The 69,949-nt window shown below is 49.5% G+C and overlaps 5 protein-coding genes across 5 annotated transcripts; 3 read left to right on the forward strand and 2 right to left on the reverse strand.

Moving 5' to 3' along the window:
* Positions 1-7,713: 7,713 nt before the first annotated feature.
* SEPTIN1 (septin 1) lies at positions 7,714-12,143 on the forward strand (the record flags this gene model as incomplete). Its single annotated transcript, XM_080703901.1, has 12 exons — positions 7,714-7,731; positions 7,851-7,898; positions 8,066-8,156; positions 8,250-8,336; positions 8,548-8,671; positions 9,785-9,919; positions 10,013-10,130; positions 10,909-11,010; positions 11,129-11,228; positions 11,435-11,600; positions 11,862-11,952; positions 12,057-12,143. The coding sequence occupies 12 exons, from the start codon at positions 7,714-7,716 to the stop codon at positions 12,141-12,143; spliced, it is 1,167 nt and encodes a 388-aa protein (XP_080560027.1).
* A 566-nt stretch (positions 12,144-12,709) lies between these two features.
* MYL11 (myosin light chain 11) lies at positions 12,710-14,140 on the reverse strand (the record flags this gene model as incomplete). The annotated part of the gene is made up of 6 exons (XM_080702260.1): positions 12,710-12,814; positions 12,988-13,036; positions 13,322-13,400; positions 13,490-13,594; positions 13,796-13,871; positions 14,105-14,140. The coding sequence occupies 6 exons, from the start codon at positions 14,138-14,140 to the stop codon at positions 12,710-12,712; spliced, it is 450 nt and encodes a 149-aa protein (XP_080558386.1).
* A 5,653-nt stretch (positions 14,141-19,793) lies between these two features.
* Positions 19,794-34,302, forward strand: TBC1D10B (TBC1 domain family member 10B; the record flags this gene model as incomplete). The annotated part of the gene is made up of 9 exons (XM_080702408.1): positions 19,794-20,725; positions 24,615-24,714; positions 25,002-25,109; positions 25,207-25,313; positions 32,313-32,427; positions 32,554-32,619; positions 32,824-33,013; positions 33,367-33,521; positions 33,604-34,302. The coding sequence occupies 9 exons, from the start codon at positions 19,794-19,796 to the stop codon at positions 34,300-34,302; spliced, it is 2,472 nt and encodes an 823-aa protein (XP_080558534.1).
* Positions 34,303-35,252: 950 nt separating this feature from the next.
* On the reverse strand, positions 35,253-35,888 carry LOC308268795 (sesquipedalian-1-like; the record flags this gene model as incomplete). The annotated part of the gene is made up of 1 exon (XM_080703902.1): positions 35,253-35,888. One exon carries the CDS (start codon positions 35,886-35,888, stop codon positions 35,253-35,255), a length of 636 nt encoding a protein of 211 aa, XP_080560028.1.
* A 3,412-nt stretch (positions 35,889-39,300) lies between these two features.
* On the forward strand, positions 39,301-41,631 carry CD2BP2 (CD2 cytoplasmic tail binding protein 2; the record flags this gene model as incomplete). Its single annotated transcript, XM_080703009.1, has 6 exons — positions 39,301-39,375; positions 39,864-39,999; positions 40,538-40,695; positions 40,814-41,249; positions 41,330-41,436; positions 41,521-41,631. The coding sequence occupies 6 exons, from the start codon at positions 39,301-39,303 to the stop codon at positions 41,629-41,631; spliced, it is 1,023 nt and encodes a 340-aa protein (XP_080559135.1).
* Positions 41,632-69,949: the final 28,318 nt, after the last annotated feature.

Consider the following 69,949-nt stretch of genomic DNA (forward strand, 5'->3'; position numbering starts at 1 on the left):
TTCAGTAAGTTGCAGAGGCCTCACTAAGTAGCTGAGGCCGGCTCTGAACCGGTGATTCTCTTGTCTCAGCCTCCCAAGTACTGGGATTACAAGTGTGCACCACCATACCTGGATCCTATTTATTTATTTTATAAGCAGAGGTTAATTAATTAATTATTGTTTTTTGTGGTGCTGGGGATAAAATCCAGGGGCATTTTACCCCCGAGCTATACCCCAAGCCTAATTTAAAAAAATTTTTTTTTTTTTTGCGGGTCTGGGGATGGAACCCCAGGCCATTTGAACTCTGAGCTATATCCCCTGTCCTATTTTTTATTCTTTATTTTGAAACAGGATCTCACTGAGTTGCAGAGGGCCTCACTAAGTAGTTGAGGCTGTCCGCGATCCGCAGTCCTCCAGTCTCAGTCTTCCAAATGCTGGGATTACAAGCGTGCACCACCACTCCCAGTTTATTCTTTTATTTTTGAATCAAGGTCTCACTAAGTTGTGTAGGGCCTCATTAAGTAGCTGAGGCTGGCCATGAACCCAGATGCTCCTGTCTCAGCCTCTCAAGTACTGGGATTACAAGTGTGCACCACCACGCTCAGCTAACAGAAAGTTTAAAACACACACACACACACACACACACACACACACACATTCAGGCCAGGTGTGGTGGCACACACCTGTAATCTCAGTACTTGGGGGACTGAGGCAGAAGGACTGCGAGTTCTAAGCAGCCTAAGCAACTTAATGAGGTTCTCAGCAACTTAGTGAAACCCTGTTTCTAAATAAATTACCAAAAAAGGCAGTCTGGGGGTGTAGTTTGACAGTAGAATACCCCTGGGTTCAATCCCCAGTACCAAGGGGGAAAAATAATAACAGGAGTGGAGCTCAGAGGTAGAGCACTTGCCTAGCATGCAGAGACCCTGGGTTGGGTCCCTAGTACCATAAATAAACACACAAAAAAGATATATACATGGCAATATGGGCAGGTCTTATAAAACAATGCTGAGCTGGGCATGGTGGCAATGCCTGTAATTCCAGTACTTGGGAGACTGAGACAGGAAGATCACAGGTTCAAACCAGCCTCAACCATTTAGCAAGACTCTCAACAACCTAGTAGTGTGACCTGGTTTCAAAATAAAAAAATAAAAAGACTGGGGATATAGCTCAGAGGTAGAATGCCCCTGGGTTATATCCCCCTTAACACACACACACACACACACACACACACACACACACACACACACACGGTAAATGATAAAATTAACAGAATGATTTCTATGTATTTGTATAAACATACACTAAATAAAGTGTATCTTGGCTGGGTATGGTGGCACACGCTTGTATTCCCAGTATTTGGGAGGCTAAGACAGGAGCATCACAGTTCAATATTCTCCATTTTGAAACAGGGCTTCACTAAGTGTCTGGGGCTGGCCGTGAACCTTCCATCTGGTCCTCCTGTCTCAGCCTCCTAAGCACAGGGATCATGCACCACCATGTCCAGTCTAGACAGTTATATATACAAACTCACTTTAGCATTTAGGAGCTGGCTGACCTTGGGCATGTAAATTAACTTCTCTGAGCCTTTAAAGTCAGTCTTCTTTCCACAGTCTACAAGATCCTGACTGTGAAAACTGTGCAGTGGACACAAGATACACTTTTTTTTTTTTTCAGTACTGGGGATGGAACTCAGGGGCATTCTACCTCTGAGTTTTCAAAATGCATATAAACCCAAAAAATACACATTTAAGCACATAGCTGCGCTGCCTTAGGGTGGGGCGGGGACAGCAGTGAGCTATGCGGCTGTATCAGTTTCCTGGGAGCTGCTATAACAGAATACCACAGACTGGGTGGCGTCAACAACAGGCCTTTATTTTCTCACAGTTCTGGAGCAGGTTGGTGTCCCGTGAGCCTCTCTCCTCAGGTTGCAGATGGCACCTTCATGCTGTGTTCTCACTCGGCCTTTGCTCTGTGCTTATATGCAGAGAGAGAGAGAGAGGTGTCTCCTCCTCTTATGAAGACACTGGTGCTGTCATATTAGGGCCCCGAGTCTCTTTCACCTATCTCCAAATGCAGTCACTTTGGGGGATTAAGGTTTCAACATACGAATTTGGGGCAGGGGACACAGTTCAGGGTATGGGAAGTGCTAAAGGGAAATGAATAAATAAAAACGAAAGGAGTTGAGAAGGAAAACGGAATTGGAGAGGTAGGCAGGATTCAGGTCAGTCAGGACCTTGTAGACTGTGGAAAGAAGACTGACTTTAAAGGCTCAGAGAAGTTAATTTACATGCCCAAGGTCAGCCAGCTCCTAAATGCTAAAGTGAGTTTGTATATATAACTGTCTAGACTGGACATGGTGGTGCATGATCCCTGTGCTTAGGAGGCTGAGACAGGAGGACCAGATGGAAGGTTCACGGCCAGCCCCAGACACTTAGTGAAGCCCTGTTTCAAAATGAAGAATAAACCAGGCGTGGTGGCACACGCTTGTAATCCCAGCATTTGAGAGGCTGAAATAGGAGGATCGTGGTTCACAGCCAGCCTCAGCTACTTAGTGAAGCCCTTTGCAACTCAGCAAGACCTTGTTTCAAAATAAAGGATAAACCGGGCGTGGTGGCACACGATTGTAATTCCAGCATTCGGGAGGCTGAGACAGGAGGATCGCGGTTTGCAGACAGCCTCAGCTACTTAGTGAGGCCCTCTGCAACTCAGTGAGACCTGGTTTCAAAATAAAGAATAAAAAATAGGGCAGGGGGTATAGCTTGGAGGTCAAATGCCCCTGGGTTCCATCCTCAGACCCGCTAAATAAATAAATAAATAAATAAATAAATAAATAAATAAATAAATACAGGCCTTGAGGTGTCGCTCAGAAATAGAATGCCCTGGGTTCCATCCTCAGTACTGGGGAAAAAAAAGAAGAAGAAAAAAAAAATAAAAAATAGGGCTGGGGTATATAGTTCAGAGGTAGAATGACCCTGGGTTCAATCTCCAGTACCAAAAAAAAAAAAAAAGTTTGACTGCTACAAAGCCATGTCACAAAAACCCAAAGTAATTCTGATAACAAAGCTGTAATAGGTGTATTTCATTTTACCTTTAGGAAACTTTAGTTCAGAGAAGTGAAGTCACTTGCCCAAGGTCATGCAGCCAGTAACTGGTAGTGTTTCGGGAATTCCAACTCCAAGTTCTTTTCTCCAGGCTCTGTTACATGTTGGGCAGCCTCCCAGCATTTGCCTCTCACTAAAATCTTCGACTCATTCTTTTTTTCTTTTTTCTTTTGTGGTACTAGGGATGGAACCCAGGGGCTTCTACCTCTGGGCTACACTCCCAGACCTATTTTATATTTTTATTTGGAAACAGAGTCTCACTAAGTTGCTGAGAGCCTACTATGTAGCTGAGGCTGGCTTTGAACCCTTCCAACCTGCACAGTCCTCCTGTCTCAGCCTCCCATGTACTGGGATTACAAGTGGTGCCACTACATCTAGCACTTTTTTTTTTTTTTTTTTTTTGGTGGTACTGGGGTTCCTGGAAGCCCTTCTACCTCCGGGCTACACTCCCAGACCTATTTTATATTTTTGAAACAGGGTCTCTTACGCCAGCCCTGCGTGATCCTCCTGTCTCCGCCTCCCAAGCGCGGGGATTACAAGCGTGGGCCACCACGCCTGGCTCTTTTTTTTTTTAAGGTAATGGGAATTGAACCCAGGGGCATTCTACTTTCAAGCCACACCCCCAGCCCTAGTTTATTATTATTATTATTATTAATTATTATTAATTATTATTTATTATTTGGTGCTGAGGATGAAACCCAGGGGCATTCTACCTTCGAGCTACATCCCAAACCCTATTTTTTAAATTCTTTATTTTGAAACAGGGTCTCACTGAGTTGCAAAGGGCCTCACTAAGTAGCGGAGGCTGTCCACGAACCGCAATCCTCTAGATTACAAGCGAGCGCCACCACGCCCGGCTTTATTCTTTATTTTGAAACAGGTCTCACTAAGTTGCACAGGGCCTCACTAAGTAGCTGAGACTGGCTGCGAACCTGTGACCCTCCTGTCTCAGCCTCCCAAGGACTGGGATTACAAGTGTGCGCCACCACGCCTGGCTCTCTACTCATTCTTTCATGTACTCATGTACCTAGTACATCATTTCCTGGCACCTTCATACAAGACAACAGGGATATAGAAATTAGGAAGACATGGTCTCTGACCTCAGAAAGGTCAGCCAGGAGTAGAGACGGCAAGGTAAGCCAAGGTGGGCATTCAGAGGCCCAGGAAAAGTACTGGGGAGTCTAAAGGAGGGGCACGATTCTGCCTGAGAGGGAAGATCTCAGAGAGGAGGCAGAGCTCTTGAATCAAACCCTTGACAGATGAAGAGAAGTTTGCCTGGCATAGAAAAAGGAAAAGATCAAAGCCAGGCATGATGCCACATGCTTGTAATCCTAGTACTGGGGATGCTGAGACAAGAGGATCATAAGTTCAAGGCCAGCCTCAGCAATTTAGTGAGGCCTTTCCCAACTCATTGAGACCCTGTTTCAAAATTAAAAAAAAAATAGGAGCCGGGCCGGGCGTGGTGGCGCACGCTTGTAATCCCTGCGCTTGGGAGGCTGAGACAGGAGGATCGCACGGGTTCCAAGCCAGCCTCAGCTACTTAGTGAGGCTTTCAGCAACTTAGTGAGACCCTGTTTCCAAATAAAATATAAAAAAGGCCTGGGAGTATAGCCCGGAGGTAGAAAGCCTCTGGGTTCCACCTCCAGTACCACCAAAAAAAAAAAATAGGAGCCAGATGTGGTGGTGCACGCTTGTAATCCCAGCATTCGGGAGGCTGAGACAGGAAGATCACGGTTTGTGGACAGCCTCAGCTACTTAGTGAGGCCCTAGCAACTCAGTGAGATCCTGTTTCAAAATAAAGAATGTAAAATAGGGCTATGGGTGTCACTCGGAGGTAGAATGCCCCTGGGTTCAATCCCCAGAAACACACACACACACACACACACACAAAAAAAAAAAAAAAAAAAAGAAAAAGAAAAAAAAAAAGGACAGAGAGCCAGGAATGTTTGGGCAAGTTGGATGGGGTGATGAGGTCAGGTGGAGAATCTGCCTGTCAGGCCAGAGCTCAGATTTTCAGATTTGTTTTTGAGTCACTGGGGATCCCTGAAGGGGGTTTGAGCAAAGGAGTTCCTTGGTCAGGATTCTTTTTCTTTTCTTTCTTTCTTTCTTTTTTTTGATGGTACTGGGGGTGGAACCCAGGGGCTTTTCTACCTCCGGGCTATACTCCCAGACCTATTTTTATACTTTATTTGGTAACAGGGTCTCACTAAGTTGCTGAGAGCCTCACTAAGTAGCTGAGGCTGGCTTCGAACCTGTGCGATCCTCCTGTCTCAGCCTCCCAAACGCTGGGATTACAAGCGTGCGGCACCACGCCTGGCTCTTGGTCAGGATTCTGATGATCTCTCTGACAGTGGTGTCCTTTTAAGAATCTACTGAGGACTGGGCTTTAGGTCAGTGTTCAGCATGCTCAAGGCCCTGGGGTCACTGGATGTGGTGGTACAAACCTGTAATCCCAGTAATTGGGAGGTTGAGACTGGAGAATCATAGATTCAAGGACAGCCGTGGCAATTTAGCAAGACTCTCCATAACACAGTGAGACCTTGTTTAAAGATTAAATAAATAGTCCGGGCATGGTAGCACACGCTTGTAATCCCTGCGCTTGGGAGGCTGAGACAGGAGAATCGCACAGGTTCGAAGCCAGCCTCAGCTACTTAGTGAGGATCTCAGCAAGCCACAGGTAGAAAGCCCCTGGGTTCCACCCCCAGTACCACCAAAATAAAAAAAAAATTAAAAAAACAAACAAAAAATTAAATAAATAAACTAGGCATGGTGATGCATGCTTATAATCCCAGTATTTGTGAGGCTGAGACAAGAAGAGTGCAGGTTTGCAGCCAGCTGCAGCTACTTAGTAGGTCCTCCACAACTTAGTGAGACCCTGTTTCATAATAAAGAATAAAATAGGGCTGGGGGTATAGCTTGTAAGTAGAATACCCCCAGATTCAATCCCCAGTACTGCAATAAATAAATAAATAAATAAGCCGGGTGTGGTGACGCAGGCTTGTAATCCCAGCATTCGGGAGGTTGAGACTGGAGAATTGCGGTTCGCGGACAGCCTCAGCTACTTAGTGAGGCCCTCTGCAGCTCAGTGAGACCCAGTTTTAAATAAAGAATAAAAAGTACGGCAGGGGGTGTAGCTAGGAAGTTGAATGCCCCTGGGTTCCATCTCCAGACCCACACAAAATAAATAAATAAATAAATAAGGATTGAGTTATAGGTCAAAGGGTTCTATTTCTAGTAACATACACACACATACACACAAACACATGTGTGTGCACGTGAATCCACTAGAGGTTGGGCACCTCAGATTCCAGCATGCTCAAGGACCTGGGTTTGCTGAGCATGGTGGCAAATACTGAGATTACACCTGTAATCTCAGTATTTGGGAGGCTGAAACCAAAAGACTGCAAGTTCTAGGCCAGGCAGAGCAACTTAGTGAGATCTTGTTTCAAAATAAACAAAAAGGGGTCGGCATGGTGGTGCACACTTGTAATCCCTGCGCTTGGGAGGTGGAGACAAGAGGATTGCGCAGGTTTGAAGCCAGCCTCACTGGCTTAAGAGACCCTGTTTCCAAAAATAAAAAAGTATAAAATAGGTCTGGGAGTGTAGCCTGGAGGTAGAAAGGCTTCCAGGAACCCCAGTACCACCAAATACTATTACTACTACTACTACTACTACTACTACTAATAATAATAATAATAATAATATAAAAATTAAAAATAAACAAAAAGGGCTGGGGGTATATCTTAGTGGTAGAGCACGCCTGGATTCAATTCCTCATTCTACACACACAAGAAAAAAAAAAAAAAAAAAAAAAGGGCTCTGGGTTCAATCCCCAGTACCAAAACCAAATAAAAACCCATTGCGGAGCCGGGCGTGGTGACGCACACTTGTAATCCTAGCATCTGGGAGACTGAGACAGGAGGATTGCGGTTCGTGGACAGTCTCAACTACTTCATGAGGCCCTTTGCAACTCAGTGAGACCCTGTTTCAAAATAAAGAATAAAAAATAGGGCTGGAGGCGTAGCTCAGAGGTAGAATGCCATTGGGTTCCATCCCCAGTACCGCAAAACAGAAACAAAATAAAAACCAAACACTACATGAGCTAGAAATTGATGGCGCCTTTCTTCCATTTTGTGGGTGTATAGCTGGGGACCAAACCACATGGTGTCAGTTTACCACTGAGCCATATTCCCCGCTGATGGCTCCTTCTACCTCCAATCTTATTCTTGGTCCACTCAGACCTGGGATTTTATTTATTTATTTATTTAGCAGTACTAAGGATGGAACTCAGGGGCATTCAGCCTCCAAGCTACAACACTGCAGCCCTATTTTTTATTCTTTATTTTGAAACAGGGTCTCACGAAGTTGCAGAGGGCCTCATTAAGTAGCTGAGGCTGGCCACGAGCCTGCGATCCTCCTGTCTCAGCCTCCCAATTAGCGAGATTACAAACATGCGCCATGCCCGGCTTGGGCTTCTTTTTAAACCATGTTTACTAAGTCTTTGTTGTACCTGCTGAAGAACAGGCGACTTCCTTCCTCTCATACCCCACTCTCATCATGGTGGCAGGGCCACAGCAGGGCTTGAAATGAAGTATAGATAACGAAGAGGTCGAGGCTGCCCATAGCGGTGATGGACAATGGGATCCAGGTTCCAGGTTCCCTTGGTCTTGGCTTTACCTCCCTATCAGGCCTGAGCCAGTTTGAGCATCTCAGCTCTCTACACTGCCCGCCCCCTTGCTGGCCGCATTCAACTTCCTGCCCCCCCAGAGGAAGTGGGGAGTGATCGCAGGTGCAGGAACAGCTAGCGGAGCCATGGTGAGTCCCTATACCCAGGAACCCAGGCATCTCGGCCCTACTCCCCATCCCCAGGGCCCCCAGATCCAGGTTAACCCACAGCAGGCTGACTCTTTGGGTTTAGGTGTTTCTGGGGCCCCCGCCTGCCTCTCCCAGGAGGCTCATCTCTCCCACCCTCCCCCCAACAGGACAAGGAGTATGTGGGTTTCGCTGCCCTCCCCAACCAGCTGCACCGCAAGTCCGTCAAGAAGGGGTTTGACTTCACGCTCATGGTGGCAGGTCTGGGGGTCCAGAGAGGGACTTGGGGGTGAGGTGTCCTCAGAAGCCTCCGGCTGCCCCCTCATCTGATCAGTTGGCCTGTCCTGTCCACAGGGGAGTCAGGCCTGGGGAAATCCACCCTCATCAACAGCCTGTTCCTAACCAACCTCTATGAGGATCGGCAGGTGCCAGAGGTCAGCGGTAAGTCCCTGGTCCCCGGGAGAGCCCTCGGCCCCCTCGCGTCCCCAGGTTGCGCACTTTTCCATTCCCTTTGGGGACTTGCGCAGCCACTGCTTTTTTCTGAGACTGTTTTCTCCCTTGGAAAAGGGTGGGGGCAACCGTGACCCTGGGAAGGAAATTAGTAGGGCTGCCCAGAGCCTGTGCCGCTCCCGACCTCTGCCCATGCCCGTAGCCCGCTTGACACAAACGCTGACCATCGAGCGCCGGGGTGTGGAAATCGAAGAGGGGGGTATCAAGGTGAAGCTGACCTTGGTGGACACGCCTGGCTTTGGGGACTCTGTGGACTGTTCGGACAGGTGAGGAGGAGGGGAGGGGACAAGGGCTAAGCTCCTCAGAGCAGCTACTCTGGAGGCCTGGGGATCAGTTGCAGGGCTGGTCTGTCTTGGCTTCCTGACTCAAAAGAAGCCACCTGTTCCTGGAGGCCTCTGGCCCCAAAGGTGTGGCACTTGATGTCTCTCCTTTGCCCCAGAAGCTTCCCTTGGTGTCGTTTTTACTTTTATTTCTTAATATTTATTTATTTATTTATTTATTTTGCAGTACTGGGGATGGAACCCAGGGGCATTCTACCTTCAAGTTACATCCCCAGACCCATTTATTATTATTATTATTATTATTATTATTATTATTATTAATTATTTGCAGTATTGGGGATGGAACCTAGGGGCATACTACCTTTGAGCTACACCCCCAGCCCTATACCTTTCTTTCTTTTCTTCTTTCTTTCCTTCCTTCTTTCTTTCTTTCTCTCTTCTTTCATGGTACTGGGGGTGGAACCCAGAGGCTTTCTACCTCTGGGCTATACTCCCAGACCTATTTTATATTTTATTTGGAAACAGGGTCTCACTAAGTAGCTGAGGCTGGCTTCAAACCTGTGCAATCCTCCTGTCTCAGCCTCCCATGCACAGGGATTACAAGCGTGCGCCACCACACCCAGTATTTATTCTTTATTTTGAAAAAGGGTCTCACTGAGTTGCAAAGAGCCTCACTAAGTAGTTGAGGCTGTCCTAAAACTGTGATCCTCCTGCCTCAGTCTTCCAAATGCTAGGATTATAAGCGTGCGCCACCATGCCCAGCTACTTTTATTTTTTTAAATGGTACTGGGGATTGAACCCAGGGATGTTCTACGTCTGAGCTATACCCCTGTTTCATCTTTTAGGTTGAAACAGGGTCTCGCTAAGTTGCTGAGGGCCTCACTAAGTTGCTAAGGCTGGCTCCGAACCTGTGATCCTCCAGTCTCAGCCTCCCAAGTATTGAGCTTACAGGTGAATGCCACCACGCCTGGCTCCCTTGGTGTCTTTGGTTGGAGCCAAAGAAACGACTTTTTCCTCCCCAGGCATGGCCAGCTTTGTCCCCCCCCCCCCGCCCATGGTTTCCAACCTCTGACTAGACACCCCCTCCCCACACCCCAGCTGGCTGCCTGTGGTGCGCTTCATTGAGGACCAGTTCGAGCAGTATCTCAGGGACGAGAGTGGCCTGAACCGGAAGAACATCCAGGATTCCCGAGTCCACTGCTGCCTCTACTTCATCTCACCCTTCGGCCGGGGGTCTGAGGGCGCTCCCTGGAGGTCGGGGCAGCAGGGAGGGACTTAGGGGCCTCTGTCCCCTGGGCCTGGGCCCTGACCCACCCCTGGCTGCAGGCTCCGGCCCCTAGATGTGGCCTTCCTCCGAGCGGTGCACGAAAAAGTCAACATCATCCCAGTCATCGGCAAAGCGGACGCCCTGATGCCCAAGGAAACCCAGGCCCTCAAGCAGAAGGTGTGACTGGTGACTTCTGACCTTTGGTCACAAGTGAAGCCGAAAGACATGGCCAAACCTGGGCTTGGTTTTGACTTCTTTGATCTTGGGGTGGTCTTTTTGGAATAGGTGTCATGCTAGACTGTGGGAGAATGTTTCTGTGGAAGGTGGGCAGCAAGGGGGCAGAAGTAGCCTTGTCTCTAGAGGCTTAGTCAGGGTGGGCGTGCAGGCCCAGGGCCAGATGCTTGGCTAAGGCCTAAGGGCAAGGACAGGACATGATGGCCCCGGAATCCCCTGGTCCCATGATACCGGTGATCCTCGCCTCTGGTGTCTGCGGAGCCCTCTCCCACTGTTTTGCTCCTGTCTCCCCTGGTCTCTTTTTTATGGCACAGGAGATTGAACTCGGGGACATTCTACGTCCAGGTGACACCCCCAGCCCTCTTTTATTTTTTAGCTTGAAACAGGGTCTTACTAAGTTGTTGAGGACTTTGCTAGGTTGCTGAGGATGACCGTGAACCTGCGATCCTCCTGTCTCAGACTCCCAAAAAATGAGATTACGGGCATGTGTCACTATGCCTGGCTTCTCCTGGTCTCTTGATGTTCGCCCCATCTTAGAATTTTGCCTTTGTTTCTCACAATCTATGTCTCAGACTTTGTTTCTGGTCATCTTGTACATTAATCTATTGCCATCTCTGTCTTTCCCCTCTTCCTCTCTCTCTGTGTCTCACTGTCTCAGGCCAAGCAAAGTCTGTCTTTCACAGCTTCCTGTTTCTCATTCTTTGCATTTGTCTCTTCTGAGATCCGGGACCAGTTGAAGGAGGAGGAGATCAACATCTACCAGTTCCCAGAATGTGACTCTGATGAGGATGAAGACTTCAAGAGGCAGGATGCTGAGATGAAGGTGTGAGAAGCAGAGGAGGAAGGAGCAGAGAAATAAAGGAGGCAGATGTGGAGGTGAAGCTGAGAACGGGGCTTCTGCCCACGCGGAGCAAACGTGACCCCTGCCCTCTGCTCTCTAGGGAAGCATCCCTTTTGCAGTCGTCGGTTCATGCGAGGTGGTGAGGGATGGAGGGACCCGCCCAGTGAGGGGACGCCGCTACTCCTGGGGTACAGTGGAGGGTAAGGCAGGTTGACATTCTGAGGCCAGTAGGGAGATGAGGACGTACCCAATATATGAAGTTGGGGTGGACTCTGATGCAGGAAGCTTCTAGGAGCCAAAAGCGGGGTCCTGGGCTACAAACTGCGGATCTTCAGCTAGAACAGCTGCAGGGGTCCCAAATCTAAGAGTGGGGTTGGACCCTGATGCTCGCTGGTCCGCCCCCTAGTGGAGAACCCACATCACTGCGATTTCCTGAACCTGAGACGGATGCTGGTGCAGACACACCTGCAGGACTTGAAAGAGGTGACACACGACCTGCTCTACGAAGGCTACCGGGCTCGCTGCCTACAAAGCCTGGCCCGGCCTGGGGCTCGGGATCGAGCCAGCCGCAGGTGAGAGCCAGGTCGACTGTTTTGGTGCTTCCAAGGCCCCATCCTGGTCTGGTCTGCACCTTGACCCCGCCCAGGCCCGCCTCCCAGTCAAGGACCCCGCCTTCACCGCCTAGCCCTCTCTTCACCCACTTCTCTGGCTCTAACTTCAGAGGCCTGGCCCCGCCTACTAGACCCAAATTCACCCAACGCCGGGGTCTCGCTCTGACCCATGACCTCAGGCCCCGCCCCTGATTTCTGTTCCCTCTTTCCACTACTCCCTAGTAAGCTTTCCCGCCAGAGCGCCACCGAGATCCCACTGCCCATGCTGCCTCTCGCCGAGACGGAGAAGTTGATCCGCGAGAAAGACGAAGAGGTGAGCGAGCGCCTCGCTTCCCCTCCACCCAAAGCCCCAGGTCCCCTTCGAGGGGCCTCTCCGGCCTCGCCCGCTTCCGCTGGCTGCAATCTCCCCCTGCACAGTTGCGCCGCATGCAAGAGATGCTGGAGAAGATGCAGGCCCAGATGCTGCAGAGCCAGGCTCAGGGCGAGCAGTCGGACGCCCTCTGAGGCCCCCGCCCCGTCCGGCCTTACCTCGGCTCCACCTTCTGTCCGTCTCTCGTCCAATCCCCGAGCCCTAGGCCGCCAGCGCCTAATTCTGGAGCCCCAGCCGCTGGGCCCGCCCTTGCGCTAGTATTTTGTAGGTTTCTCTGTTTACCCGGATCCAGGAGTTTGTAGCTCCGCCCCCAGCCCACCCTCCGCCCACTTCCCAGGAGAGCCCGGCAACCTAGCTCCAGTCCACCGCGGTCCACCGTGGGGCGTCGCCCCTCTTCATCCAACCTTTGTCCCCAATAAAAACGTAGCTTCCCTGAGGCCACCCGAGTGTTGTCCTTGCCGAGGGAGCTGGCGCAGGGAGTGGAGCCACCCCCAACTCCAGGCCACTCATTCATTTGCTGGACACTCCCTTCCTGCTGGGCAGTATTTCAGCCCAGTCTGCTGGACCTGAGACCTTCTCACATAAACAAACTAAAGGCGCCGCTGATAAGAAACAAAGACCAGTTGCATTTTATTTAGGAAGTCGAGGTGGGGGTCAGACCGGCTGGAAGCTTAGGCCACCAGAGGCCTAAAAGCGTCCCCTACTCCTGGTCCTTGGCGTCACCGTGCGTGATGACATAGCAGATGTTCTTGTAGTCCACGTTGCCGCCCACATCGGGGGGAAAGGCCGCCCACATGTTCTTAATCTGTGGGAAAGATGTGGGGGTGTCATCTCAGACCTGTCCTTGCGCTCCCCATCCCGGGTCCCTTTGCCTCTCGAAGCCATCACACACACACACACACACACACACACACACACACACACACACACACACTCTCTCTCTCTCTCTCTCTCTCTCTCTCTCTCTCTCTCTCTCACCTCCTCCGGGGTGAAGCGGTCACACTGAGTGGTAAGCAGCTCCTCCAGGCTGGGAAGGTGACGCAGGAGGAGATGAGATGAGATGAGAGGGGGACTGTGATTCCTGTCCACTCCACTCCGCCCTGCTTGCCAAACCCCAGGCTCCTCTTGAAAACCCTGGTTGCTGTTGGCTTTCGCACTTGTCTCCCAAACACTTTGGCCTTGCAGATGGCTTTTGTCCTTCCCACTACTGGCTGTGAGAATGTAATCCTATCGCCCAGACCTACTTCTCCCTCACTCTGGGTAGGAATTCAAGGTGGCTGGCTGTATGTGAACAGAGCGGGGGGCCACTTACAACTGCTTCTTGATGGTGCCCTTCCCCTCAGGGTCCAGGACCTTGAAGGCTCCAGTGATCACGTCCTCAGGGTCGGCACCTGAAGAGTCAGGGTACGCATGAATTCCGAGGTCCCTGAAGGCCTGGGGAGGGGTAGCAGGGGGCTTCGGCCCAAAACCCTGCCCTCACCTTTGAGCTTCTCCCCGAACATGGTCAGGAAGACAGTGAAGTTGATGGGGCCACTGGCTTCCTTCATCATGGCATCCAGCTCCTCATTCTTCACATTGAGGCGGCCTGGAGGGGGTCAGAGAGGTGCAGGGGCTGGAGCTGGGACCTGAGGCCAGAGCTGCGTTTCCCATAAATTTAGACCATCCCACCCATTTTTCAGCTGGGTAGACTGAAGTGGAGCGACAACGGGAGCTGAAACTCAAGGCCACTTAATTCTCCCTGGACTCTCTAGCCTTGAATATTTATGGGTAGGCGTGAGTGGCTCACCCATGGCTGCGAAGGTGTCCCTAAGATCCTCCTTGTCGATAATGCCATCACGGTTCTGGTCGATCACAGTGAAGGCCTGGGGAGGGCAGGGATGGAAAGGGATGAGGGCCCCCATGGCCCTGCTTCAGCATCCCCACCCCAGGCAGATCGGATTCTGGCCCCCAGCCAGCTGTCCTCTTCCACCCCTAGCACAGAGGGGAGGAAGGAATCCTAAACCCGCTCCTCCCCCCAACAGGTGCACATTCCGGGGGGGGGGTGGTGGCAGGGGAGCCTTGGTCAGCTTCCAGTCTCCAGGGCCCCCTCACTCACCTCCTTAAACTCCTGGATCTGAGTCTGGTCGAACATGGAGAAGACATTGGAGCTCCCACCCTCTGCTGCTGCCCTTCTCTTGGCCTTCTTGGGTGCCTGGGGAGTGAGGGTTGGAAAAACGGGTCTATGGGCCAGTCCTTATAGTCTCTGGGCTTATAGACTCAGGGTTCATTGTTTTTTGGTTTTGTTTGAGTGGCTTTTTGAGACAATGTCTATGTTGCTCAGGCTGATCCCGTATTCCTGGGCTCAAGATATCCCTTGCCTCAGCTTCCCTAGTGGCTGGGACCGCCGTGCCTGGCCAGATTCAGAGTTCTTTGAGTCCCTTCTTATAAAAGTCACTCCTTCAGGCTGAGACAGGAGGATCACAAGTTTGAAGCCAGCCTCAGAAACTTATTGAAACCCTCAACAATTTAGCAAGTCCCTATTTCAAAATAAAAAGGGCTGGGGTATGGCTCAGAGGTGGAATTTCCATGAGGTTCAATCTCCAATACAACAGATTAATAAATAAAGTAACTATATTTGCATTCCCCAGATTCCCATCTGCTGCCGCCACTGGGTCCCCCCATCCTACCCATCTGGTTGGTGGAAGCTTCTTTCCTTTCTCAGTACCCTCAGCCTGCCCTCTTGGAGCCTCAGATTTGCCGTGTGACCCCGACCCACTCATTTACCCTTTCTGAACTTTTATTTTCTCATTCATAAAATGGGAGTGGGAATCCTCGTCTAATTGTTCCCAGAGAACTTCAGCAAGTGTTGGAGCAGGCTTTGAGAAGGACCATCCCTCGGTGAGAGGAATGTCTGCGTACACTGTCCTTGGTTGAGTCCTTTAAGGCCATCCTTCTGTTTCCCAGTAGTGATTCCAAAGAAAGTGAGGAATCATCTTTTTACCTTTCATTAGACTGAGAAGCTACTTTCTATCGAAGGGTGAAGCTGCTCTAAGCCTAAGGGGTCTGGCCAGGGGCTGGCGATTCTCACTCACCATGTCTTAGGTCTCCTGAGGGCAAGGCAGTGACTCCGGCTGGAAAGACGCAGAGTTCTGCTGGTACACTCCCTCCAGAGTTATATAGCCCTGCCCCAGCGAGCCCTTTACATACCAGGGTAACCTTAGCCCTGTGGGTGCCCACCCCAGATACCAAAATAGCCTAGCTCATGGCCTCTCCTTTCTTGGAGGGCCCGCAGCAGCTGGAGTCCAGGGAGGGAGGAGGGAGTGGGTCTTGGGATGCCTGTCTCATTAGGACCTAGGCAGGAAGGGATGTTCTTTCTTCCAAAACGGGGCCAAAATGTGCCATTTCAGAAGGGGGCCAAGCCAAGGATATAGTTCTGGGAGAGAGATGAACCAGAACCCTGTACTCCTGAGTGGGGTGGACCCCGATCTAAACCCAGTGAGCATTTACTGAGTACCGACTTTGTGCCAGGCAACATGCTGATCCTTGGGTTCACTTTGGCAAACACAACCCTTGCACTCCCACATCATAGAGTACGTTAGTCAAGTGTGTGTAGGTGTGTGCGTGGGGGCAGAGCTTGATGGGAGGGAGCCACCTGTGGAAGCTGACTCCTATATTCTTTTTCTTTTTCTTTTTCTTTTTTTGCAGTAATAGGGATGGAACCCAGGGGCATTCTGCCTCCAAGCTACACCCTCAGCCTTATTTTTTAGGCTATTTATTTATTTATTATTTATTTATTTATTACGGGTCTGGGGGTGGAACCCAGGGGCATTCGACCTCTGAACTACACCCCCTGCTCTATTTTTAATTCTTTATTTTGAAACAGGGTCTCACTGAGTTGCAAAGAGTCTCACTAAGTAGCTGAGGCTGTCCGCGAACCGCGATCCTCTGGTCTCAGCCTCCCAAATGCTGGGATTACAAGCGTGTGCCACCACGCCCGGCCTTTTTATTTTTTGAAACAGAGTCTCACTGAGTTGTGAAGGGGCTCACTGAGGCTGTCTGTGAACCATGATCCTCGGGTCTCAGCCCCCCAAATGCTGAGATTACAAGTGTGCGCCACCACGCCCGGCTTTTCTATATCTCTTTAAGGAGAGAGGGGAATGTGCTTTCACTGAGGAAAGATATATTTAGGAGCTCAGGTTTTATGCTTCAACCCCATGGGCCTTGGTTTCTCCTCTATAAAATGGAAACATAATTCCATCCCATAGAACTTGCACTATAATTAATTAGGCTGTGCTTTAGTGGAACTTACAGTCTAGCTGTAGAAACAGGACATATCAGCTGGTCAGGAGCCCAGAAGTAGAGGGCACTGCAGCCCTGTCTAGGAGCATAGGCATGGCTTATAGATGCTCTTGGAAGTGGGGATGGTGAAGGGGGAGGGGCAGGCAGGCCAGGTAGAGGGCACAGCATGGGCAAAGGCCTGGGTGGTGAAAAATCAGGTGTTCAAGTTGCCAGAATTGTAATGGGGCAGAGAATACAGACACTGGAAAGCCTTCATTGCCAGGCTGAGGGTGGGGGACCCTGGGAGGCTTGGGAATGTTTGAAGCAGGAAGACATCTGGCATGAGTCTAGGTCATTTCTCAGAGTACTGGCCTGGAGGATGAGCTTCCGAGGAGAGAAGACGAAGACACTAAGAGGGAACCTAGCTGCCACCTCCGGGGTAGTTGGGATGGCCAGTGGCTTCTCTCTTCTTCTTATCAAAGACCAGCTTGGCTGACTGTGTAATTTTATTTATTTATTTTTTTTTGTGGTACTAGGGGTGGAACCCAGAGGCTTTCTACCTCCGGGCTATACTCCCAGACCTTTTTTATATTTTATTTGGAAACAAGGTCTCACTAAGTTGCTGAAAGCCTCGCTAAGTAGCTGAGGCTGGCTTTGAACCCATGCGATCCTCCTGTCTCAGCCTCCCAAGCGCGGGGATTACAAGCGTGCGCCACCACACCTGGCGTGACTGTGTAGTTTTGAGGTACTTGCTCCTAACCCTCTAGGTCTCACTGCCCAGTCCCCTCCATGCCGTAGCAGGAAATAGTGGCAGAGGAAGCCCCAGGTTGGCAAGGATATCCATCTTCTCTTCCTGCTACCTGTAGGTCCTGAAGAAGGTGCCTCTTCCCTTCCCCCTTCTCCAGCACCATGCCAATGCCTCTTAAGACATTTTCTTTTCTGGGCACTGGGGCCCAGCCACCTGTTGTCTCTAAGAAGAGAGAAGGAGCCACCTAAACTTAGCAGCTGTCCTTGGCCTCCTGCACCGGCCCCTCCCTGCCTCAGATGGCAGCTGCATCGCCTTATATGGTTACCATGGGGGGCCAGGGCAGTAAGGGGCCCACTCATTAGTGGGTCCTGGGAGAGAAGGAGGACTCCAAAAAGGGGAATGGGGGGAGTGCTCAGGAAGCTTGAGTCAAATGGAAGGTGGGAGAGTTAAAAAGGAGCTCACACAGTGAATGGGAGTTTGCAGGCTCTGGGTCAGCCTCAGGGAATTCGGAAACCAAGGAGGAACTGAGAAGTTGGAATCTAGGTCTGACTTGGCTTCAGGATGGTGGATGCTGAATGGAAATTGGGGCACTCTAACTCTGGGACTCAAGAGAATGGGGGTCAGAGAGAGGTGGGTGTTTAGAAACTATAGAAGTGACCCCTGAAAGTCTAGTCTGGAGGTGGGTATTTAGAAGTTAGAAGGTTGGAGAGCACCAGGTCTTTGTGGTGTAAGGGCAACCTGGGAGGCTCATGGGATTTGGGTCTAGGTTCTTAGCAGAAAATGGGGAGCACAAGCTGGGCGTGGTGGCGCATGCTTGTAATCCCAGCATCCGGGAGGCTGAGACCAGAGGATCGCAGTTCTAAGGACAGCCTCAGCTATTTAGGGTGGCCCTCTGCAGCTTAGTGACACCCTGTTTCAAAATAAAGAATAAAAAATAGGGCAGGGAGTGTAGCTCAGAATTGAATGCCCCTGGGTTCCATCCCCAGGACCCCCCCCCCCAAATGAGGAGCACAGAGAGATGTAGCAAAGGGGGAGAAATTGATAAGACTGGGATCTTGGATTCTTCAAAGACTAGAAACAGAGATATAAGAGTTTGTGGTGTTGGGGAGTCATGGTTTTGGTTTCTGGGATAACCACTAGAATGGGGTATCATTGGAGGGGATGAAGTCTGAAGAATTAGAACCTGGTTTCTGGGGAGGAGTTCAGATAGATGGGAGCTGAAGAGAGGGACTTGGAACTTGAGATTCCTGCAAGACATGGGAGATCCAGAGAGATGGGTTGCTTAGAGGATTTGGGGGCTCTGACTATAGTCTAATTGGATATAGTGTGATCGAGTATACTGAATCAGGACTTTGGACCTGTTATGGGGCTCAGGTTCCATGGACCACCAAAGAAAGGGGGCTGAGGACCTCAACAGAGAATGGGGACCCAGAAATGACTAAGGAAGGGCAGCGTGGCATTACTATTATTATTATTATTATTATTATTATTATTAGTGTGTTTGTGTGCGGATGCGCGGGCGCGAGCGCCACTAGGGACTGAACCGAAGGGCATTCTACCTCTGAGCTACATCCCTAGTCCTATTTTATTTGGAAACAAGTTGGTGAGTCTCACTACTTGCCGAGACTGTCCTCGAACCTGCGATCTTCTTATCTCAGCCTCCCAAGTACTGGAATTCGAGCCATCACGCCCGGCTCTCTTAATTGTTAAGAGCTGTACTAAAGCCCTCAGTCCCTTCTCCGCGCTGTCACCAACTGTCACCCCCTTCAGGCGCTTGTCTCCGGCTGTCACTGACTATCACCAGGCCGGCACCGCCTGCTGGCAGCATCCTTGGCTCTTCGATGCCTCCATTGGCTGAGATAGCTATTTATCTTCCTACCCAGTTGCCAAAGTGGAAGAAAGCAATCATTGGCTGGCCAGGCAAATTAATTGCAGGTTTGTCCCGCCTTCCCTCAGCTGTCATTCCTTCCTGACCATCTTGGGAGACTTAAAGAATTCCTCAGCTCTTCCTATTGAGTGCGGATGCTGTCTGTCACCGCCCAAATACACATCACTATCTGTCCATTTGACCGCCTACTCCCCTTTTCATTGGCTTCCTTCTTACAATTCCTATTAGCTAAGAAGCGGTGAGGCCCTGCCCCTTTCCTCACAGTTCCTGCCTCCTTCCCCGCCTTCCTCAGTCATTCACTCTACAGCCATGCTTATTGGTCAGGAGGTCAGAATACCGCTTTTCTATTGGCTATTTCCTTGGTCCTGCCTCCCGCTCTTCTTCACTTTCTGATTGGTCTTATTAGCCCTCCACCGCCTCCGTTTCCTCTTTCCAAGTTACCCGCCCCCTTCCCGCCTTCAACTCCACCCACCCTTCCATCGATTGGCAGGAACCCAGTTTCCTCTCTCCTATTATTCGTCCAAATCCTCTGAGGGGGCGGGAGAAAAAAGGGGCGCGATGGGCCAACCCGCGCGCAGGCGTGGAACGCCGAGATGCGGGCCTCTCTGCTGCGTGTGCGCAGGCGCGACGGCGGCAGCTCGCCCCCAGCGGGAGGGAGGGGGCGGCGGTGCGAGCGCGCGAGGGGGTGAGAGGGCGCGAGCGAGACCCCGCTAGGCGCCCGCGACCCCGGCCCCGCCCCGCGCGCCCCGCCGCCTGCCGCCCCGCCCCCGGCGCGCGCCGGGCCGCGCCCTTCGCCCTCTCCCCTTTCTCCGCGGGCGGCTCCCGGGGCCCGAGGGGCGGCGCCTTCTGCGGCCTCCCGGGCGGGGGGGATGTGAGGGGTGGCCTGCGGCTATGGAGACCGGCCCGGCGCCCCTGGTGGCCCCGCCGCGCCGTCATGGCGCCCCCGCCGCCCCATCGCCACCGCCCCGGGGTTCTCGGGCCGGGTCCTTGGTGATGGCTCCGGGACCTCCAGCGACTACGGCCACTTCGTCCCCTGTCACCCTGGTGGCCCCCGAGGAGGCGCGACCCGCCTGGGTCTCGGGGTCGGCCCAGACCTCGGTCCCAACCTCGGTCTCGGACGTCCCGGACAGCAAGGTGGTGGTACCGACTTTGGAAGCCTCACCCGAAGCCCCGAAGATGCAGGTTCCCCTCGGCCCAGAGCCTCCAGTGCCGGCGGCAGTGGCAGGAGCGGAGACGTCGGCGGCTTTGACCTCAGGGGCAGACTCCCCAAAGACGGAAGAGGCTCGAGCCTCCCCTGCCCCGGGACCCGGGACTCCCACTGGAACCCCCACCCGGACCCCTTCCAGAACGGCTCCTGGGGCCCTGACCGCCAAACCCCCGCTTGCACCCAAGCCGGGAACCACAGTGGCCTCAGGAATGACTGCACGAGGTACAGCAGAACAGATGGCTAGTGGACATGGAGCTGCAGCAGCATCAGCACCAGCACGACAGGCTCCTGAGGACCCCTCAGGGCCTGCCACAGGCCCGCCAGGGACGTGTGAGGCTCCTGTAGCGGTGGTGATGGTGACCCCAGCTCCGGAGCCTGCTGACAGTTCTCAAGACCTGGGCTCCATGTCCAGCCTGGGACCCGGCATCTCTGGGCCTCGAGGGCAGGCCCCGGACACTCTGAGCTACTTGGACTCTGTGAGCCTCATGTCTGGGACTTTGGAGTCCTTGGCAGATGATGTGAGCTCCATGGGCTCAGACTCAGAAATAAATGGGCTGGCCCTGCGCAAGACGGACAAGTATGGCTTCCTTGGGGGCAGCCAGTACTCGGGCAGCCTGTGAGTACCCAGTGGGCACCCTCTGGACTGCTTGGGAAAGTGGGGGTGCGGTGGGGGAGGGAGAAATGTTATACCTTGGCTAGCTTCAAGCTACCCAGCCTCCTCTGAGAGTCCAGGGATTGATAAAGGGGACATCCGGGGGTTTCTGTGACATTGGCATGTGGGAGTTTCCAACCATAGGTCAGGACTTCTGGGTTTAAGCCTAGATTTGCCTTTGGTGCGTTGTGTGCCCTTGAGCTGGTTGCATCCTCATTTCTATGCCTCAGTTTCCTCCTTTGTAAAGGATTGAATGAGATGATACCTAAGATCATCCCAGCTTGATAGGAAACTCCAGCTACAGGTCAGGTGTTTTGGGAGGTTGCTTGGGCAGGGGTTCTGGTAGAGACTGAAAATCTGGGAGGGATGCATGCACCACTCCTGAACAGCAGTAGGCCCAAAAGAGTTGTGAAGTCTGGCAGATTGAGGGGAGATCCTGCAAGTAGAGCCCCTCTGAAACAGAGAGGCGCCTTGTGTTTTCACTGAAGGAAAGGGGGTGGAGGAGGCCTCTTCCCCATTTCCTCATCTCCCCAGCCGTCTTACTCTTTCCTAGTTCCTTCCAGGACCTGAGTCACTCCTGAGGTGGGGTGTGATCTCCTCTGACTTCTTTCTTCCCTCTGTCTGGATCCTGCTCATCGTTCCTGTGCTCCCTTAACCTGCTGGTCAGTTCAGCCCACAGCATCGCCTGAGCACACAGGTGCCCGGTCCTGTGCTACATTCTAAGGATAAAGTAGTCCTTTCAGGGAACGCATCTGGAGGGGAGACAAATACTTAAACAGTTGGTTTCAATATAATCCATCAGGTTTAGCTTAGAGATCATCACAGGGTTTTATGAGCACCTGGAGAAGGCACCTTTAGCCCAGTCTGGGAATTCAGCTGAAGCTGATCTGAATCATGAAGAGTGAGTAGGATTTAGTCATGGCTATGTGTTGAGGTGGGTGGAAGGTCTGTGGGAGGAGGGTGTATAAACAGGGTTTATAAGCTAACAAAAATCAGAAAACTTTTGATTGAGCACCAACCAACATTCACCGTTGGAAGTGGAGAAGGCAACAAGTTTGACTGGTGCTTGCCCATGCACGAGGATGCATAGTTGCACTCAGCTGATAGATTAAAAAACAGAATTAGTAGTTGAGTGGATTGCCTCCCTCAAATTATCGGGATCTGTTTAACCAGTTGCTCTTTCCTCAATAGCAAGCCATCCAAAGGAAGTTGGGTGGAATTTTGATTTTAGAGAGTTCCTTTTAGGTGCCAGGCACTGTACTGGGTCCTGTTTCTCTGCTTTATATCTTCTAGCATGGTGGTGCATAGTTGTAATCCCAGTATTTAGGAAGCTGAGACAGGATTTCACAGGTTTTTGGCCAGCTTTAGCTACTTAGGCCCTCTGCAACTCACTGAGAACTTGTTCCAAATAAAAAATAAAATAGTTCTAGGGGTATAACTCAGAGATTAGACCCTGGGTTCCATCCCCAGTATCACAAAAAATAAAATCTGAGCTGGGTGTGGTGGTGGACACTTGTAATCCCAGTACTTGGGAGGCTGAGAAAGGATGATCTGGGTTCAAAGCCAGCCTCAGCTACTTAGTGAGGCCCTTCGTAACTTAGTGAGAACTGCTTGAAAATAAAGAACAGAAAATAGGGCTGGGGGTGTAGCTTGGAGGTAGAATGTCCCTGGGTTCCATCCCCAGAACCACAAAAATAAATAAGTAAAATCTGTTTTCTGTGCCACAGAAATCTATCACTGAGGTAAGGCTGACTGTGGCATGCAACCTTGAAAGCTTTTCAAGTTTTTCATGGCTGCCTGTTGTCTACAGGGTAAAGTCCAAGCTCTTTAGCCTGAACACAAGCTTCTTATTGTCCAGCCATACCAGCCTCTCTGGTCTCATTTCCCACCGCTCGTTGCCAGGGGCTGTGTGACATGATCTTGCTGACTAGTGATAGTTGCTCTCCATTTGTATTTGGGCCTGTGCTCTAGGAATGTTCTTCTTCCCCTTCTTTGCCTGCTAACTTCTGTTCAGTCATCATGGTTTATCTTGAATGTTCCCTCCTCCGGGAAGCCTTTCCTGATATCTACTGTTCCCACTCCAATTACATGTTTCTTCTGTGCTTCTCTGTTATTGTATTTCCCATATCGTATTGCAGTTATCTCCCCTCTGAGGCTGTGATGTTCTTAGTCTTCCAAGCCCTTAGTGGAGTTTGGAACTGACTTATGATAGAGATTAACGAGGGGTAGTGTCTTTGATTAAGGAGCTTCTAGGACAAAAGAAACTAACATTTAATGAGCCCCTTCCATTTAACATTCTTTTATATTACATTTTCTCAGTAGTGCTCATAACTTGGTATGTGGTGGCATCCCTTTTTATAGCTGAATAAAGAGACTAGGGTTGTCAGCTGCCAAGACTCTCCATCTTCTAAGGGACAGAACTAGGATTTGAATTTAGGTCTGTCTGATTTCTAAAACCCAGACTTTTCCATTGCATTCGCCTTCTGGTACTTGCTCCTACATGGAACTGTTCCGAGACAGATGGAGCACCTTGAGTGAGAAGCTCTGACAGAACAGTGGGCAAACGGCAAGGAGAACCGCATTTGCCTGGGAGTCAGGAGATTTCAGGGAGGGGGAGGTAGAGGACACCCCAGATGGCACAAGGAATCTCAAGTCGCATGGGATTCAACAGCAGACAGTTGTTCCTAAGGAGCTGAAGTATATATTATATATTTTGAAAGTAATAATTGCTATTACTTCCTGAGCCCTCTGCTGCGTGTTATTTCAAAAGTGTATCAAAAAACCCCTTCAGGTAGATACTGTTACTCTTTCTACCTTACAAATGAGGAAATTGAGGCTTAGAAAAATTAAGTGACTTTCCCAAGGTCACACAATGAATAAGTGGTAAAGCTAGAACTTGGATCCAAACCTAACGCAAAATGTGGCTTTTAAACCGAGCGTGGTGGCACATGCTTATTTTCTTAACATTTGGGAGGCTGAGACAGGAGGATCACGGTTCGAGGACAGCCTTGACTACTTAGTGAGGCCCTCTGCAACTCTGTGAGACCCTGTTTCAAAATAAAGAATAAAAAATAGGGCTTGGGGTATAGCTCGGGGGTAGAATGCCCCTGGGTTCCATGCCCAGTACTGAAAAAAATAATAATAAAATATTCTGTACTCAGCCAGGTGTGGTGGCACATGCTTGTAATCCCAGTACTTGGGAGTCTGAGACAGGAGAATCGTAGGTTCGTGGACAGCCCCAGCTACTTAGCGAGGTGCTTTGTAACTTGGTGAGCCTCTGTTTCAAAATAAAGAATAAAAAATAGGGCTGGGGGTGTTTGTCGGAGGTAGAATGCCCCGGGTTCAATCCCCAGTACCACAAAGAAAAAAATTCTATACTCATCTGAGTGTAGTGGCGCACACTTGTAATCCCAGTACTTGGGAGGTTGAGTCAGAAGCATCACAAGTTTGCGGCCAGCCTCAGCTACTTCATGAGGCCCACCACAACTTTATGAGACCCTGTTTCAACAATAAAGAATAAAAAACAGGGCTGGGGGTGTATCTCGCAGGTAGAATGCCCCGGGTTCAATTCCAAGTATTACACTCACAAAAAATTGTTCTGTACTTGCTCCCAAAATTTAGATGTGTCAAAAGTTGGATTTGAACATGACCTCTCTATAGAAATCCAACCCGGAGGGAAGCCCTTTCAGTGTGATTCCTTGGATGGTCAAGTAGCCAGATGTTCTGATACTTGGTAGCTCACAAAAAGTCCAGTTTCTCATTTGAGCCTAGTAAGGTGGCTGGCTCAATTCCCCAGCACCCCAGGTTTTATTCCACCATTCCTGACCCCTTCCATGCTCCCCCTATCCTGCAGGGAGAGCTCCATTCCCGTGGATGTGGCTCGGCAGCGGGAGCTCAAATGGCTGGAGATGTTCAATAACTGGGATAAGTGGCTGTCACGGCGTTTCCAAAAGGTTTGAAAGGGTTGTTTGGTGGGCTGGGTAGGGTGCAAAGTTGGGGAGGGACATGTGTTCCAGGGAAGCTCTGAAAACTGGTATTATCTGCCCTCTGGACCGCATTAGGGGTTGGTGGTACTTGAGCCCTGTGGGGAGGAGGAACTTTAAGTGGAAGGCCAAGCTAGGCCCTATGGAATCAAGCCTGGCATGTGGGAGGGTGTCTTGGGGAGCTGAGGACTGCTGGAGAAAGCTGGGAGACTGTGTCAGCCCCTGAAGCTGTCTCCCTGTCTGCCATTGCGCCTCAGGTGAAGCTGCGCTGCCGGAAGGGAATCCCCTCCTCCCTCAGAGCCAAGGCCTGGCAATACCTGTCTAATAGCAAGGAACTCCTGGAGCAGAACCCGGGCAAGTTTGAGGTGCGTGCAGCTCCAGGGTGTGGGAATATGTGATCTCTCTATGCAAGGGATGTCTGCTCCCCCAGATCCTGAGATAATCCCTGCTGTCCTACTGCAGGAGCTGGAACGGGCCCCTGGGGACCCCAAGTGGCTGGATGTGATTGAGAAGGACCTGCACCGCCAATTCCCTTTCCATGAGATGTTTGCTGCTCGAGGGGGGCATGGGTAAGGAGGCCTGGCCATGTGGGTCAATTAGCAAACACTGGTTGAAAGTTCCAGGTAGATCGAAGCCTGGGTTGGAAGCAGCCCTTGCCCTTCCAGGGCATACAGAAGAGTGATTCTTAATGGATTGAGTGTCAAGTCATGTCAAAGGAAGTGTTCCAGGATGGAGACTCAAATCTGGAGTTATGTGTCTGTAGGCACCTGAAAGGATCATTGGAGAGGCTGCATTTGAGCTGGGCTTTGAAGGATAGGGGAGGGCTGGGGAGCATGTAATTGTTGTCTGAGCAGTGGGATTAGGTAGGGCTGGGGCTGGCAAAGAAGTTTATGGCCAGAAAACCAATAGCCAAGCCTTTAAATACTGTACGAAGGCTAGCATGGTGACACACGCTTTAATCCCAGCATTTGGGAGGCTGAAACAGGAGGCTTGTGGTTTGTGGACAGCCTCAGATACTTAGTGAGGCCCTTTGCAACTCAGTGAGACCCATTTTCAAAATAAATAATAAAAAGTAGGGCTGGTAGGGGGTGTCACTTGGATGTAGAATGCGCCTGGGTTCTAGCCTCAGTACAGGAAAAAAAAAAAAACCTGTACTAGGGCACTTGCATTTTTGTTCTATAGGCTAAGCTTCCTCAAGATGTGATGTATATATTGCTACCTGGTAAGAAGCATAGAGGGCATCTTACCTAGCTTAGATGGTTCTCAGATAAGACTTTTTTTTTATCAAAAAGGTCATTTTTTTTTTTTTTTTTTTCGTGGTGGCATATGCTTGTAATCTCAGCATTTAGGAGGCTGAGACAGAAGGATTCCGGTTCATGGACAGCCTTGGCTACTTAGGCCCTTTGCAACTCAGTGAGACCCTGATTCAAAATAAAGACTAAAAAAATAGGACTGGGGGTATAGCTCAAAGGTAGAATGCCCCTGAGTTACATCCCCAATACCACAAATAAGGTTCCTCTCAGCCCTATTTAATTTTTTCTTTTTAATTTTGAAACTGTCGCGTTAGGGTGATGAGAGTTTCACTACTTTCTGAGGCTGTCCTCGAACCTGTGTAACCTCCCAAGGAGGTTTAGGCACTCCCTGGATTACAGGTGTGCGCCACCACACCTGGCCTCAGCCCTTTTTAAGATTCTGAGAGAGGGTCTTAACTAAATTAGGTTGTACAGGCTAGCCTTGAACTTGGAATCCTTCTGCCTCAGCCTCCTAAGTGGTTGGGATTGCAGGCATGTGCCACTGTGCCTAGCTATATGTTCATTATTTAGCAAATATTTTTGAATACCTGCTGTCAGGCACTGTTGTATTCAGATGAAATGGTGAACAAAAAGATAAAAAATCCTGTCCTTATATTTGTGTTATGTTTTAGTGGTAGTGGGGGTGGAACCCAGAGGCTTTCTACCTCCGAGCTATACTCCCAGACCTTTTTTTTTTTTTTTAATATATTTTATTTGGAAACAGGGTCTCACTAAGTTGCTGAGAGCCTCACTAAGTTGCTGAGGCTGTGCGATCCTCCTGTCTCAGCCTCCCAAGCGCGGGTATTACAAGTGTGCGCCACCACGCCCGGCTTTATTTGTGTTATGTTTTAGTGGGAATAGGTAGTACATCAGGTAAAGCAGGAAAGTATGTTGTATGTGAAATTGTGGTAACTGTTAAGAGCTTGAAAGCAAGAAAGGGAAATAGAGAATATGAGTGGGAATGAGGTTACCAGTGACCAGATATGATTTAATATCTTAGGATCATTCTGGCTGCTGTGTTGGGAACAGACTTGAGGGAGACAAGTGCAGAAATGGGCCAGTTAGACTTTTTTGGGGGGCTTGGGGGACAGGGGATTGAACCCAGGGGCAAACTAATTTTGGGATGTACTCTCAAGCCTATTTATTTTTGTTTGGAAACAGGGTCTTGCTAGGTTGATGAGAATCTCACTATTTGTTGAGACTGTCCTCCAACCTGTAATCTTCTTGTCTCAGCCTCCCAAGTACTGAGATTACAAGCCTGAGCCACTGTGTTTGAATAGGAGACTATTTCTACCATGGAGGAGAGATGATAATAGGATAATAGTGGAAGTGTGAGAAATAGTTGGATTAGGGTTCAATTTTGAAGGTAGAGTCAAAAGGACTTGTTGGCCAGGTGTGATAGCACACACCTATAATCCTAGCACTTGGAAGGCTGAGACAGAAGAATTGCAACTTTGAGGCCAGCCTCTGCACATCAGACCATGTTTTGTTGTTGTTGTTGTTGGTGGTGGTGGTGAATGTGTGTGTGTATGTGTCACTGAAGATTGAACCCAGGGGCATTCTACCTCTGAGCTACACCCCTACCCTTTTTATATTTTGTTAAAAACAGGGTTTTGCTAGGTTGATGAGAGTCTTGCTTTGTTGTGGAGGCTGGCCTTGAACTTCTGATCCCAGTACTTGGGAGGCTGAGACACAAGGGTCATGCAGGTTCTAAGCTAGCCTCGGCTACTTAGGCTCTCAGCAACTTAGGGAGACCCTGTTTGCAAAGTATAAAATAGCCCGGGGGTAGAAAGCCCCTGGGTTCCATCCCTCATACTATTAAATAAATAAATAAATAAGGTTGGGGTGTAGCTCATAGGTAGAATGTACTGGTTTCAACCCCAGTACTAATTAAAAGGAAGTGGGGGGGCGGGCATGGTGGTATATGCTTGTAATCCCAGTACTTGGGAGGGTGAGACCCTGTTTCAAAATAAAGGATAAAAAATAGGGTAAGGGTGCAGTTCAGAGGTAGAATGCCCCTGGGTTCCATCCCCAGTACTGCAAATAAACAAATAAGTTAATTAAGATATAGGGGGTGTGGAGGCGCAGGCTGTATAATCCCAGCATTTGGGAGGCTGAGACAGGAGGATTGAAGTTCATGGCCAGCCTCAGCTACTTAGTGAGGCCCTTTGTAACTCGGTGAGACCCTGTTTCAAAATAAAGAATAAAAAAAAAAATAGGGCTGGAGTGTCTCTCGAAGGTAGAATGCCTCTGGGTTCCATCTCCAGCACCAAAAAAAAAAAAAAAAAAGAAAGAAAGAAAAAGAAAAGAAAGAAAGGGAAGAAGGAAGGAAGGAAAGGAAGGAAGGAAGACATAGGGCTGGGGGTATAGTTCAGAGGTAAAATGCCCCTAGGTTAAATGTCCAGTACCACAAAAAAAAAAAAAAAAAAGAAAGAAAGAAAGAAAGAAAAAAAAAGACCAAGGTTTTTGGTGTGAGAACCTAGAGCAGTGGAATTGCTACTTACTGATGAAGACGGGAAATTGGGGAAAAGGTAGGTTTGAGAGGCATATCAGGAGCTCAATTTTGGAATGTTAATTTACTTTATTTTTTGTGGACTGAACCATGGGACGTTCTACCTCTGAGCTATACCCCCAGCCCTATGCTTTTTGTTTTTGTTTTGTGGGTTTGGGGATGGAACAGGGGCATTTGATCTCCAAGCTACACCACCTGCCCTTTTTTTTTATTATTTATTTCGAAACAGGGTCCCCCTAAGTTGTAGAGGATCTCACTAAGTAGCTGAGGCCATCTGCAACCACAATCCTCCTGTCTCAGCCTCCCGAAAGCTGGGATTACAAGCGTGTACCACCCCACTCCCAGCTTCTGTCCCTATGTTTTATTCTTTATTTTGAAACAGGGTCTCACTAAATTGTGGAAGACCTCAAGAAGTGGCTAAGGCTGGCTGCGAACCTGTGATCTTCCCGTCTCAGCCTCCCAAGTACTGGGATTACAAGTGTGTGCCCCCACACCTAACAGAACATTAACTTAAAAATGCTTATTGGAGCCGCACGTGGTGGTGCACACTTGTAATCCCAGCATTTGGGGGGCTGAGACCGGAGGATTGCGGTTCGCAGGCAGCCTCAGCTACTTAGCGAGGCCCTCCGCAACTTAGTGAGACCCTGTTTTAAAATAAAGAATCAAAAATAGGGCAGGGGGTGTAGCTCAGAGGTTGAATGCCCCTAGGTTCTATCCCCAGACATGCAAAAAAAAAAAAAAAAAAAAATCAGCTGTGAGAAGTACTGCTGAGGGGCCAAGAAAGTCAAGCCTGAAAACAGGGGATTTATCACTGTGGAGGTCAATAGTGACTTGATAGAAGCCACCTTACATGGAGCAATGGGAAAAGCCTGACTAGAGACTGGGGGTTGGGGGTGTTGAGAACAGTTTATATTCTAGAGAGGAAGAAACTGCTTTATTTGGAGAAGAGAGGTGAGAGGTCAAGTGACTTTTTTTGTGTGTGTGTGGTACTGGGGATGGAACCTAGGGGCCTTGTACCTCTGGGGTATATTCGCAGACCTATTTTATATTTTTTATTTGGAAACAGTCTCTTAAGCCAGCTAAGACTGGCTTCAAACGTGCACAATCCTCCTGTCTCAGCCTCCCAAGCAGGGGGATTACAAGCGTGCGTCAACACGCCTGGCTTTTAATTTTTATTTTTAAAAAATTATTTATGGACCGGGTATGGTGGCACATGCTTGTAATCACAGCAGTTGGGAGGCTGAGACAAGAGGAACATGCTTCACGGACAGCCTCAGCTACATAGTGAGGCTCTATGCAACTCAGTGAGACCCTGTTTCAAAATAAAGAATAAAATAAAATAAGCCAGGCATGGTGGTGCACACTTGTAATCCCAGCATTCGGGAGGCTGACACCTGGAGGATTGCGGTTCATGGACAGCCTCAGCCGCTTAGTGAGGCCCTCTGCAACTTAGTGAGACCCTGTTTCAAAATAAAGAATAAAAAAATAGGGCAGGGGATATAGCTTAGAGGTCAAATGCCCCTGGGTTCCATCCCCAGACCTGCAAAATAAATAAATAAATAAATAGGGCTGGGCATGTAGCTTGGAAGGTAGAATGCCCCTGGGTTCCATCCCCAGTACCATAATGATGATGATGATGATAATATTATTATTATTATTATTATTATAGGAAGAAAAAGAGGTAAATAAAAAATAAAAAATTTATTTATGGTACTGAGTATTGAACCTAGGAATATCCTACTGCCAGCCTCCACTCCAGGCCCTTTTTTTCTTTTGAAATAGGGTCTTGCTGGGTTGCGGAGAGTTTCAGTAAGGTGCTGAGGCTATCCTCGAACCTGCAATTCTCCTGTCTTAGTCTCTCAAGTACTATGATTTATAGGTGTGTTTCACCATCCCCCGCTTAATTTTTTTTATTTTTATTTATTTATTTATTTTTGTGTGTGTGTTACTGGGGTTCCTGGAAGCCCTTCTACCTCCAGCCTACACTCCCAGACCTATTTTTATTTGGAAACAGGGTCTCCTAATCCAGTGCACGCGGCTGGCTTTGAACCTGCGTGATCCTCCTGTCTCTGCCTCCCAAATGCTGGGATTACAAGCGTGCGCCACCACGCCCGGCTGCCTGGCTTAATTTTTTAAGTTATTTCATTTTCCCCCATCCAGAACCCAAGAGATTTTTAACAAATAAGAGGCGTGAAACCCAAGGGATTTTTAACAAATAGGAGATATGAGACCCTGTTTCAAAATAAAGAATAAAAAATAAGCCTGGGTTATAGCTTGGAGGTAGAATGCCTGTGGGTTCAATCCCCAGTACCAGCTGGGTTGTAGTGGCATACGCTTATAATCCTAGCATTTGGGAAGCTGAGACAGGAGGATTGCGGTTTGCAGACAGCCTCAGCTACTTAGTGAGGCCCTTTGCAACTCAGTGAGCCCCTGTTTCAAAATAAAGAATAAAAAAATAGGGCTGGGGTGTACCTTGGAAGTAGAATGCCCCTGGGCTCCATCCCCACTACCACAAAAAAAAAAAAAAAGACAGAAAGAAAATAGAAAAAAAGAAGAAATATCATCATGGTTATATACCAGTGGGACTGATCTAGTAGAGATGATGCAGGAGAGATGGCAGGGTTGCTGGATTGACGGTCTGTGTAGGCGGATGGGGATGGGATCAAGTACCCGGCAAGGCTCTGCTTAGCAGGATCGCAGACAGTTTACCCATAGCAACGAGGGAGAAGTCAGGGACACAGACTCAGGGAGGTGGGTGGATGTAGTGTGGGAGCTTGTGGAAGTTACGTGTTTATTTTAATATGTATTAGGTAAAATAACCAGCACATCAAAACTGTCATTTCATGAGTGCTTTTTGCAAAGTGGAGAAAAAAATTTTAAATAGTAGGAGTGGTATAAGATAAGACACAAGTGATTACCTGTGAATGCTTGGATTTGGGGCAAAGCTTTTGTAGGCAGTGTTAGGTGTATGTGTGAGGCTGGAGGCAGGGAGAGGATCTGGGAGGTTGTTATGTTCTTCTGGGCAAGAGATGGAGGTCTGAGGTGGAAGTAGCTGTGGAGGTGGAGGAGAGAGAACAGACACGAATGGAATTCAGGGTGTAGCACTGCTGGACTTGGTGATTAGCCACAGGGAATGAGGAAGGCTTTTTTCTGATGTGAGACTGAATGGATGCAAATCCCAGATACAGTGGGGTTTCTGCAAGGAAGAGGAGCAGGTCTAGAGCAGAGAGCTTATTCTTTTGGATACAGAGACAAGAGAAAGTTCCGAGGCACAGCTGGCTTCTAAGCCTTCACCAGGGACCCACAGGGCATGCAGGGGAGCACTGATGAAATCCAGTGAGACAGATAATGCAGGCCCTGCTCTGGAGAGCTGTTCTAGGGTGATAAAAACATTCAGACAGTGCTAGAGGAGGGCTGATGCTGTGGATGTTGAAAGATTTCTGGAGAAAGTGACCTTGAATGTTTGTGGGATGGCGGCAGATGGAGGGCGAGAGTGCAGCATGTGCTGGGTAATGGGTAGGGAACATGTAGAGTGTGCGGCCAAGGGTGGAGGGCTGGGCCTGGATGCTGGCCGTGGGCTGGGCCTTTGGTTTAAGCTTATGAGGCGGGACTGGAAAGGTAGATAGAGGAGTGTGGTGGTAAATATCTGCAGTTAATATGGAACTGGAAGTAGGAGAGGTCTGGGCTGCATTGGTAGGAGCAGGCTTGGTTTGGGACAGAGAGCTCCCAGCCCCAGCAGTGTTCACCGTCTGCAATCCCTACAGGCAGCAAGACCTGTACCGAATCCTGAAGGCCTACACCATCTACCGGCCTGACGAGGGCTACTGCCAGGCCCAGGCCCCCGTGGCTGCTGTGCTGCTTATGCACATGCCTGCCGAGGTCAGCGCTCCTGGTCCTGGGTGGAGAGGCGGAGGGAGGAGGGTCTTGGCCTGCAGTGGTGATGGGGGAGCTGCCTACTCCCTGTTTCTCACCCTGTTTCTCCCTCTTTGTTCTTTCCCTTCTCAGCAAGCCTTTTGGTGCCTGGTACAGATCTGTGACAAGTACCTCCCAGGTTACTACAGTGCAGGGCTGGTGAGTGTGTGCGGACTGGGTGCATCAGGTCTGTGACTTTCCCCCAAGGCTTCAGGGAGGCTCTTGCCCTGCCTCACCCTGGCCCTTCTGTCCTTCTCCTCTGGGCCTCTCACCACCGAGGTGAGAACCCCTTATCAGGGCTGATTCCACTGCAAGGGGACCCCAGCTTGGCATACACCTTCTTATGGCTCTTCCCACTTCCAGGAGGCCATTCAGCTGGATGGAGAAATCTTTTTTGCGCTCCTGCGCCGGGCCTCCCCGCTGGCACATCGGCACCTGCGGCGGCAGCGCATTGACCCTGTGCTCTACATGACAGAATGGTTCATGTGCATCTTTGCCCGCACCCTGCCTTGGGCTTCAGTGCTGCGTGTCTGGGACATGTTTTTCTGTGAAGGTATTTCTGTGGTCATCCAGGCTGTGGCTGGCTGGGGTTTCTACAGTGGCCATCAGAGGGTCCTGTCACATTTCTGGTAGCCACTGGACAAAAGGTACTTTTGGACCAAGGCTTTAGTGTAAGTACCTCACAGGCTGGAAAAACAGGCCTGGCCTTGGTTCAGCCTCCAGCCTAGAGCCTGCTCTTCCTCCCCAGAACCTGACGCCCATTGTACTCATTCCCCTTCTTGAGGCCTCAGTTTCCTCATTTGCAAGGTCGTCAGTAGGTAGGGATAGGGCTGTGAATCCCTCCCAAGTGGATAGGCTCAGATCCTGACCCCACGCCTGACCTCCCCCGTCCTCCCCTGACTCCAGGCGTTAAGATTATCTTCCGGGTGGCCCTGGTCTTGCTGCGACACACTCTGGGCTCGGTGGAGAAGCTGCGCTCCTGCCAAGGCATGTATGAGACCATGGAGCAGCTGCGCAACCTGCCCCAGCAGTGCATGCAGGAGGACTTCCTGGTCCACGAGGTAGGCCTCTGCCCGCACCCCGCCTGCCGCAGCCCACGCCCATGCTCATCTTCATTCCGGTACCCACTCCCTCTCTGTCTAGGTAACCAACCTCCCAGTGACAGAGGCACTGATTGAGCGGGAGAGTGCAGCCCAGCTGAAGAAGTGGCGGGACACCCGGGGAGAGCTGCAGTACCGGCCCTCCAGGAGGCTGCACGGCTCTCGGGCCATCCACGAGGAGCGCCGGCGGCAACAGCCACCCCTGGGCCCCTCCTCCAGTCTCCTCAGCCTCCCTGGCCTCAAGAGTCGAGGCTCCCGGGCAGCTGGAGGGGCGCCCTCCCCACCTCCTCCTCCACGCAGGGCCAGTGCTGGGCCTGCCCCAGGGCCAGTGGTCACCTCTGAGGGACTGCACACATCCCTTCCCTCACCTACTGGCAACAGCACCCCTCTGGGCCCCAGCAAGGAGACCCGGCGGCAGGAGAAAGAGCGGCAGAAACGGGAGAAGGAGCAGGAGAAGGAGCGGGAGAAGGAGCGGCAGAAGCAGGAGAAAGAACGGGAGAGGCAGGAGAAGGAGCGACATAGGTGGGAAAAAGAGCAAGAGAAAGAACAGCAGAAGCAGGAGAAGGAGCGGCAGAAGCAGGAGAAAGAGCAACAGAAGCAGGAGAAGGAGCGGCAGAAGCAGGAGAAGAAGGGCCAAGGCCGGAAGCTTTCGCTGCGTCGAAAGGCAGATGGACCCCCAGCTCCCCAAGATGGTGGGGACAGGTCCTCAGCAGCTGAGGCCCGGCAAGACGCTTACTTCTGACCTCTGCTGGGGCTGGACTGCATGGCCCCCTCTCTTCCCCTCAGCCAAGAGCAAGGCTGGCCTGGGGTGCTCCCTGCAGCCCTCTCAGCAGGCTGTCCCTCTCTCTGAGGAAAGTGGCTTGACTTCCCATCTCCTTGCCAGCTGCTGATCCCTCCACAGCCAGGACAGCCACCGTGCATGGGCAGCTGGAGCCTTTTGCCTCCGGTTAGGCCCAGCTGGGGCCTCGTCACTCCTGCCAGTTCCCTCTGGGCCCTCCCAGGTGCTGTCCTGATTGGCCTCGTCACCACAAGGTAGCTCTTGGCTTGGCAGTCAGCAGCTGGCAGATCCTTACACTCCAGCCGCTCCCTTTGCCCATGAGGTGGAGCTGGGTTCCTTTCCCCTTTCTTGGCCCTGCCTGTCCCCTCCGCTTCCTTTCTGGGGCCAAGCCTTTCCTTGCTCTACTTCTGGACATCTCTGTGTTGTAATTACGAACAGAGGATCAGGTTGGCCCGGGGTTGGGGTACTCGCCCTTTTGTCCTTTAGTTCTCCTTCCACAGTGCTCCTGCACTTGTTTATTTAAGGGGACATGCACTGAAATAGGAAATGTCCCTCGCTTCGCTTCCCCTCCCACCCTCCCCACCCACCTTGCTTTGTATTCTCAGGCCTCCTCTGCTTTGTCTCACCAGGACCCCCCACTTTTCATCTGGTTCCCTTCCACCCCTCAAGCCCCTCTCTGAGTACGGGGTCTTCCCTTGTGCTCCAGGGGGTGGAACCCAATGTTTACATTCTCTTCTGTCTCATCCCCATCCCCTGTGGCGCTTTAAGGAACCGGAAAAAGAACCTGCTGTTGTACCTGGGCCAGTCTCCTGCCTTATTATTTGATGAGAGGGCTTTGGGGGGAAGGACTAGGGAGGAGGGTCTCATCGAAGCAGTTGCTGGTCTTGGCAGGTAGGTCGGTACTCTGGTCCATCTCAGTCGTCCATCAACAGACACTGGTTGAGCTCCTGCCCCAGCTTTGCCTGGGATGCACTGCCTCCACTGTCGCTGGCCGCCTGGAGCCCTCTGTGCACCGCCTGCAGCAGCCGGATCTCCTTCCCTAAGCGCTCGTGCAACTCCTGGAAACCTGAGGGGGGACTGAGAGTGGCTAGAAAGCCACAGTCCTCTGGGGGCGAGCTGGGCTCTTGGCCAGCTGCCTGACACAGTTCCCGATACCTGGCTTCCAGGGTGGGTAGCAGCACAGCCAGCCGCCTCCAGCTCACCCCAGCCAGGGCACAGAGCCAAGCTTCCAGCTCTTCCTGGTTTTGGGCTGCTAGCTTGTAGGCCCGCCCACCTGTGCCCTTCACCCCAGGGGTCAAGATGGTAAAGGCATAGGGTTCTGTGGCCTTCAGGCGTGGTTCCACTTGGCAGTTCTCCAACAGGATGAGGCCCAGGGGTGTGCGGTCTGCCTGGTGTTCCAGGTAGAAAAGGAGGTTTCCCCGGAGGATGAACCAGCGGCGCTGGTAACTGCTGTTTCGGGACCCCTTCTTTAGCAAGATTCCCTCCTGGTCTGGTGCCTGTGTTCTGTACCCATGGAAGAAACTGAGCACAGACTTTTGGTGCAGTTTCATGGTGATTCAATATGGGAAGAAACCTTGGGGGAGAGAGTGGTTGATCTGGGTGTGTGTAGGGACCCCCACATTACCCTCTTCTAGCCTCAGCAGGCTCCGCCTACCTAGGGGGGTTCAGGTTCCAAAAATACTTTAGAACTACAGGTGTCTAGACCCCACAACCGAAACCATCCCTCCCACCTCCCAGACCCACATCTGCTTGGGTCAGATTCCATCACCTGAGCTGGGTTGCTAGGCCCTGTTTGAGGGGGGTGGGAGGGTGTTATCCTGCAGCTGTGGGTCAAGAGAGGCACTGTGGCCTCTTTTCTAGGCCTACCTGAGAGCTGGACACAAGGGGCTTCTGGCGTCGGTACTGGGCACCGGTGCCAAAGCCACCTGTCCTGTGATGGCTCTCCCAACCTCAGAAAGCAGGAACTGGCCCAGGGAATAGGGGTGGGGCAAGTGGCTTCCTCTGGGTCCTAAAGGGAGGTAGGTTCTTAAAGTGCCCCAAGTGTTGTCAGAGACCCTGAAGGCAGCCATCAAGAGAGCAGAATTTCCCCTCAGGAAGAAGAGCAAGGCCACAGCTGACTAGGAGAGGGCTGATAACGACAACAGGACCAGGAAGGGAGGATTTTTTTTTTTTTTTTGTACTGGGGATTGAACCCAGGGTCATTGTACAACTGAGCTAAACCCCCAGCCCTATTTTACCACTACTTATTTTTTCTTCTTCTTCTTCTTCTTCTTTTTTTTTTTTTTTTTTGGTGGTACTGGGGTTCCTGGAAGCCCTTCTACCTCTGGGCTACACTCCCAGACCTATTTTTACATTTTTATTTGGAAACAGGGTCTCCTAAGCCAGCGCTGGCTTCGAACCTGCGCGATTCTCCTGTCTCTGCCTCCCAAGCGCGGGGATTACAAGCGTGCACCACCACGCCCGGCGGTACCCGGCAGTACCACTGCTTATTTTTTGTGGTACTGGGGATTGAGCCCAGGGGCATTCTACCTCCAAGCTACACTTCCAGCCCTATTTTATTTTATTTTGAAACGGTCTCATCAATTGAGGAGAATCTCACTCACTACTTGCTGAGGCTGTACTGGATTCTGCGATTCTCCTATCTCAGCCTCCCAAGTACTGGGATTATAAGTATGTACCACCATGTCCAGTTTATCTTTTTTATTTATTTATTTTTATTTATTTTTTTGGTGGTATTGGGGATGGAACCCAGGGGCCTTATACCTCCAGTCTACACTCTCAGACCTTTTTTTTTATATATTTGGAAACAGGGTCTCTTAAACCAGCTGAGGCTGGCTTCGAACCTGTGTGATCCTCCTCCCAAGTGCCGGGATTACAAGCGTACGCCACCACGTTCAGCTATCTTTTTTATTTTTTTATTTTTATTTTTTTGAATTTTATTTTATTTTTGTGGTACTGGGAATGGAATCCAGAGGCATTCTACCTCCAGGCTATTTTTTAATATAATTTATTTGGAAACAGCGTCTCACTAAGTTGCTGAGAGCCTCACTAATGTGAGGCTGGCTTCGAACCTGTGCTTTGAACATGTGTGATTCTCCTGTCTCAGCCTCCCAAGCACTGGGATTACAAGCGTGTGCCACCACACCCGGCTTTATCCTTTCTATTTTATTTATTTATTTATTTATTTATTTATTATTTACTTTGCAGGTCTGGAGATGAAACCCAGAGGGACTTCACCTCCAAGCTACACCCCTTGCCCAATTTTTTTTTGGGGGGGGTTTGTTTCTTTTTTTTGGTGGTACTGGGGGGTGGAACCCAGAGGCTTTCTACCTCTGGGCTATACTCCCAGACCTATTTTATATTTTATTTGGAGACAGGGTCCCACTACATTGCTGAGAGCCTCACTAAGTAGCTGAGGCTGGCTTTGATCCTCCTGTCTCAGCCTTCCAAGCGCGGGGATTACAAGCGAGCGCCACCACGCCCGGCCCCCCTGCCCAATTTTTTATTCTTTATTTTGAAACAGGGTCTCACTAAGTTACATAGGGCGTAAGTAGCTGAGGCTGTCCGCGAACTGTGATCCTCCGGTCTCAGCCTCCCAAATACTGGAATTACAAGCGTGTGCCACCACACCTGGTTTATCTTTTTAATTTTGAAATAGGGTCTCTTTAAGTTAGCCCTGTCTCAGCCTTCCAAGTACTGGGATTACAGGCGCTGGGCTAGAAGGGAGGATTTCTAATGAAATGGTGAGGGATGCAAGAACCCTTGGCCAGTCCTGGAGGAAGTGACTTGGGCAAGAATCCAGTATCCCTGCTCGGATTTTGTCCCTCCATGCAGACCCTGGGTGTCCCTGTGAATAGAGCAGGCTCCACGTTCTCTCCAGAGCCTCTACTGTAGCACCACGGACTCGAAAGTAGTTCTAGGTCTAGGCAAACGCCTCTTTTCTTTTCTCTCACTCTCTTCTTTCTTTCTTTTCTTTCTCTCTTTCTTTCTTGAACCCAGGGGCTTTCTACCTCTGAGCTACCACCCCAGCCCTATTTTATTTGTGGTACTGGGAATGGAACCCAGAGTCATTCTACCTCCAAACTACACCCCCAACCCTATTTTTTTATTTTCAAATAGGGCTTCAGTAAGTTGCAGATTGCCTCACTAAGTAGCGAGGCAGGCCGCGAACGTGTGATCCTCCTATCTCAGCCTCCCAAGTACTGAACTACAAACGGGAACACTACGCTAGGCTTTTTCTGGTCAGAGATACGTCACTTCCGGTGGAGGAGGAAATGGGCGTGTCTTCCCGTGCTCACTGCACACTTCCGCCCGCTCTCGCAGTTAATGCTCCGACTGGAGTGAAGCCACTTCCGGTCTCCCCGGCGCCTTCCGCAGCCTCTTCCGGGTGATGGCGGCTGAGTACCCCGGATGAGTCCTAGCGAAAGCATCTTTCCCTTTCTTTCGTCGCCTCTCCTGGATCCCCAGGTGAGCGCCAGAGGGTGGGATTGCCCGCGCTTCCCCTGGCTCTCTTGCCCCTCTAATTTGCATACACAGCCCGAAACAGTTGGGGTCACCACGTGGTACTGGGCGTTCGGCGCGGGTAGGAGCGGGGCGGCCAGGGCGCCAAGTCCTGGGTCCGCCCGGGCTCTGAGGACACGGGGCGGGTGTTGGCGGTGCCAGCCGGTCGGGCTCCGTCACGCCAGACTGATGTGAGAGTGATTACATGAGGAGCCTGGCTCCTTTCGTTCAGGATGGGTATCCTTAACTCAGATGCCAGACCAGGTCCGCGGGGCGCCCTGGCTGCCAGCTCCCCTCTAGCCCCTGATCCTGTGCTCCTTTTCCTCCCAAACTGGACCTGGCACATGCCAGGGAAAATGCTTGTGCTGGGGGTCCTCTCGCGGTCAGTCTCCTCTTTACCCAGTTTCCCTATTTCACATCCTTTTCCTGGGCTCAGCTTGAGGACGGCCCTTCTGTCCAGACATGCCAAAGAGGAAAGTGACCTTCCAAGGTGTGGGAGATGAGGATGAGGATGAACTCAATGTTCCCAAGAAGAAGGTGAGGTGACAGACCACTGCTTTCTGGGAAGGAGTGGGGAGAAAGAGAAACTAGAAGTCTGAGAGGAAGAAAGCTGGGGGGCAGTGTGTCAAAGAAAAGGTTAGTTTTTTCATATGGGTTTGGAAAATTCTTGATTGAATTCATATCCTGGAGTATTGGGGGAAGTCTCCAGTAGTCTGTATGTTTTTATTTGTTTGTTTGTTTTGCAGTACTGGTGATTGAACCTATGGGCACCCTCCTGAGACACCCCCCCCATTCTATTTTTATTTGTAATTATTTGTTGTGCTGGGGGTTGAACACAGGGGCATTCTACCTCCAAGCTACACCCCCAGCCCAGTTTTTTATTCATTATTTTGAAATAGGGTCTAACTAAGTAGTTGAGGGTGGCTGCAAACCTGTCTCAGCCTCCCATATACTGGGGTTACAAGCGTGGGCTACCACACCTGGCTAGTAATTTGTATATCTCACTTGCTGGTTCTTGCTCACAGCTAGTGGACCCTGTTGCTGGGGCAGGGGGTCCTGGGAGCCGCTTCAAAGGCAAACACTCTTTGGACAGTGACGAGGAGGATGATGATGAAGAGGGATCCAGCAAATATGACATCCTGGCCTCAGAGGATGTAGAAGGTAAACTACACCTGGGAACTGATTTTGAAGGGACCGCTAGGGGCATGTGTGGTGTATTTTTTTTATTTTTTATTTTTTTGGTGGTACTGGGGTTCCTGGAAGCCCTTCTACCTCCGGGCTACACTCCCAGACCTATTTTTTATATTTTTATTTGGAAACAGGGTCTCTTAAGCCAGCGAGGCTGGCGATCTTCCTGTCTCCTCCTCCCAAGCGCGGGGATTACAAGCATGCGCCACCATGCCCGGCTATATTATTGTTATTATTTTTGTGTGTGGGTGTGTGGGTTTGGGGATGGAACCCAGGGGCATTTGACCTCCGAGCTACACCCCCTGCCCCATTTTTTATTCTTTTATTTTGAAACAGGGTCTCATTAAATTGCAATGTATGTTCTTGAGGATGCTTGGAACCTGAATTCCCCTAGGCCAAGACTGCATACCTCACCTTTTTTTCGAGGCAGAACGCTTTGGGTTGGGAGCAAGGGAAGCTCCTGTCTCTTTTTTATGTATGCTTAGCAAGGGCAACTGTATCTTTGGTGCAGGTCAGGAAGCCGCCACACTCCCCAGCGAGGGGGGTGTGCGCATCACGCCCTTCAACCTGCAGGAAGAAATGGAGGAAGGTCACTTTGATGCCGATGGCAACTATTTCCTGAACCGGGAAGCTCAGATCCGAGACAGCTGGCTGGACAACATTGACTGGGTGTGACCCTGGGGGCTGGCAAAGCTGAGCCAGGTGGTGGGAGTTAGAGGTGGTCAGTGCTGGGCCCCAGCTCCCTTGGAAGTTTGTAGGAAGTAATTTATTCGTCTTTCTATTACAGGTGAAGATCAGGGAGCGGCCACCTGATCAGCGCCAGGCCTCAGACTCAGAGGAGGAAGACAGCCTGGGACAGACACCGATGAGTGCCCAAGCCCTCCTAGAGGGACTTTTGGAGTTGTTGTTGCCAAGAGAGACAGTGGCTGGGGCACTAAGACGTCTGGGGGCCCGAGGAGGAGGCAAAGGGGGCAGCAAAGGGACTGGGCGGCCCAGTTCCCCTCAGCGCCTGGACAGGCTGTCTGGGTTGGCTGACCAGATGGTGGCCCGAGGCAACCTTGGTGTATACCAGGAAACAAGGGAACGATTGGCCATGCGGCTAAAGGGGTTAGGGTGCCGGACGCAGGGATCCCATGACCCTGCGCCTCCACCCTCCCTCGACATGTTTGCTGAGGAAGTGACAGAAGGGGAGCTGGAAACCCCCACGCCTACCCAAAAAGGAGGTGAGCGGGGGCGGGGAGGAGAGGTGGTGTTGGGGGAGGCTGGACACTGAAGGCCCAAATGGCTTTGCCTGTTGTTTCAGAAGCAGAGTCACAGGGAGATGGTCTGGCGGACGTGATGTGGGAATATAAGTGGGAGAACACAGGGGATGCCGAGCTGTACGGCCCCTTCACCAGTGCCCAGATGCAGGTAAGCCCCTTCTGCTTTCTTCTGCCTTGTCCCTCCCCTGTCTTTCCTTTCGTCCTTCCCCAGTTCTGCCCTCTCTTCCTGCAGACTTGGGTAAGCGAAGGCTACTTCCCAGATGGTGTTTATTGCCGGAAGCTGGACCCCCCTGGAGGTCAGTTCTACAACTCCAAACGCATTGACTTTGACCTGTACACCTGAGCTTGCTGAGAGCCCAGCTGGGCGGCCTTTTCCTGGACTTGGCGGAGGAGGCCTTAGCTGCCTGAGGCAGTATGGATATTGGAGGCCACTTCAGATTCCCTTTCCCAATAAAAGTGTTGCGTGTGCATCAGGGCTTTGGCTGTGCTGCTGGCCAAAAGCCGAGGTCTTCTCTGTAGCCCCTTTGGCCTTGCCTCAGTCCTCCAGTGCTTCCTCCCAGGATGTTCTCCCTTGGGAGTTTCTCCATGGTGTCGTGGGCTGTCTCACCTTTGCTTACCACCCTTAGTGGCAAAACTGGAGGCTGTCACGTGTCCTGGGGCCCTCTACTTGGACTCCACTCAACCTTGTAAACATCCGCTCACACTCTATTCTCCAATCTTTTTTGGCAGTGGAGAGTTCTTATTCCTCTGTTTGTAGGTCGTTGGCTCTTGGAACCTCAGATTCTTTGTCCTTGTAACCTCCAGGGAATAAAGCCCCACAAGGGGAGGATTTAGACCTGGAAAACCTTGGACATCTGGGAAACTTTGGGGCCCTGTTGTGGGTGAGAAGCAAGCCTCTAACACAGTCTTCCCACGCACACACGCCTTAGCTGCCAGACAGAGCAGGACGGGTGAGCCGAATTCATCTACAGCCCCGCAGAGACGAGCGTCAGTATCTTCCTCTCCCCTCGTAGTAGTTCTCACAGCCCTTAGGTGAAGTGTAAACACTCAAGGGTCTTTTAAGACCACCTGGGTCAATCACGTATTGCACAGACACAGAGAGGGGCAGTAACTCACTGGAGGTCACACAGTGAATCAGAGAACTGGCCTACACCCAGTGGCCTCCTTTCCCAGAGCTTTTGTGGCACAAAGCCATTTTGCGTGGCCTTTGCAGCTTACAAATCCTGGGCTCTCACATATGTCTGGCTAGTGCCTTGAGAGAACATAGCTGGGCTGGTGCCCTTTCAGGAGCTCTGGGTCTGGTTGGGTGGACCATCGGAAGCAGGTATGATCTACAGCTTGGATCTAACACTCTGTGCCCCCTGCCGCTGCTGCCTTATACCTCAGCTCACTTGCACCACGTGTGAGCGGTTTTCAGCTTTCTACCGTGGCTGCCCATGGGGATCTCCTGGGAGTTACAAAATACTTCTCCTGAGGTTCTGATCCAGTTGGCTTGTGGCCTGGGAATGGGTCTTTTAAAGCTCTCCAGGTGTTTCCAGTATGCAGCTACCTGAGCACTTCCAGGCCTGGTTCTTTTGAGTGAAGCACACCTGGAGAGGGGCAGGTTCCCCGGCCCTGTAGGTGCAGAGCCAAGCCCCGCTGAGCCTCTGCTGGAGTCTTAGCTGCTGGGCATCTGGCACTACAGCTGCAGGGTAGCAGGAGCCAGGCTAGGAACTGGGCAAGATGGGAGTACATATGCTGTCTTGAGGCCTGCAGCTCCTATTATAATTGGGTCCTTTCTAGTGCCAGAACTGGCTAGAATTTCCTTGACCTCAAAAAACCATTGGTGGTAAAATACCTGACTATGTGTTGCTTAGAAAAGAACCCTGTCGCCAGGCGTGGTGGCGCACGCTTGTAATCCCCGCGCTTGGGAGGCGGAGACAGGAGGATCGCGCTGGTTCGGAGCCAGCCTCACTGGCTTAAGAGACTCTGTTTCCACATAAAAATGTTAAAAAATAAGTCTGGGAGTGTAGCCCGTGGGAGTGTATACCGGAGGTAGAAGGGCTTCCAGGAACCCCAGTACCACCAAAAAAAAAGAGAACCCTGCCAGTTACAGCTTTAAGCTGTCACTGATTAAAGGATACACATGAATTCAGAAATGTTCAGAAGGTAAAGTTGGGCGTGGTGGTACACGCTTGTAATTCCAGTACTTGGAAGGTGGAGACAGGAAGATGGTGGGTTCGAGGCCAGCCTCAGCTACTTAGGCCCTCTGAAACTTAGTGAAATCCTGTTTCAAGATAAAGAATTAAAAAGGGGGGGGTTGGGATTATAGCTGGAAGGCAGAATGCCCTGGGTTCAATTCCCAGTTCTTAAAAAAAAAAATATTCAGAAGGGAAAAGCAGGTGTCTTAAGTGAAATACAATGTTCACTGGGAATGGTGGCACATGTCTGTAATCCCAGTATTTAGGAGGCTGAGACAGGAGGATTGTAGGTTCGAGGCTAACCTCAGTGACTTAGCAAGACCATTCTTAATACAAAATAAAATAGAGCTGGGGATGTAGCTTGGAGGCAGAACGCCCCTGGGTTCGATTCCCAGCACCACAAAAAAGAAAAAAGTTCACTTTTTTAGCTCCCGAGTTGAGTAGTGAATGAATAGAAGCCAAGCACAGTTCTCCCTGGACATCCTCCAGGCTCCTCAGACTCCACCTGTCCAAAGCTGATCTTGCCTTCCCCTCACGACTTCGGGAGTGCCTCGCTGGTGAAACCCTGGGGTGAGCAGAGTAGTCGTCCCCAAGGATGCCTCTTTGTGTACTGAGCCCCAGAACCTGTGGGTTTTACCTGAGATGGCAAAGGAGACCGTGCAGATATAGTTAATTTTGAGATGAGATGATCTTTGTTGAGGGGACCCAGTGTATTCACAGTGGTCTTGATGAGTTAAAGAGAGGAGTCAGGGCCGAGTTGTAATCAGTCTCAGAACTTTGGAGGCTGAGACAGGAGGATCACAGGTTTGAAGACAGCCTCAGCAAATAGACTTTCTCTTTTTTTTTTCTTTTTTCTTTTTTTTGGTGGTACTGGGGGGTGGAATCCAGAGGCTTTCTACCCTGGGCTACACTCCCAGACCTTTTTTTAAATTTTATTTGGAAGCAGGGTCTCACTAAGTTGCTGAAAGCCTCACTCAGTAGCTGAGGCTGGCTTCGAACCTGCGCGATCCTCCTGTCTCCGCCTCCCAAGCGCAGGGATTACAAGTGTATGCCACCACGCCCAGCTTCCAGACCTATTTTATATTTTATTTGGGTCTTGCTAAGTTGCTGAAAGCCTCACTCAGTAGCTGAGGCTGGCTTCGAACCTGCGCGATCCTCCTGTCTCTGCCTCCCAAGCGCGGGGATTACAAGCGTGCGCCACCATGCCCGGCTAGGTAGTGAGACTTTCATCAACCTAGTGACACCCTATTTCAAAATAAAAATATGGCTGGGGGTGTGGCTTGGAGGTAGATTTCCCCTATAATCAATCCCTAGTACCACCAAAATAAATAAATAAATAAGTAAAATAAAAGGAGGGGGAACTCAGGAAGGTCAGCAAGAGAGAGAACTTTTTACGCTGTGGCTTTGAAGATGGAAGAGTCATCTGCTGAGGATACAGGTGGCCTGGAGAAGCCAGGGACCGGGTTCTTCCTGAGCCTCCAGGGAAATACAGAACCCTTACAGGATGCCAGCCCATTGAAACCCATTTTGGACTTTTGACCTCTCTCTCTCTGTAAGATAATAAATTTGTTGTTTTAAGCCTTTTAAGTTTGTGGTCAGTCAATAAAACCCCAATAGGAAATGAATATATACCCACCCAGCTGAATGCCTCTTCTCAGCAACCAGCAGTAGTCACTAAGTTCTCCCTGTAGCCACAGCCCTATTCAACCCCATTGGTGCTCAGTACTGAGAAGCCCTCTTGCCATGGTAGGCTTTATGGTACATCTAAACACGAACTCACCTGCTGGGCGTGGTGGCACATGCTTGTGATCCAGTACATGGGAGGCTGAGACGGGAGGATCACAGGTTCACTCCAGCCTCGGCTACTTTTTTTTAAAATATATATTTTTATTGGTGCATTGTGGTCAAACATCACAATGGAATACAAGACTTGTGAGGATATACAACCACACATCATCCAATTAGCCTTTATCCACTCCCCATCCCCTTCCCTCGATCCCATGCTTGATTTGGTGATTAACTTTGATATATTTGTTTACATACATCATGTGTTTTAAAGAGATTCCATCTTCCCCCATCCCATCCCCTCTGATTGGTCACCTTAATTGCTCCTCCATAGGGCGTTTTCTTCCACTAGATTTCCTTCTATTACCCATTTCTTCCTAGTTTTTGCATATTAGGGAGAGCATCCAATTTTTTATTTTCTGTGATATTTCTCTGTGTACACCACATTGCAAGTTCCAATCCCACTCTTGAAGGCCCTGGCACCAGCCTGGCCACCCGGCAGACTCTGATCCCGGCCTGGCTGGCTCCAGCACCAGCACCGGCATTGCTTTAAGGCAAGCTCCTATCGCGGACTCGGCCTCGCTGGCTCCACCTATGGCCTCACCGCATGACAGGGTCCAATGCTGGCCTCAGAAGCCCCAGCCCCGGCCTTGCCTCACGGCAGGCTCCAATCCCAGCCTCGCTGGCCCCAGCACTGGCCTAACCCCTCGGCAAGCTCCAATCCTGGCCTCTGAGGCCCCAGCACCGGCCTTGCCTCGGGGCAGGCTCTGATCAGCCTTGGCTATTTTTAGTGAGGCCTGCTGCAACTTGGTGAGACCCTGCTTCAAAATAAAAAAATAAAATAGGCGCCGATGTAGTGGTGCACGCTTGTAATCCCAGCACTTGGGAGGCTGAGACAGGTTTGAAGCCAGTCTTGGCTACTTAGGCTCGCAGCAACTTAGACCCTGTTTCTAAATGAAGTATAAAATAAGTCTGGGAGTATAGCCTGGAGGTAGAAAAGCCTCTGGGTTCCACCCCAGTACCATTAAATAAATAAATAAATAAATAAATAAATAAATAAATAAAAGATTGGGTGTGGTGGCGCACACTTGTAATCCCAGCATTTGGAAGGTGGAGACAGGAGGATCACGGTTTATGGACAGCCTCAGCTACTTACTGAGGCCCTTTGCAACTCAGTGAGACCCTGTTTCAAAAAATAAAAAAGATTAAAAAAATAGGACTGGGGGTGTAGCTTGGAGGTAGAATGCCCCTGGGGTCCATCCCTAGTACTACAAAAAGTAAAAATAAATAAATAATAAGTAAATAAAATAGAGCCAGGAGTGATGATGCACGCTTGTAACCCCAGTACTTGGGAGGCTGAGACAGGAGGATCGCAGGTTTGTGGACAGCCTCAGCTACTTAGGCCCTCTGCAATTTAGTGAGACCCTGTTTCAAAGTAAAGAATTAAAAAAATAGGTCTTATTATCTGGATGTGGTGGCACACGTTGTAATCCCAGCATTCAGGAGACTGAGACCAGAGGATCGCGGTTTACAGAAAGCCTCAGCTACTTAGCGAGGCCCTTTGCAACTCAGTGAGACCCTGTTTCAAAAATAAAAAGACTAGAAAATAGGGCTGGGGGTATACTTCGGAGGTAGAATGCCCCTGGGTTCCATTCCCAGTACCACAAAAAAAGAAAGGTCTGGGGGTGTAGCTGGAACACCCCTGGGTTCTTACCCCAGTTTCATGCATACACAAAAAGATTAGCTAACTAGTATGTGAAACTATAACTAGTTATGTATGTAATTTTGAGTAGTTTGGAGGGTTGAGATGGGGCCTTTTACCAGGGTGGCCTTTTTTTTGGTACTGGGGATTGCAGAGGCATTCTACCTTTGAGCTACACCCCCAGCCCTATTTTTTTCTTCTTTTGAAACAGTTTAAGTTCTGGGCCCTCTCTAAGTAGCTGAGACTGGCCACAAACCTGGGGATTGAACCCAGGGCCATTCTACCTCCACCACACCCGGCATTTATTCTTTATTTTGAAACAAGATCTCACCAAGTTGTAGAGGGCCTCACTAAGTAGCTGAGGCTGGCTGAGAACAACAATCCTCTTGTCTCAGCCTCCCAAGTACTGAGATTACAAACCTGCGCACCACGCCGGGCTTGAACTTTCAATTTTCTTGCTTCAATCTTCCTAGTAGCTGGGATTATGAGTACATGCCACACGCCCACCTCATTCACTCACTTAAAGTGCACACTTGCCGGGTGTGGTGGGGCACGCTTGTAATCCCCGCGCTTGGGAGGCGGAGACAGGAGGATCGCGCGGTTTGAAGCCAGCCTCACTGGCTTAAGAGACCCTGTTTCCAAATAAAAATAAAAATAAAATATGCCTGGGAGTGTAGTCCGGAGGTAGAAGGGTTCCAGGAACCCCAGTACCACCAAAGGAAAAAAAAAGTTATTTATTTCAGAATGGGTCTCAGTATATTGCCCATGCTGGTCCCTCTTTCTGTGCAGTTCTCATTACTCCACGAATTCCGCCTGCCTCCGACCTCTGTCTCCTCAACTCTGGGAGACTGCTGGACCCGTTTTGGGTCCCTTTTTCTTGTGCTTCAGCCTAAAAATTCTCTCCAGGCAGTCAGCTGGGCGGCCTCAGACTTGCCTTGTTTTTTCTCTTCTCTCAGGGCTCACTGCCCTGCACGTCCTGGTGTCCAGTGTCTGAAGACCCGAGGCTTTGGCTTGTTCATGTTTAACATAGGTAGCCATATAGCCATTTTTGGTCCTGTAACTTCATTCTGGCTGGAAGACCCCTTTTAATGAGGAGGGAGAGATTGAATCCAAAGTCATTCTACCTCTCAGCTAGACCCCCCAGCCCTATTTTTTATTTTTTATATATATTTTTTGGGTACTGGGGATAGAATCCAGGGGCATTCTATCTTTGAGCTACACCACCAGCCCTATTTTTTATTCTTCATTTTGTATTTATTTATTTATTTATTTATTTATTTATTTATTTATTTATTGTGGGTCTGGGGATGGAATCTAGGGGCATTCGACCTCTGAGCTATACCCCCTGCCCTATTTTTTTATTCTTTATTTTGAAACAGGGTCTCACTGAGTTGCAAAGGGCCTGAGTAACTGAGGCTGTCCCTGAACCAGGATCCCCCTGTCTCAGCCTCCCAAGTGCTGGGATTACAAGTATGCACCACCACGCCCAGCGGTTTAGGCTTTTAAATTACATTATACTGCACCCCACTTTGTGCCCCAGTATGAGGGGCGGTAGAGGTGGGACAGAGTGAGCTTTGGGGTCTCAGATGTCCTTGGTGTAGTTCTCCATGGAGGTCAGCAGGGGGCTCCGTTCGCTATGCATGCAGTGTAGGCTAGAGGCCGGTGCCGGGGACCAGGGAGCTGAGGGTGCCTAGCATTGAATGTCATGGCCAGGAGCTCCCTGGGACCCTACTGCCACCAGCCGACCTGGAATCCACCTGGAGGTGGGACATTTGACATCTACCTGAGCCCCCTGGAGTTTACATTCTGGGGGGGCAAGTTTTGATCTGATTGTTCCTGAAATTGCATAAGGTTCAAGCAAGCTCTAGTAGTGTGCGCCTAGACACCAGGCTGTTTTCTATGCACTGGCGCTCATGATAAGGGGGGCAGTACGATTGCGCAGCTGTCCACTTCTTAGTGGCCGGAATGTGGGGCCTTCTGGAGAGTTCCTAATGGAATGGCCAGAGGGAATAGAGTGGCAGGTGCCAGAGGCATTGCTTGGGCCGACAGCAAGTCGTAAGCAAGTCGTAAGGAACTTTTTCAGTATTTTAACACTTGGAACCACTGTCCTGGTGGGGGCTGAGTGAACTTGACTCCAATGAGGACTTCACCCAGGTGCTGGGCTCTGCGAGGTCTGGCGGGGTGGCGGGTGGGCAGCCTGGCAGGTCTAGTCACCTTTCCTAACGAGGGTCTCCAGCCTGTGCTTCCGTCCTTCTGGCGTGCCCCGCGTCCCAGCCCAGCCTCGCCGCCTCTCCCAGCCACTGCCTGCGCGCATGCTCCGTTCCTCATTGCCTTCTCCAGAGCTCCTTCTCCTCCTCTCTGCCTGGCTGGCTTCGCCTCTGCATCCTTCAGGTGCCAGCCCAGGCATCATTTCCTCAGGAAGCTTTTCTTGACCCCAGATTTGGGGAGGGCCTCCTGTTCCTGACCCCAGAGGTCCTTGCGCTTCCCCTTGGTAACCTTTTTGACGGCTGCAGTGGATTCTGTGAGGGCCGCAGACCAAGGGGAGGCGCTGTATCCTCAGCGCTCACTACTGTGTTCAGCACGTGACAGATGCTCAGTAAATATTAAAGGCCCAGCCATCTGAGCCAAGTGACCGCCCCACCTTACTCCATCCCCCACTCAGGGCCGTGAAGAACAGCTGGACAGTCTTACAGCGTCCCAGAACAGTTTTGGGTCTCCCAAGAACAAAGGCATTAGAAATAAGGACGTGGCTGATTGGGTGAGGCCTGGGTTGGGTAAGGGTAGAATTTCTCTCCCGTTCTTTCATTTAGCCACTTTTGGGGTCACATCCAGTCACAACTTATCTTGTCCCCATCCCTTTCTTTCCCGAAAGTCTACAGCTGAGAAACCGTCACCTCTCAGCCGAAGTGAAGGGTGTTCAGAAGACTCCACTGGCAGACCACGAGGTGACAGCCTGGTCCCGGGCTCCTGTTGGTTAACCACTGGGTCTCTGTCCCCCAGCACACGCTCCTTCCCTGGGCCGGTGGCTTAGGGTACAGGGCAGCCGGGAAGCAGTGCTCAGTCTCTCCTTATCTAGCTCAGGGGATACTGGTCTGTGGCTGGCTTCATGAGTGGCCTCCATGGCTGTCCTCAGTGGCACAGTAAGTTCCCACTACAGGCAGCTCTTCTTCCCCCTCTCCCTCCCTCACTCCTCTCCTCCCCATACTTCAGGCCTGAGCACATCCCCCAGGAGTACTCAGGGCAGGAGCCTTCCCCTCTTCACAGGCCTGCCCTGGGGAGGTGGACCAAAGACCCAGGACTTTCTTAGTATCCACCCCCCCCCCATTCGTCTTCACTTCAGGAAAGAAGTGTCAGCACTCCCCAGCATTTGAGCTCTCAAGTGTTGGGGAGGAGGGACCGTGTTAAACCCTCACAGCTCTGGCCTTAGACCTGTGGCTCCCCCGAGCCTAGAGACTTCCTCTCTATGACAGCGGTGTAAAGGGGGGTCCTCAAAGGGCAGCACACTCAGACTTACCCACCCCTGCCAGCCATCTGTAGGGCAGTGACAGGGCCCTGGCCCTCCTCTGAGGTGTGCACTTGTGAAGAGTGCTCCAGAAGGGGAAGGGGACTCAGCGGCCCCCACAGTTGTGCTGAGATCCCAGCAAGGAAGCTGAGGAAACTTCTAGAAGAGCCCTGCCCCTGTTCACAGCTACTCTGTCTGTGAGGAGGGGGGAGCCCACAGCCTTTAAAGGGAGGCCCAGTGCTCTCAGCACACATAGCATCAGGTCAAATCATTGTACGTAAAAAAAAAAAAAAAATGTGAATGAAGTTTGGAGTCACTTTTTGGGGAAGCAGGATACACTACCACCCACCACATGTGTGACTTCTCAATTTCCCACTGCAAGTACTGGGGTTCCTGGAAGCCCTTCTATCTCTGGGCTACACTCCCAGACCTATTTTATATATATATTTTTAAATTTGGAAACAGGGTCTCTTAAGCCAGCGAGGCTGGCTCTGAACCAGTTCGATCCTCCTGTCTCCCGGGGATTACAAGCGCCACCACGCCCGCCCGGCCTCTGCAAGTACCTTTTTTTTTTTTTTTTTGGTGGTACTGGGGGTGGAACCCAGAGGCTTTCTACCTCCGGGTTATACTCCCAGACCTTTTTTAATATTTTATTTGGAAACAGGGTCTCACTAAGTTCCTGAAAGCCTCACTAAGTAGCTGAGGCTGGCTTCGAACCCCATGCGATCTTCCTGTCTCAGCCTCCCAAGCACCGGGACTACAAGCGTGCGCCACCACGCCCGGCTTGCAAGTACCAATTTTAAAATAGGAATTTTCAACCCCCTGTGCTTGTCTCATGTCTACTTGAAATGGTTCGAGAACCTCTTACTGTTTTAAAATGCATGCATGTTAAGATGAATCTCCAACCGAGAAAAAAAAAAAAAAAAAGCCCAGTGTAGTGGCTCATGCTTGTAATCCCAGCATTTGGCCGGCTGAGACAGGAGGATCGTGGTTCTTGGCCAGCCTCAGCTACTTAGTGAGGCCCTCTGCAACTTAGTGAGAACCTGTTTCAAAATAAAGAATAAAAAATAGGACTGGGGGTATTGCTTGGAGGTAAAATGCCCCTGGGTTCCATCCCTGGTACTGAAAAAAAAAACCTGTTAAAAAGAGCTTAGAAGCTGGGTGTGATGGCGCACACTTGTAATCTCAGCATTCGGGAGGCTGAGACCAGGGGACCATGGTTCGCGGACAGCCTCAGCTACTTAGTGAGGCCCTGTGCAATTCAGGGAGACCCTGTTTCAAAATAAAGAATAAAAAATTGGGCAGAGGTGTAGCTTGGAGGTCGAATGCCTCCTGGTTCCATCCCCAGACCTGCAAAAAAAAAAAAAAAAAAAAAAAGAGCTTAGAAAGGAGCTAGGTGTGGTGGTACATGCTTGTAATCCCAGTATTTAGGAGGTTGAGACAGGATTGCAGGTTCAAGGACAGCCTTAGCAATGTAGCAAGACTCTCAGTAACCTAGTGAGATCCAGTTTCAAAACAAAAATAAGGGCTGGGTGTATGGCTCAGAGGTAGAACGAATGTCTCTGGGTTCAGTCCCCAGTAAAACACATATATATGCACACGCGCGCGCGCCTGGTGGAAACCCACAGTCTCATCTGTCTCAGACAGATAACAGCCCAAGGAACCACGACCAGTTGAGAACTAAGGTAGAAGGGTCTCCACAGCCGCTCTGTTCCGGATGCTCTGAGCGCGGATCCAGCCTGTCTGCCGCCCTCTCCTCCTTCCCCAGGCGCCTGCCCCAGCTCTGCTGGCGCATTTCGGTCTCACTCCTTTGTTCAGTTTCTTCCTCCTCCAGGAACACTCATCCTATTCCATCCTCCTCACAGGTGCTCCCATCTGCAGTCCTCCCGCCCCCTCTTGGGAGGACTTACTTGACTCTTAGGCTCATGGAGCACTGCTTTTGTACCTCAGTGGAAACAACATGGACCGTGGACTTACAGAAGTTTCTGTATATTAAAAATCACTGTTCTGAGTATATGGTGTATATGAAACTCAAGTGGTTGATACTGCGTTCTTTTTTTTTTTTTTTTTTTTTTTTGCAGGTCTAGGGATGGAACACGGTGGCATCTGACCTCCGAGCTACACCCCCTGCCCTATTTTTCACTCTTTTATTTTGAAACCGGGTCTCACTGAGTCGCAGAGGGCCTCACTAAGTAGCTGAGGCTGTCCACGAACCGTGATCCTTTGGTCTCAGCTTCCCGAATGCTGGGATGACAAGCGTGCGCCGCCACGCCCGGCTGATACTACATTCTTAAATGTTGTTTGTTTGATTGTTTGCTTTTGTGGTACTGGGGATGGAACCCAGAGGCATTCTACCTTCAAGCTACACCTCCCAGCCCAATTTTATTTCTTATTTGGAAACAAGGTCTTGCTAAATTGATGAGAGTCTCACTACTTGCTGAGGCTGTCCTTGAACCTGTAATCCTCCCGTCTCAGCCTCCCAAGTATATGGATTATAGGAATACGCCACCACACCTGGCTTGTTTTTGCTTTTTGCAGTTCAGGGAATGGAATCCAGGGCCTCTAACATGCTAGGCAAGTGCTCTGCCGTTAAACTATACTTACAACCTTTTTTACTTTTTATTAGAGACAGGGCCTCACTAAGTTGTGGAGGCTGGCTTTGAACTTAGGATACCTTTGCTTCACCCTCCCGAGTAGCTGAAATTATAGGTGTGTACCACCATGCCCAGCTAGAACAGTTGTTTATTTTCTTTAATTTCTTCCTGTCTTTCTCTCTTTCTTTTTGGTGGTACTGGGGATTGTATTGGGGCATTCTTCCTTCAAGCTACACCCCCAGCCCAATTTTATTATTTATTTATTTATTTTAATTTTCGCAGTACTGGGGATGGAACCCATGGGCATTCTACCTCCAAGATTCACCCCCAGCCCTTTTCTTTATTCTTTACTTTGAAACAGAACTCACAAAGTTGCAGAGGGCCTTACTAAGTAGCTGAGGCTGTGTGCGAACCACGGTCCTCCTGTCTCAGCCTCTCAAATGCTGGGGTTACAAGCGTGAACCATCATGCCTGGCATCTGATATTTGTAATGGAGCCCCGCTGTTGGGCGCCAAAACTGTAATGGAGTGAGATGGAAGCCGCCCGTGGGTTCTTGTTCTTAGCTAATTTAGAAGAAAAATAGCCAGAACTATACTGCTGCAAGCTTAAGCAATTTTACTATTACAGAGGTAGAAAGAAGGGACAGAATAATAAAGCGCTACATCAGAGGGCTGTAGTGGCGTGCCTTGAAAATAAGGCACTGAAGTTTTTGAACCTAGAACAGTTTTTATAAAGATTCATTATCTCCCATCTTCCTTAACCAATAGTCTTTCTCTGTGCTCCTGGCTCAACTAGGTGTGGGCCACTCGTTATCTCCTGCAAGCCTTTTGATAGGATTATGAGGATTCAATATCTCCCATCCTGCTCGACCAAAAGCCTTTTTCCTGCCCTGATGCAGGGGTGGGCAAGGCCTGTACCATCCTCCCACATCCTTGGAGAGTTTTAGCCTAGTCCTTGGGGGAGTTTTAGCCTATCTTCTAGAAGTTATTTATTATGTAAACTTGACTTTAAAATATGAAGGCCCTGGGCTACAACTCTTTTGTGCACTTGCTAATCACTTTTGGTGAGGGAACTCTGCATTATAAGAAGCTGCCTGAGTGCCTGGCAGCACCCAGGCCCTGACTACGTTTTACATTTTGAAATTAATACCAAAGCAATTTTTCAATACTGGCACATTCCCCATCAGTATTATTTTTTACTATGAAATGGGATCTCCCTAAATTGCAGAGGGCCTCACTAAGTTGCTGAGGTTAGCCATGAACCTGTGATCTTCCTGTCTCAGCCTCCCAAGTATTGGGAGGATTACAAGCGTGCGCCACCACGCCCGGCTTGGAATAGTTGTTTCTGATCTTGGTTTTAGTAGCAAAGATTTTTTAGAAGGCTTTTTTATTTTTAATTTTTCTATTAAAGTAATATAGTTTTAAAATATTCAAAGAATGATTCCAAATACCCTCCCCAAGTCTCACTTCTGTGTGGGGGGTTTTCCTTTTGCGGTACTGGGGATGGAACTCAGGGCTTTGCACATCCTAGGCAAGTGATATACCACTGAGCCACATCCTAGGGCCCTCAGGTCTCACTTCTGTAGACAACTTCTCTAAACTCTTTAGTTGTTTCTACTGGTTTGTAATTCCACATTTCTAATAATGTTTTTCAAATTCATTAGTTTTAGATATGTCTTTTTTTTTGGGGGGGTGCTGGGGATTAAACCCAGGGCTCTGTGCAGCTAAGCATGACCCCTACCACTAAGCCACACCCTCTGCATGGCTTGTTTATAATGACTTTAATGAGCTACAATTTATTTATTCATTTTTTGTGGTATTGGGGACTGAACTCCAGGGCCATTTACCTCTGAGCTATATCCCCAGGCCTATTTTTTTATTTCCTTCCTTCCTTTCTTCTTTCTTCTTTCTTTTTTGTGATACTGAGAGTGGAACTCGGAGACTTTTCTACCTCTGAGCTATACTCCCAGACCTATTTTATATTTATTTGGAAACAGGGTCTCACTCAGTTGCTGAGAGCCTCATTAAATAGCTGAGGCTGGCTTGAACCTGTGCAATCCTGTCTCAGCCTCCCAAGAGCTGGGATTACAAGCATGCACCACCACGTCTGGTTTTTATTCTTTATTTTGAAACAGGGTCTCACTAAGTTGCGGAGGGCCTCACTAAGTAGCTGAGGCTGTCCACGAACCACGAACCTCCTGTCTCAGCCTCCCGAATGCTGGGATGACAAGCGTGCGCCACCACGCCCAGCTCTTTGCATTGTCTTGCGAATGCCAACCTAGGAAGAAACCTAACCAAAGATATAAAAGAACTCTACAAAGAAAACTATGAAACATTAAAGAAAGAAATTGAAGAAGACCTTGGAAGATGGAACGATCTCCCTTGCTCATGGATAGGCAGAATAAATATAATCAAAATGGCCATTCTGCCAAAAGTGATCTATAGATTCAATGCAATTCCCATTAAAATACCAACGACATTCATCATAGACATAGAAAATCAGTCATGAATTTTATATGGAGCAAGAAAAGACCCAGAATAGCCAAAGCAATTCTCGGCAATAAGAACCATGCAGGAGGCATCACAATCCTGGACTTCAAATGATACTATAGAGCAATAGTAGTAAAAACAGCATGGATTGGCACAACAACAGGCAGTCTGACCAGTGGAACAGAATAGAAGATACAGAAACAAACTTTTTATTTTGGAATCAGGGTCTCACTGAGTTGCAAAGGGCCTCACCAAGTAGCTGAACCGCAGTACTCCAGTCTCCGCCTCCCGAATCCTGGGATTACAAGCGTGCGCCGCCACACCCGGCTTGTGAGCTGGATAATTTTAATGACACTTTCTTGTTTAACTTTATTTATTTATTTATTTATTTATTTATTTATTTATTTATTTATTTTGCGGGTCTGGGGATGGAACCTAGGGGCATTCGACCTCCGAGCTACACTCCCTGCCCTATTTTTTATTCTTTATTTATTTATTTATTTATTTATTTATTTATTTTTTGGTGGTACTGGGGTTCCTGGAAGCCCTTCTACCTCCGGGTTACACTCCCAGACCTATTTTTATATTTTTATTTAGAAACAGGGTCTCCTAAGCCAGCGCGCGGCTGGCTTCGAACCTGCGCGATCCTCCTGTCTCCGCCTCCCAAGCGCGGGGATTACAAGCGTGCGCCACCACACCCGGCATTATTCTTTATTTTAAAACAGGGTCTCACTAAGTTGCAGAGGGCCTCACTAAGTAGTAGCTGAGGCTGCCTACGAATCGCAATCCTCAGGTCTCAGCCTCCCAAATGCTGGGATTACAAGCGTGCACCACCAGGCCCGGCTCTTCTTGTTTTTCTTTATAACATTCCTGGGGAGAGCAGCACCATTACCTTCAATTGAGCTGAGACAAGGACAGGCAGTCTGTGACAGCTGCTTTGACAATTTTTTCAGACTGGAGGAAAGCCTGCCAGCACCCCATCAGCAGTTGTGTAGGAGCCAGGCACATCCCAAATCCTGTCTCTACTGCCTGAGACTGACATGGCTGGGACCCCCAATTTCCCCAGTCTACCAGGATGCTGGCTCTCGTGGCTTTGCTGAGCACGCCGACCCACTTTTCTTCCACCTGCTAGAATCCCGTCAAAACCTCATGGCCCAAGGTGAGGATCCCAGAATCGGGCTGGGCATGTAGCTCAGCAGGAGATCACTTGGTATGTGCAAGGCCCAAGGTTCAACCTGCAGCATAGCAAAACAAACAAGCCAGGGCCTGGAAGCACACTCCTCTAATCCCAGAACTTGGGAGGCCGAGACAGGAGGATCGCAGGTTTGAGACTAGACTTGGGAATGCAGCAAAACCCTCAGCAACCTAGTGAGACCCTGTTTCAAAAGAAAAAATAGGCCGGGCGTGGTGGCGCACGCTTGTAATCTCCGCGCTTGGGAGGCGGAGACAGGAGGACCGCGCAGGTTCGAAGCCAGCCACGCGCGCTGGCTTAGGAGACCCTGTTTCCAAATATAAAAATGTAAAAATAGGTCTGGGAGTGGAGCCCGGAGGTAGAAGGGCTTCCAGGAACCCCAGTACCACTAAAAAAAAAAAAAAAAAAAAAAAAAAAAGAAAGAAAAAAGAAAAGAAAAAAAAAAAGGAGATGGGGATGTAGCTTTGAGGTATAATGCCCCTGGGTTCACAATCTCAGTACCAAAAAAAATGGAAATAAATAAGAATCTTGGACTCCTGCTTCTCAACTCCTCCCAAAAGCCCAGCCAAGAAACCCCCGTGAGCCTCATGACTATTAACATTCTCTAAATATTCAGAATAGGTCACATTAGATTCACAGACTCCTACTTAGATTACTCTTTTCTTTTTTCTTTTGACACTAGGAATTGAACTCAGAGGCATTCTACCTCCGAGCTACACCCCAGCTCTATTTTTAAATTTTTATTCTGAAACAGTGTCTCACTAGGTTGACGAGAGTCTCACTACTTGCTGTGGCTGTACTCAAGCCTGCGGTCCTCCTGTCTCAAGTTCCCAAGTTCTGGGATTACAACTGTGTGCCACCACACCTGGCTTTTCTATCTAGGGTACTCCAATGAAATGCAAAATGATCTGAACCAGGACCCAGGCTTGCATCCTGCTTCTACTCCTTACCAGCTCTGTGGCCTTGGGTGAGACGCTCAGCCTCTCTGAGCAGCACCCATCACAGGTCAGTGTCCGTCCTCTTCTCTGGACCCACACTTATCAAGGCGGGGCTCACCCAGACTCACGGCTGCAAATGCCACACACACGCTAAGGCCACCCACATCATATATACTACAGACCTCTTTTATGAAATTTACCACTTTCCTGGGACCCTCCCTTGGGTGTTTATCAGTCTTGTCATACCAAATGTATCCCCGAAAGAACTATCTTCTCCCTCTAACCCGCTCCTCCTGCCGCCTTCTCATATCAGAAAAGGCCAGTGCTATTCCTGTAGTCGGGCAGCTGAAAGCCTTGGCTGGGTTCTCCATCTCTCTCCAGCACCCCTTATCTCACCTGTCAAGAAACCCTGTTGGGCCGGGCGTGGTGGCACAGGCTTGTAATCCCAGCACTTGGGAGGCTGGGACAGGAGGGTCAGGGTCCACGGCCAGCCTCAGCTACTTAGTGAGTCCCTTTGCAACTCAGTGAGACCCTGTTTCAAAATAAAGAATAAAAAATAGGGCTGAGGGTGTAGCTCGCAGGTAGAATGCCCCTGGGTTCCATCCCCAGTAAAGAGAGAGAAGAGAGAGAGAGAGAGAGAGAGAGAGAGAGAGAGAGAGAGAGAGAGAGAGAGAAACAAACAAAAAAACCCTGTTGATTCTACCTTCAAAAGATACCCAACATCCGGGCACTCTTTTCCAGCGGGTCCAGACCCAGTTGTTGCCCACCTAGATGGCGGCAGTGGCCTCCCAGCTTCTGCCTTTGCCTCCAGATCTGTCCTAACCTGAGGGATCCTTTTCTTTTCTTTTTTTCTGGTACTGGAGATTGAGCCCAGGGGCATCCCACCTCCAAGCTACACCCCCAGTCCTATTTTATTTTTATTCTGAAACAGGGTCTTGCTAGATTGATGAGAATCTCACTACTTGCTGAGGCTATCCTTGAACCTGCGACCCTCCTGTCTCAGCCTCCCAATTACTGGGATGATAGGCGTGCACTGAGGGGTTCTCCTCAGAGCCAAAGTCCTCTAACAGCTCCCCACTGACTCAGAGTCCTTACGATGCCCTCACTGCACGCACATCTGATCGTGTTTCTTCTTGGACCTGCCTCCTGCCCTCTCTCTGCAATACTCCCCTCCAGCCCTACCAGCCTCCTGGAGTTCCCCAGAAACACACCAGGCGCTGTCTTAGGAGATCTGAACCGACTTTGTGTTCCTCTGGACTCCTTTTACCAAGCAGCACTCGGTTGGCTCCCTCCCTCCCCTCAGGTCTGTGCCCAGATGCCACCTTCTAAGGGGGAGCTGCCTGCAGAAAGGGGCACACCCCCCGCTTTGTGCTCCTCCATCAAGCCTACGGTATATATATCTTAGAGTCTGTCTCATTCAGGTGAAGGTCACCCCCAGGAGAACAGGTGACAGGACTCTGACCATATTCCTATCCATATTCCTATGCCTGACACATGGTTGGTGTTCAGCAAGTCTTTGTGGACTAAATGAGCAAGTTAATGTGAGGGGGGTGTGCTGGTGCATGTTGGTCGTCCCAGTATTTGGGAGGATGAGACAGGATGATCTCAAGTTCAAGGATAGTCTCACCAACACAGCAAGTCCCTCAGCAACACACCCAGACCCTGTTTAAAAAAAAAAAAAAAAGCTTTGCATGGTGGCACATGCTTGTAATCCCAGCGCTTGGGAGGCTGAGACAGGAGGATCGCACAGGTTCAAAGCCAGCCTCAGCTACTTAGTGAGGCTCTCAGCAATTTAGCGAGACTCTATTTCCAAATAAAGTATAAAATAGGTCTGGGAGTATAGCCCGGAGGTAGAAAGCCCCTGGGTTCCATTCCCAGTACCACACACACAAAAAAAAGCCGGGCGCGGTGGCATCACCTGTAATCCCAGCACTCGGAAGGCTGAGACAGGAGGATGGCACAGGTTCAAAGTCAGTCTCAACAACTTAGTGAGACCCTGTTTCCAAATAAAATATTAAAAAAATAGGTCTGGGAGTGTAGCCCGGGGATAGAAAGCCCCTGGGTTCCATCTCCAGTACCACAAAATAATAATAATAATAATAATAATAATAATAATAATAATAATAAATAGTAGTAGTGATGTTATTCTCCCTTTGAAGGTGAGGAAGACTGAGACCTGGGGGAGCTGGAGCTCTTCCATCTGCCTCTAACACGCGTGCCCTTTCTCAGGGCTGACGCCCTCAGCCATCACCAGAACACCTGCTGGCAGCAGGTGTGTTATCCTGTGAAAGTGAAATGCCAGGAACACGTTGGCCTTACTAGGAGCAACTACTGCATCCTCCTTCTTGTCTAGGAGAACGCATGTGAGTGTCCTTTTAGCGGGCTCAGAGCCCAAATGGAGCTGTTCATTCTCAGCCTCACCCCCCGTCGATGTGCGCTTCTTCCCCAGCAGCTTCCTGTTCCTTAGAAAAGATGTAAGTTATGAATTACATCTTTCCAGCCGGGCGCGGTGCGCACGCTTGTCATCCCCGCGCTTGGGAGGCAGAGACAGGAGGATCGCACAGGTTCGAAGCCAGCCGTGCTGGCTTAAGAGACCCTGTTTCCAAATAAAAATGTAAAAATAGGTCTGGGAGTGTAGCCTGGAGATAGAAGGGCTTCCAGGAACCCCAGTACCACCACCAAAAAAAAAAAAAAAAAAAAAAAAATTACATCTTTCTGGGCATGGTGATGCCCACTTGTACTTGAGAGGCAGAGACAGGAGGATTATTATTATTATTATTATTATTATTATTATTATTTTGCGGGTCTGGGGATGGAACCCAGAGGCATTCTACCTCTGAGCTACACCCCCTGCCCAATTTTTTATTCTTTATTTTGAAACCAGGTCTCACTGAGTTGCAGAGGGCCTCACTAAGTAGCTGAGGCTGTCCGTGAACCGCGATCCTCGGTCTCAGCCTCCTGAATGCTGGGATTACAAGCATGCGCCACCACACCCGGCTAGACAGGAGGATTATGGTTTTGAGGCCAGCCTCAGCAACCTAGTGAGACCCTGTTTCAAAAGCAAAAGATAAAAAGGGCTGTAGCTGTAGCTCAGAGGTAAAATGCTCTGGGTTCAATCCCCAGAAAAAAATATACTTTTTTTTTGTGTGTATATATATATATATTACATCTTTTGGGGTTGGGTGTGCCTGGGTGAGGCACTAGCTAGGCTCCTAGTCCAGGGCAACTTCACACAGCAGGGTGAAGTTGCCTTGTGATATTTCTGTGATCATTATGCTCTTCTATTTTTTTTATTCTCTCTCTCTCTCCCTTTGGATTGAACCCAGGGGTATTCTACCTTCAAGCTGTATCCATAACACTTTTTATTTTTTCTTTTGAAACAGTGTCTCACTAGGTTGCTAAGAGTCTTGCTGCGGCTGAGGCTGTCCTTGAACCTGCGAACCTCCTGTCTCAACCTCCTAAATCCTGAGACTACAGGCATGTGCCACCATAGCCTGCTCTTCCTGGTACTCTTATAGGTCAGCTTTTGAGCTAATTGTGTGTGTGTGTGTGTGTGTGTGTGTGTGTGTGTGTGTGTGTGTGATACTGGGGGTGGAACCCAGGGGCCTTCTACCTCCGGGCTACACTCTCAGACCTCTTTTATATTTTATTTGGAGCGTCTCTTAAGCCAGCTGAGGCTGGCTTCGAACCTGCGCGATCCTCTTGTCTCAGCCTCCCAAGCGCGGGGATTACAAGTGTGCACCACCATGCCCAGCCTTATACTTTATTTGGAAACAGGGTCTCACTAAGTTGCTGAGAGCCTCACTAAGTAGCTAAGGCTGGCTTCGAACCTGTGCGATCCTCCTGTCTCAGCCTCCCAAGCATGGGGATTACAAGCGTGTGCCACCACACCCAGCTAAATTTTTTTTTTAAACTGGAGATTGAACCCAGGGGCATTCCTCCTCTGAGCTACTTCCCCAGCTCTTTTTATTTTATTTTAAAATAGGATCTCACTACACTACATTGCCAAGGCTGGCTTCGAACCTGTGACCCCCTGTCTCAGCCTCCCGAGTGTTGGGATTACACATGTGTGCCACTGTGCCAGCATATGTTGCTGGAAACATTCAGCCTCATATACTATCTCTCATATTTTGCCCACATCCCCACTTTTTTGGGCACTCTATTTTCTGGAATAGTTCCTTGCCTTTTTTTTTTTTTTTTATAGCACTGGGGATTGAACTCAGGGGCATTCTACCTCCAAGCTACACCCCAGCCCTATATTATTTTTATTTGAAACGTCTTATTGAGAGTGGTGGTGCACACTAGTAATCCCAGTACTTGGGAGACTGAGACAGGAGAATCACAGGTTCACGCAAGCCTCAGCAATTTAGTGAGGCCCTCCGCAACTTAGTGTGACCCTGTTTCCAAATTAAAAATAAAATAGGGCTGTGGGTATAGCCTGGGAACAGAAAGCCTCTGGGTTCCACTCCTAATACCACATACACACATGAAAGAAGGAAAAAAAGCAAAGAAGGAAGAAGACAAAAAGACAGACAGAAAGAAAGAAGAAAGTTTGCAAAAATTGCAGAGGGCCTCACTAAATTGCTGAGGCTGTCCTTGGACCTGAGCTCCTCCTGCCTCAGCCTCCCAGGTACTGGGATTATAGCCATTGGCCGTCATGTCCAGCTTTTCCTTGACTTTTTGTTCAAACACTTTTAGTAGTGAGTGTCATGGTTTTAATTTCTCAGAATTCAGTCTTTTTCATAGCACACACACACTTTATTATTTATTTATTTATTTATTTATTTATTTATTTATTTATTTGCAGTACTGGGGATGGAACCCAGGGGCATTCTACCACTGAGCTACACCCCCCGCCCTATTTTTTATTCTTTATTTTGAAACCAGGTTTCATTGAGTTACGGAGGGCCTCACTAAGTAGCTGAGGCTGTCCGCGAACCACGGTCCTCCAGTCTCAGCCTCCCAAATGCTGGAATTACAAGCGTGCGCCACCACGCCTGGCCCTAGCCCTATTTTTTGTTCTTATTTTGAAACAGGGTCTCACTGAGTTGCAGAAGGGCCCCATGCGTAGCTGAGTAGCTGAGGCTGTTTGCAAACTGCAGTCCTCCTGTCTCAGCCTCCCAAATGCTGGGATTATAAGTGTGTGCCCTCACGCCCAGCTAGCATCTATTTTTTAAGGAGGCAAAAATCTCAAATTTCTGTAAGAATATAAAATTTTATTTCCTTTATATAAATTCTGTTTTATCCAGGAATATTTATTTTTCCATACTTCTGATACTTTTGGCTACAAATAGTTAAAAATCCAACTTCCAGGAAGCCTATGGGCTTCCCAGGGTTCGGGGTCCATTGATCGGTTTTGTGGTGTCTCAACAATGCTCTTTGTCCCCTTGCGCTGCCACCCACAGTGTCGTCGCCATCCTGGGGCTGCTTCCTCTCAGAGGTGTACCTGTGTCCTGAACCCTGTTCACTGGGAAGGGAGAAGTCTTCTGTCCCTGGTTGTGTGTGTGTGTGTGTGTGTGTGTGTGTGTGTGTGTGTGTGTGTTACTGGGAATGGAACCCAGGGGCATTCTACCTCCAAGCTACATCCCCAGTCCTATTTTCTTTTTTTTTTCTTTTTTTTTTTGGTGGTACTGGGGGTGTAACCCAGGGGCTTTCTACCTCCGGGCTATACTCCCAGACCTATTTTATACTTTCTTTGGAAACAGGGTCTCACTAAGTTGCAGAGAGCCTCACTAAGTAGCTTCAAACCGGTGTGATCCTCCTGTCTCAGCCTCCCAAGCGCGGGGATTACAAGCGTGCGCCACCATACCCGGCCCCAGCCCTATTTTTTTATTCTTCATTTTGAAACAGGGTCTCACTCCTCACTAAGTAGCTGAAGCTGGCTGCAAACCTGCAATCCTCCTGTCTCAGCCTCCAAAGTGCTTGGATTACAAGCCTGTGCTACCACACCTGGCTCCTGGGTTGTTTTTTTTTTTTCTTTTTTTTTTTTTTTCTTTTCTTTCTTAAAGTAGGGAGGCAACCAGGCAAGGTATCACTTGCCTGTAATCCTAGTACTTGAAAGGCGGAGACAGGGGGATCACAGATTCGAGGACAGCCTCAATAATTTAGCAAGACTCTCAGCATCCTAGTGAGACCCTGTTTCAAAATAAAAATAAGGCTGGTGTGTAGCTCAGAGGTAGAATGCTCCTGGGTTCAATCCCTCCCCTCCCCAGGATAAAAGTAAGGAGGAGGCCGGGCGTGGTGGCGCACGCTTGTAATCCCCGCGCTTGGGAGGCAGAGACAGGAGGATCGCGCAGGTTCAAAGCCAGCTGCGCGGCTGGCTTAGGAGACCCTGTTTCCAAATAAAAATGTAAAAATAGGTCTGGAAGTGTAGCCCGGAGGTAGAAGGGCTTCCAGGAACCCCAGTACAACCCCTCCCCCCCCCGCCCCAAAGAAAAAGTAAGGAGGAACTTTCCAAGAAGCTCGTATCTGGGGGGGGGGGTAGAATTAGGGGCATGCCCTTCCTCACACAGGCATGGACACAAGGCTACTTTAGATCAGGCAGACGTTCTCCTGGCGCTGAAGGAGAGACTCGGTGGCATCCCTGATGTTTATGCAGAGGGGCACACATTGGGTTCTGTTAGGAAGGCACTAGACACAACGGATGATGGCATTGGTTTACTTTCAGATTTTCTCTTCATGTCGCAGGGTTGGAATGTCTAGTATTTCTATAAATCCAGTTATAATCCAGAGTGAGCCAACAAAAGGCCGTGGGGTGGGGCACCTGGGGAAGTAGCTCAAGGGTAGGGGATCTGCCTAGCAGGTATGAAGGCCTGGGTTCAACCCCTAGCACCAAGCAGTACCAAAACAAATAAATAATAAGGAAATAAATAAATAAATAAATAAATGTAAATAAATAAAGACCAACTGGGCTTTCAGTTCTAGAATAAGACTTTCTAACTCAAAGGCCTTTCACATTTTTTCTTTTTTTGAGAAAAACTCTTTTTTTTTTTTTTTTTTTTGGTGGTACTGGGGTTCCTGGAAGCCCTTCTACCTCCGGGCTATACTCCCACGGGCTACACTCCCAGACCTATTTTTTAACTTTTTATTTGGAAACAGGGTCTCTTAAGCCAGCGAGGCTGGCTCCGAACCGGAGCGATCCTCCTGTCTTCGCCTCCCAAGCGCAGGGATTACAAGCGTGCGCCACCATGCCCGGCGAGAAAAACTCTTTGATAGCAGATTTTTTTTTTTTTTTAATTAGCCAGGTTGTATATCCAGATGCTAGAAGAAAATGAAACAATGTATTCTGGGTTCTAAGGAAAAATGATTGTTAAGCCTAGAATTCTGTATCAAATATGTGTGAGAATAAAATAAAGACATATTTAGGCCTGGGATTCCTTAGAACCTGCACCTGCTTCTTAGGAAGGTCACTTTCTTAGGAAGCGACTTGAGGATGTGCTCCAGCAAAATGAGGGGTAAGCCCTGAAAGAGGAAGCTGTGGGCTGCAGTGGACAGAAGAGCTCGTCTAGGAGAGAAATAACCTGGTCCCAAGATGGAGCTGTGTAGTGACAGGGAGCGGTAGGGTAGGAAGTGGGCCACCCCGGGGCCAGGAAACTCCAGGGAAAATGAAGAACCAGAGCACCAAGGATAAGTTATAGTAAGTTATCAGATGTACACCCTAGGGTTAGATTAATATTTAGGGTTAGATTAATATTTACTTAATCCTAAAAAGGAAAGAAAAGGATTTTTTTCTGTTACTGAACCTTGCTTTGGAAGCTCACCCCATGGAAAACTCAACATCCGAGAGATGAGTGTCGGGAGGAGGAAAGGCTTTATTCAGTGGCCAAAGAATGGAGAAGAGGGAGCTTTGCTCACAAATCAGCTTCTCATCTTCAGGGGGCTGAAGAGTTACAGATGGAGGAAAGGGATACGGAGGGAGGGAGAGGGGAGCTAATACAAGAGAGGAATATTCATGGATTTTCTGGGAATAGGTAGAGATCCTTGGGAGTGCCATCTCTTTCCATTCCTTTCATGGTAGATGTCTTTAACCATGAAGTGTGTATGTGTGTGTGTGTGTGTGTGTGTGTGTGAGAGAGAGAGAGAGAGAGAGAGAGAGAGAGAGAGAGAGAGAGAGAGAGACTGACAGATAGACATCAGGCAAGTCTAGATCAAGTTAATTCTTTTTTTGTGTGTGTGTGATACTGGGGATGAAAGCCAGGGGCATTCTACCTCTGAGTGACACCCTTATCCCTATTTCTTATTTCTTATTTTGTTTTAATTTTTGAAGACTTAAATGAGTTTATTATTAAAAAGATAGAAATACAGAAGACAGTTATAGCCCTATACAATCTCGGGATCGTATAGGAGGATAGCCCGAATGAGGTCACCAGAAGCTTTTGGACCCAGAGCATTTTTTTTTTTTTTTTTGCGGGTCTGGGGATGGAACCCAGGGGCATTTGACCTCCGAGCTACACCCCCTGCCCTATTTTTTTTATCCTTTAATTTGAAACTGGGTCTCACTGAGTTGCAGAGGGCCTCACTAAGTAGCTGAGGCTGTCCGCGAACCTCGATCCTCCAGGTCTCAGCCTCCCGAATGCTGGGATTACAGGCGTGCGCCACCACGCCCGGCTCATTTTTTTGTTTTTGTTTTTGTTTTTTGTGGTACTGGGAGTGGAGCCCAGGGGGGGTTTCTACCTCCGGGCTATACTCCCAGACCTATTTTTTTATATTTTATTTGGAAACAGGGTCTCACTAAGTTGCTGAGCACCTCACTAAGTAGCTGAGGCTAGCTTCGAACCTGTGCGATCCTCCTGTCTCAGCCTCCCAAGCACAGGGATTACAAGCGTGCGCCACCATGCCCGGCTGGACCCAGAGCATTTTATACAAGTAATCTTTTGATCCAACTAGATCCGCCCTATCTCCAGGGGCAGGTCTTTTGTTCTAGATTTCTTTGTTAGGATCAGAATGATTCACAAGGTCAGGGGCCACGTGTTTTTTTTTTTTTTTTTTTTTTTTTTGAAACAGGGTCTCACTGAGTTGCAAAGGGCCTCACTAAGTAGCTGAGGCTGTCTGAGAACCCTGATCTTCCTGTCTCAGTCTCCCAAATGCTGGGATTATAAGGTGTGCTACCACACCCAGCTTCAAGTTAATTCTATATTATAGTTTTGGACAGAACATTTCTCAAATGATCAACATGTCTCCATGCAGAACTGAGAATCTGATCCACAGGAAATGGCAACAAAGGAGATGGACACACATGAAGACAGAGACGCTGTGTTCCCACCCCATTCCAGGCACCATGGACAGGAGGGGGACCACATGTCTGAGGTCAACCTCAGCAACTTAGCTAGATCTGCAGCAATTTAGTAAAATGGTTTCAAAATAAAAAATATAAATTTGTCGTGGTGACACAAGCTTGTAATCCCAGTAGTTGAGAGGCTGAGACAGGAGGATCTCAAGTTCAAGGACAGTCTCAGCAAATAGTGAGACTTGTCCACCTAGTGAGATCTGTTTCAAAATAAAAATGAAATGGTGCTGGGAAGCGGGCGTGGTGGCACAGGCTTGTAATCCCAGCATTTGGGAGGCTGAGACAGGAGGATCCAGGTTTGCAACCGGCCCCAGGTACTTAGTGAGGCCTTTTGCAACTCAGTGAGACCCTGTTTCAAAATAAACAATAAAAGAAATAGGGCTGGGGATGTAGCTTGGAGGTAGAATTCCCCTGGGGTTCCATCCCCAGTACTGTCAGAAAGAAAGAAAGAAAGAAAGAAAGAAAGAAAGAAAGAAAGAAAGAAAGAAAGAAAGAAAGAAAGAAAGAAAAGAAAGGAGTGCTGGGGATGTAGCTCAGAGGTAGAATGACCCTAGATTCAATCCCCAGTCCCCCCCCCCCAAACACATACAGAGCCAGGGGTGGTGACGCACACCTGTAATCTCTACACTTTGCAGGCTGAGACAGGAAGATCACAGCTTTGAGGACAGCCTCAGCAAGTAGTGAGACTCTCATTAACCTAGCGAGATCCTGGTTCTAGATAAGAAATAAAATTGGGCTGGGGTGTAGCTTGAAGGTAGAATGCCTCTGAGTTCAATTCCCAGGACCACACAGACAACAGCAACAACAACAACAAAAAAAAAATACAAAGGGCTGAAGTGTAGCTCAGAAGTAGAGTGTCCTGAGGTTCAATATCCAGCAACACACACACACACACACACACACACACACACACACACACACACACACCTACCTATAACGTGAAATGCCATTTGATCTGGCAGTTTTGTGAATAAATCCAAGGCAAAGTAAATTATATGTTCAAGAAATATCTGAGGCCGGACATGGTGTCACACGCTTGTAATCCCCACGCTTGGGAGGCTGAGACAGGAGGATCGCACAGGTTCGAAGCCAGCCTCAGCTACTTACTGAGGTTTCCAGCAACTTAGTGAGACCCTGTTTCCAAATAAAATATATATTAAAAAAGGTCTGGGAGTATAGCCTGGAGGTAGAAAGCCTCTGGGTTCCACCCCCAGTACCACCAAAAAATAAAAATAAAAAAGAAATATCTGTACTTCCATATTAATTGCAGCACATAATAGCCAAGATATGGAATCAACCTAAATGTTAGTCACTGGATGAATGAGTGGATGAAGAGAATGTGGTAGCCGGGCGAGGGGCGCACACCTGTAATCCCAGTACTTTGGGGGCAGAGACAGAAAGATTGCAGGTGCACAGACAGCCTCAGCAAGGGAATGAGACTCAGCAACTTGGTGAGACCCTGTCTCCGAATAAAAAAATAAAAGCCGAGTGTAGTGGCGCGTGCTTGTAATCTCAGACCTTGGGAGGCTGAGACAGGAGGATTACAGGTTCTCGGCCAGCCTCAGCTACTTGTGAGGCCCTCTATAACTTAGTGAGACCTTGTTTCAAATAAGAAATAAAAATATATATATATAGGGCTGGGAGTGTAGCTGAGAGACAGAATGCCACCGAGTTCAATCCCCAGTACTAGAAAAAAAAAAAAAAGCCGAACATGGTGGCACATATTTGAAATCCTAGTACTCGGGAGGCTGAGAAAGGAGGATCACGGGTTCACAGCCAATCTCAGCAACATAGGGAGGCCCTCCACACTTTAGTGAGACCCTCTCTCCGGCTGTCTCAGCCTCTCAAATACCAGAGAGAGGCGAGATCTCCTTGTGGCTTTGATTTGCATTTCCCTGATATCAGTGGTGCTGAGCGTGAGCATTCTTCCATCTACCTATGGGCCATTTGCATGTCTTCTTTCAAGACATGTTTATTCAGATTATTTGCCCTGTGCATGTGTGTGTGGTGGGGGGGTACTGGGGATTGAACCCAGGGGCATTCTACCTCTGACTCACACCTCCAACCCTATTATTATTATTATTTTTTTAATATGGAAACAGGATCTTGGCTAAGTTGATGCGAACCTCTTTGAGTTGCTGAGGTTGGCCCTGAATCTTCAGTCCTCCTGTCTCAGTCCTGGGGGTACACGTGTGCGCCACCACACCTGGCTCTTGCCAGATTGTAAAGCGGATTGTTTACTTTTTTGCTGTTTAGTTTTTTTGAGGGGTTACTGGGGATTGAACGCAGGGGCATTCTACCTCTGAGCTATACCCCCAGCCCTATTATTTTTTATTTTGAAACAGGGTTTCACTAAATTGCAGAGGGCCTCACTAAGTAGCTGAGGTTGGCCTCGAACCTGCTATCCTCCGGTCTCAGCCTCCCAAGTACTGGGATCAGAAGCGTCACCACCACGCCCGGCTCTGTTCAGTTGTTTGAGTCCCTTCTATCTTCTGAATGTTGATTCCCTGCCAGATGTATAGTTTGCAGATCTTGTCCCCCATTTTGCAAGTTGTCTTTTCAATCTTTTGATTGTTTCTTTTACTGTTCAGAGATAGAATGCCCCTGGGTTCAGTTCCCAGTACTCTCCCCCTGCCAAAAAAAAAAAAATACGTAAATTCTGTATGTATATTTATATACATATATGTAGGCGTGTACAGATAACAGAAATGCGGCAGAAGAGAGATAGATAAAAGTATCACACAAGGCGACACTTGCTCACGCAGCCCCCATCCTCAGGGCACTTGGGGCCACCCGGCTCCCAGCACTCTCCCTGCCTGACCCACGTGGACGGTGCGGCCAGGATTGCTGTCCTAATCTCTTTCTGGCAGATGAGCAGGTTGGGACACAGAAAGGCCACAGATGACAGTCAGTTGGCCCTGTTGACTCACTCCGCCACTGTGCTCGGCTGGCTGTGACCCCTGATACCAGCAGTGACCCCCATGGGAGACAGG

This window comes from Muscardinus avellanarius (assembly GCF_963383645.1).
Source record: "Muscardinus avellanarius genome assembly, chromosome: 10".
Lineage (NCBI taxonomy): Eukaryota > Metazoa > Chordata > Mammalia > Rodentia > Gliridae > Muscardinus > Muscardinus avellanarius.